This window comes from Parus major, chromosome 9 (assembly GCF_001522545.3).
Source record: "Parus major isolate Abel chromosome 9, Parus_major1.1, whole genome shotgun sequence".
In the NCBI taxonomy this organism is placed as follows: domain Eukaryota; kingdom Metazoa; phylum Chordata; class Aves; order Passeriformes; family Paridae; genus Parus; species Parus major.
The window spans coordinates 12,396,180-12,468,268 of NC_031778.1; the positions used below are offsets into that span (position 1 = coordinate 12,396,180).

General features: G+C 38.4%; 1 long non-coding RNA gene across 1 annotated transcript; it reads right to left on the reverse strand.

Moving 5' to 3' along the window:
* Positions 1 to 30,937: 30,937 nt before the first annotated feature.
* On the reverse strand, positions 30,938 to 59,772 carry LOC107208563. The gene is made up of 3 exons (XR_004498771.1): positions 59,639 to 59,772; positions 58,992 to 59,253; positions 30,938 to 31,072 (listed from the first exon to the last, which is right to left on the reverse strand). It is a non-coding gene; the product is annotated as an uncharacterized LOC107208563 (long non-coding RNA).
* Positions 59,773 to 72,089: the final 12,317 nt, after the last annotated feature.

The window sequence follows — 72,089 nt, forward strand, 5'->3', positions numbered from 1 at the left end:
TTTATGGACCTAGAAAGAAGAGGACTTTGTAAAATTACTTTCTTTCAATTGATATCTAATACTTTTAATTATTCTTTCCACAGTCCAAATTGAAGACCAGCTGACATCCAGATGTCCCACAGATTTATATACACACCATCAAAGAATAGGAAGGGAACAGGATCCATTGTTATGCCCTTCTACTGCAGTACATAAATGCAGGACAGAAGAAGGGTGAAAAGGCAGGACCATGGCTGAAATTTACCCAAGGTTTTGGCTACCAGAACAGGCTGACAATATAAACAGAAAGATTTTTCATCCCCTGAAGTGGAGCAGCAGAATGACAACTACTTTGGGCTGCCAGGACACCTAGTAGGGCTTCTGCATTTCGAGACATGAGCCCTTGAGGCAATATGACTGAAGGGATGCGGCTCCCTCCAGCGCAGGGTTCTGCTTAAATGCAACACTGAGCCCTGGAAAAAGATATTAACTCATTCCTCATTTGAGCTGCCAAACATACCAGGAGTACCTGGCAGCAGCTCCCTGCCATGCTGCCAACCATTCTAGGTACACAGCTGGCTCTTTCAGTGATTTCAGAAAAACTCAGAGGATTTACAGCACAGCAGCAACAGCAGTGAAAGAACAAAATCAACATTTGATTTCTTTGCACAGAGGTCTGTCCCAGACAACTTAAACCCACCTAGGCACAAACCTCCAGAATTAAGTAATGTCCTGCATGGCTTAAGCCCAGGTTCAACTCCATCTCTATAAATCAGATCATTAAACAGTTAATTATCTGATTAACAGTTAACAAGCAACTGCCTCTCCCATTCTCAGAATGTTTTATGTTCACATCACAAGCAATCCTGCAAAGCCTTGATAGGTATATTCATTATTTATGGTCTGCCACAATTATATTTGGTACTTCTAGCTTAGCCTGCAGGAGGCAGTGTCATCTGTGCAATGCAGAACTTATCAATGCTAATGAACTTTCTCAGGGGTTTTAAAGACTATGATTTCTCTTAAAACCAAGAAATTCAAAATGGCAAGAAATTTAGTAAGAACATCTGGTCTAGGGCAAAACTGGGAAGGGTGCCATCAGTTTAAAACATGAGGGTTTACCCTCAAATTTTTTCCTTTTCGAATAAAAACTACAACCTATCTTTTGGTTTCTACTTTAATGGTGTCCATGTTCTCAGTTCTTTGCATAAGTTTGCACAGACTGCTCTGGAGTTTCTTAATAGCAAGATATTTAAGTAGAAGCCAGTGCTCACCTTCAGGCTGGAGCTAGCTACCACTCACTGGCAGCATCTAATCTGCCTGCTTTTGAATGTTAAAATCAAAATAAGGTGATAAATCCAGATGGAGATATCTCTGTCTTCTTCCTAATGCATTTTCAGTGAGTAAAAATCAAGAAAGTGGCTGGTAGTCATACAAACAGCATTGTTCCTATTGGTGTATATAGAGCCAGTGACATCTCTAGGATTATAAAAAGTTGAAAAATGTTAAGGTCAGCAGTGTGAAGAAGGAAGAGGGCTTCAGACTACACAGTACCCTATGGCTATGGCAGAAACTGTTCAAATCGAGAAACTGGTGAGACAGGGAAGGTTTCAAATACAAACACTCAGCTTTGAACTGAACCAGTGAAGAAAGAGATGATGAAACAGACACTCAACAAAGGCTCTTCACAGAATGCTAGACAAAGTTTCAGATTTATTTTTTTTTTAAGTCTGCTAATTTGTGTTTATCATCACAATGAAAGTTTGGGCATGGAAAGATACTCAGAACTTAAAAGCTAAAACTGGACTGTCTACATTTCATTCTCTTTTTATTAACCATCAGCAAGTGTTCTGCATAGACAAAGCCCATGAAAGTAATAATAGAGGGAAATTAATTAGATGACTATATTTCAATCATGGGGTTTTCTTGACATTCTCTACTAAAGGAATGCAGCTCAAGCAGTTTGTAACTGACAGCAATGCCATGAAATTGCACTACAGCCTTGATAATTATCCTCTTCATTATTTTTATAATATATAAAGAGATAAAGTACAACATCCTTCTTTCATTTTATAATAGTATGCAGTATAATGGAATCAGCTGAAGGGGGATGTTTGTCTTACAATGCTACAGTTTAAATCCAGTGACAAGAAGTATCACATTAATGATGCACAGAGAAGAGCACTACAAGCAGCCATCTTTTATATAATTCCTCCAGGAAAGCTGTAAATATATGGCATAGATAACATACCCCAAACTTTTTTTCATCCTCTTTCCCTAATATTCAAGAAATATCAATGTCAACTTGTTGGAAGGAAAAAGATATTATTTCATTTACGTAAATTTCCTTCAATGTTAAAAGTTAGTGTAATCAAAGCTTATGAAAATATTGACGACACAGAAAAGTTGATAATTTCTTTATCAACTTTTTCTTTCTTTTGTGCACTACACAAGCCCAGATAATTAATTGAAAGGGGAAGAGTCCATTTGGATCCAGATGGAGACACTGAAGGAGCAGAGGTCTTATCAAGGATTATGGAAAACTTTAATTAGGAAGAGTAGTAGTAAAGCAGCAACAATTCCATAAATTGACAAACTCTTTTGGATAATATTCAGAAAATGTAGTTAGGGAAGTCTCAGCTGGAACATGACAAACATATACAAGAAGATGAGAAGTTACTCTTTCCCTCTCTGCCACAGCATCAGCTCAACTTGGTATATGAACAACAGAAGTCAGCTCCAGATGGCTACAAAAGAAGTCAGTCTGTTATCTTAGTAAGGCAGAGCTGGAAATCAGGATAACTTTATGAACAGCAACTTTTCAGGTAATTTCAGCAGAGGCTTCTGACTTAATCCTATAGAGATATGAAGCACTTAAAGCAGCTGTGGTGAATACTAACCTCCTGTCTCTGAGCAAGAAGTTGGGATATTCCCTTGGTGTAACTCAAACAAAAAGTAAAATTTATTTAGTCTACGCAACATCAGGTTCTTAGTCTGAATTAATTTATCTTAATAACATGATAATATATGGTTCCTGCTGTAGATTGCCTGTCTCCAGGAGAGGAGCTGGATTCTTATTTTACTAACTAGAGTACCTTTAGAATTTTTTTTCTTCAGTCATTGTAAAGAGGCATATCTTGCATATAACTGACAATCCATTGCTAACTTTATAATTTTTTCATATCACAAAAGGAATGGGAGACCGTGGTATCATGACTCCAAACTGGAGTGTTTCAGCCACAGAATACAGACTTGGACCATATCTGCTGCAGTATAAGGAAATTAACTTGAGGGTTTCTGACTGAAGCTTGTTCTTATTAGTCATATAACATGCTTGTATGTGGGTGCTCTATGCCACTTATCACATCAGTCAGTTTCCCTGAGGTTTTTTCCATATTCAAGCTTTAAATGGATCTTTTAAAACTGTGAAAAGAGAAAAAAGAAAAAAGCCAGAAATATTTGGCTCTTTGCCCAGGTATTGTACATATCATAAAACATATCTTTCTGCATTTTCAAAGTAGTGTGCTCTTTTAAACATACCTGACAGCTCTAAGTGTTTTGGCAACACATACACTTTTGCAATGAGTTTTGGGTAAATCTACAACTTCAGTCATTCACTCAGCAGTTTCTGTGTCACACAGCCCAGCCTGCTGTTTTCTGGAAACATGGGTACAAGTCTATGGGCAAGGGCAATGTCTGCTCTGCATTGCTTGCCTCTACAGCACAGAAATACAGACCATGGGGGAGGCAGGATGCTAAACACAGATCACATACATAACCCACACATCCATGGCACTGCCAGTGTGCTCTCTGCACAGGCATGACAGAGCTGATGCTTCCTCTCCACAAAAGGTTCACAGTGGCCAGTCCATGAGTGTGTGCTGAGTACAGAACTGTCAGATCTCTCATGCACACAGAGATCAGCTCAATGTGAACAACACATCTCTGAGACAAAACAAACCACTGCAATCTTGCCCAGGCACACAGTGGAAGATGGCCTTTAAGCATACTTACAGTCAACTTTATCACTAGGGAAAAGCAGTTTTCTGTTCTAAAACATGCTGTGGCTCTTCAAGAATGCTCTCTTCAGTTGGGCATATACCCCAGGCATTTATTTTCATCGTTTTTCCATGGATCAGAACAGATGATGGTATTTTAGGGCATACAAGGAGTAAGGCAATACTGGCTTTTGATCCTAAAGAACAAAAGGCCAGCATTAACCAATGTGCAAAGACAGAAGAGCTAACAAAATAGGGGGGTGGGAATGGGGGAGAGAGAGAGAGAATCTGGCAGATCTTTGAAGTAATCCAAGGTCAAAAGTTTCCCCTTAAGAATATATGAGCAATGTGAACTTACCGTTCCCAGGAAGCCACCTCACAAGGTAAACACTTTCAGAAGACAAGTCCTTGAAACTCCTCATAGTGTCAAAGGTTGAAATGAGCAAAGTGGCAGCTGGTTTAAGGCACTTCTCCTTTGAAATCTCCAAACTCCCTTAATTTTCTGAGATGTTTGGCAGATAATAACAACAGTTCCCTAGGTATATATATATAAAAAAAAGAACCTACACCCTTGAAGTAAATAAAGGAATTCAAGATAAACCAAAAGAAAAACAAGAACCAGAAAAGCCCTCTGAACTGCTGCCACAAAAAAAAAAAAATAAAAAAAATCCCAGTGGTCAGATACTTCTAAAAATTAACGTGACTTATGTATGCAAAAATATGAGCTACCAAAATTGCCCATTAGAACACAATCAGAGAGTGCTTTAGAAAGAGCTGAAGCATTGAAGACCTTCTCACCCATCAGGTACTCATTATTTGCCTCAGCTGAATTTCCAGAGCAGCTTGCATGAACTTGGCAGTGCCCAGCCTGCTCACATCGCTCTCCAAGCAGTTTATGCTGAGAGGGTAAGTTAACACTGAGCTGACAGCAGGTGTGCACACAATCCTTCTAGCAATTTAGCAAAGAGTTAAGGAAGGTTACCTGAAAGGAACCAAAACATCCTCCTGTTTGAAATTGTAGAATTATGTACTTTTATGTATAAACATAAGAAAATTCAGACTTACAGGAACAAAAATGTAACAACATTTCAAAACAGCTGTTGCTTAAATAGACATAGATTATTTCCATTGATTAAAACTAAAGTTAGTACGTTCACTTTTTCCATCGCTAAATCAATAGGATATTAAGCACATGGAAAGGACCATTAGATTAGGCCTGTTCACATAGGCACTACAATTTCCCACTGACTTAAGTACTTAAAAGAGATCTACAATTAGAAGAGAAACAAAGAGAGGAAGTTTTGTAAAATGAAAGCTTGAAGGGACATAAAGTACACAGCAGATACACTATCAGATTTCTTCATATGGAGGCACTGCTGCAACAGTGTTGTTTCTTCAAAGTGATAACCCCTCAACAACATAAAAATATACAGATTTTCAAACACAGTGAAATATTTTCTAATATGAACATCCTAAAAAGGGGAAATCAATAAATGGCATGAAAAACTTCAAAGACGGACCTCCTGTCAATGACAGAGGTTCTTCAGCAATGTAAAGTCTTTGAAGAAGGACTCCCAGTGCTGGGAAACCTTTGAAGTGACAGAAAGCAGACATTTATAATTACAGAAAGGTGCGGTGTCCAGCAGAGATAGTAAAAAGATATAACTGGGGTATGTGTGGGGGAGGTTGAGCACTGGCTTGGGCCCTGAGTGACCCTGCTCGCTTGAAGCCTAAAAGCCTGCAAGGTCAAGCCTATATCCATATGAAAGAGACAATTTGTGAATCGGAGATGTGGGTAGGGCTTAGAAACCAAATTACTGCAGCTTTCACACTTCTGGCATATGTTTATTAAACAAGGCATCTCTCTTTTCTCACTGCCTCAGATTCCAGCACACACATACCCACACAGCCCCTTCTCACTTTGCAGCCCATGGTTCCCCTGAGGAGAGAGCGAGGCTTCTTATGTCCATTGGCACAGAAGCTGACTTCAAGTGAGGCAGTCCAGCTTTATTTATATTTATCTATATGGTTTTCATGAGTATATCACTCCTGAAATTTTTGCTTTTGTCTTCTCTGTTTTTCCTGGTTATTTCTTGACAAAGTGATGTAGGAATCGAGAGGAGTAAAAAATTATATTCTGGAAGAAAACAGAACTGTCTGGATTCTGGAGTTCTTTGAATTCTTGTGTGCTTGAAAGGGAAAACGTAAAAGTTTAATTTACATTAATAGATTTTCATCTTCTCCTCAGACTACAAAGCAAGTCTCTGCTGTGTCTTTGGAGCAGAGCAGGGTCTGCCCACACTCTGAGAGCAAAGTCATTTCAGCATGGTATTGAGCTCACACTTGTGTGCCCAGCTGAGAGACAGCAGAATTGGCTCACACTTGTCTCTGCCTTTCATATATTCACATATCCAGGTTCTCCTAAAGCACAGGGTCAGGTCTCTTGCTTATACCCCAGCTTATCATAAAGCTTCATCCCCAATATTCGTTTTTAGTTATTTTCCTGTCTGTGATATGTGAAAAACATAGCATAGAAAAAGAAAAAAAAGAAATCAGTATCTGAGGTCCGACAAGATTTCCTGGGAAGATGAAATGAAAGACAAGCAAATGAATCAGCAGGTGTTGTTACCTTTTTGAACTCATCTGTTCATTTTCACTGTTCATTTAAGACCAGGATCTGGAAGCAGGAGTGCTCACAGTGGGCTGAAATGGGACCCCAGTCAAGAGCTCTGTATTCCTCTGCCCTGGTGTGAGGAGGACACTAGAGAATCCTCATCCTCAGTGACCTAGAGCTCCACCTGTGAGCCTCAAATCCACACAGTCCCTTGGCTAGAAGGAAGTGAGCTATCAAAACAGCAACACCAGCTCCCACAGTCTTGCATAGCTAAGAATGTCCAAGCAAAGGCTGGCAGGAGATGGCACCCTCTAAACCCTGAAACAAATGCATGAAAAATGATGTTTGATTACTCTTACACACACATGACATACAGTTTTCAAACCAGCGTGTAACCCAGTTTATGAATGGGAAAACTGAGACACTGGAAAGAAATTCAGGCTGCCCTTGTAGAAAATGAAGTCTCAGCACAAACATAGCAACATTTATTAATGCAGGAAATTCAAAGCATTCAGCACTGACTCTATTTTGGTTTTCACATAATTTCCAGTCCCAGGTTATGCTCAGAACTGGAGAAAATAACACCGAAGTCCAATGGAGTCTTCAGAGAATTGCTGAAGCTTATTTTGTTGAACTCTTCTTTTGCTGGCCAGACAGCAACCATGTAATTAGGATAACTGTGCAATAGTGGTTTTAAGGGAGTGCTATAAAGAAAAACTCAAACTACAGTACATATAAAAGCACTGTATTTGTTTTCTCATGCATCAACAATTTAGTTTTTCTTCTGTTCAGGAGGTTGGCCCGAAGGGAATGGAAATCACAGAGATTATTACCTTTTTATAACTATCTTTCTAAAAGTTATGGCATCAGCTACATGAGGTGTGTAGTAAAAAGGAAAAAAAAAAATCCTAAATGCCAATGGAGAGACCGTATGGAAACTCAGAAGCAATTATCATGCAGACAAAATTTTTAAGAGTAGTGATGAAATTAAGCATTATTGCCAGAAGATGTTTACTAAAAATATCTTTCAGGTCTTTCAAAATTTTGCTTGGAGGATTTGGCATGACAAAGAAAGCAGATGTCAGATAACACATAACACATCAAGAAAACAATAATATATTCTGAGCTTAAGAGTCCTGCTGGTGATATGGGACAAAAATATGCCTGGGCAATCTGAAATGGCTTTTAAGTAAAACAAAACCAAAACAAATTGAGACATTTTGGAGTGCCTACATAACACGTAAATTTTGTGCTACAAAAAGTTAGGCAACAGACAGTATAAACTCAGCAAAAACTGATGTTACCCAAATGCAACAGATAAGTGGAAATTGTTTTCTGATGTGTAGTACTTGCTGTCTGTGTAATATGCATTACAAGATTCAGACCATTCTGAAGCAAGGTACACAGTGCTGTTTATACCACAGCTGTTAAATACCAACACTTTCATATAATAACCCCTCCGAATCCACAGCTGGACATCATTAAAAGAGGAGGGCACAAACATAAAGAGCTTCTCCAGCTGAGGAGTAAGGATACTTTCCTCATGGCTGCTGAATGATGAGCCCTTTGCTCTGCGTGCTCTGGCACAAGACACAGCATGGCAAGATCCACACCCTCTCACATACCTGTCTTTTCTCCTTCTGTCCCTGTCATGGGCTCCTTCAGGGGTCACATACAAGATGTTCCCCTCTCTCACATCCTGGATATTTCTGTGATCAGTTTAGCAGAGCACAGGTTACTGAGAGCAGCAGCTTTCGCCCTGGGCAGAATGAGGACACAGTGTCTGCTGATGATTTCAGAGCCCTTTGGACAACAGCACAGTACCAGAGGTCATTGTACACCACAGCCACTGGGGAAATGTCTGATTTCTAAATAGGGCCAGAGAAAAACAAAATTATGTTGAGTGCACTAATTACACATGGGGACATCCTGTATTGTAAGAAAAGATCTGAGTGACCATCCACTGAGGAACCAGTGGTGAGGTCTTAAAAATAGGTACAAAAACAACCTGAATTTAATAACACAAAACAAACTAAGAGCAGAGAGTACTATGATTCAGAAGAGAGATATTGCAATACCACCAGTACCAGTATTTTTGTCAAATGGAAACACCTCCAGGCTCATTTCCAGGGCAGACAGCTGCTATCATTTGTGTGACAGGTAACAAAAGCTTAATAGGCTCGGTGGGAAGATAGGAGGGACTACATTATTCAAGTATTTAAAAGGAAGAAGTTGTCAAATTCGGCCACAGTCTAAAAGTCAAGAGAAAAAAATAGCACAGAATGACCTAAAGTTACATGCCTGGTTGATATTCCAGGTTTTTATTGTAGATAATAAGTTTGGTGAGTTTGCCAAGATGTCATCTTTGTCATATTCCTTTTTGCTGTTCTTTCCTTATATTTTCCCTGAGAACACAAGAATCAGATTTATGAAAAATGTATGCTGTTGTCAAATACATACAAGCAATTTCTGTGAAGTGTTAACTAAGAAGGACTTATCTGCCAAAATTTAATGTTTGTTTTTAAGCGCTTTTTATTTTTATTCTACTGTGGGAATCATCAAAATATGATAATATATTGTTTAAATTTCAAACTTCAAATATAATAAACTAACCTGAGACAGGACAAATGCTGAGAACTCAGTAATTCTTCTTATACCCATTGCATTTCAGGCACCTCTCAAGCTCCAAAATGTACTTCAGATTCTAGAGATGTCTTAAAAAATTTAAAAAACCAAAACATAGACTTTTCATTTTTTTTCAAATATCAGTTAGAATACATTGCTTAATTCATAAAATAGTTTTTCCCCAACATACAGGAGCTGCAAACAATGAAATATTGAAATGCTGTATTAGCAGCCGACAGTGTAAATCTACAACAAGCATATTATAAATCTTCTCCAATACAGAGTCATCGAACAGGTCCCATAATAAGTTCTTTTAAAAAAATATTGCTAAGAAGGACATGGGTGAGACCTCTAGTATTCTTTATACAGAAATTCACAAACAGGAGAGAATCCCTTGCTCTGACAAGTGCATCACGTTACGGTCTTATCCTGCAAAAGGTGGTGATGCAAATCTATTTTTGGATTCAACAAAAACATTGTTGGTGTGAAATCCAAAATCAGTAATTGTGAAACTAATTTTATCAGTATTAATTAAATCTACTTTTGAATATTAACTGCTTATCAGGATTGATTTAACACATGAAATAGAACAGAAAGGAGAGGATTAAAGTCACCATGGAACAGAAAATGTCAATCAGTTGTAGCTTTCTCGGGATTTTGCTGCTTCTGGCTCCAATCTGTGTGTCCCCCATGCAAGACAAGCATTTGAAATGAAAAGCAGTGGACAAGAGTAAGACTTCAAAGACTACAGCATCAAGATCTCTATAGCTTTTCAGGCATCAAGTATTAAATGGATATTCAACTATTTATCTGTGAAAAGGAAGCAAAAGATGTCAGATATGGGACAGACAGATACCAGAATTTTCTAGAATAGCAGACAGGTCAGCAGAACATTGCTTCTTAAATGGAACTAAACTGCTGCGTGGAGGTGGGGACCCAGCTCTGAAGTGCAACTCAGAAAATCCCTCCAAGTCCCTGTAAGCACTGATGTGTTTTGTCTGAAGGCTTCCTGTAAACACCTTAAGACCTGTCCCTTCACTCTGGTCAGGTGAGTGCATTGATTTAGGATCCACAGATATATACTGTATATATTGTGGAACAAATTCAGCATGCCAGCGTCACCAAACATAGAAGCTGCTAAAAGTTCCCTCAAAGACTTCAGCAATAAAATTCATGGTGACTTTTAGTCCCACTGTGTTTATTCAGGGGCTGGAGGATAGTAACATTGCTTTCTGCACTGAAGTGGTGGCCACTGAAACCCCCTAGCTACTGGGATTAGTTAGGAATTAAGTGGTTATCCACTTACATATGCCTAACTATATTTATGTGCTTTAATGGAGAGGGTCCAGGGCCAGTCTCCAGGTCGCTTAATTGTTGTGCTGCTCCCTGAGTGTCTGGTCCACTGCTCAGTCAGACTCATTTCACTCTGGCTGAAGGGTCACCATTCCCTTCAAAATCAGTATTCAGCCACTGCATGATAAAAGCCTGAATCCTACATCCTGAATGAGTCAGATCACAGCCTGGGTGTGCATTTATATCCCACAGCTCAGGTAAGCGAATTACGGTCACACTGTTTCTCGGCAATGGTGACAACTGCCCTTCCTCAGGCATGTTGAGGTGGGAACAGACCCAAACAATTAGGAGGTTGTAGCTGCTGGGATGAGAAGGGTTGTCTATGACACCAGGCAAAATGAATTCAATTCCCACAGCTGCTAAATGACAAAGACTTCAGAGACACCGCTCCTTCACTTTGAAGGCTAGCAGGATACAGAACAGGAGGGGAAGAGGTGAGCCTCATCCTAGAGGAAGGATGGCTACTTAGACTCTCCTCTCTGCTATTTTTTTTTCAAAAAAGAAACCACATAGACCAAAAAGCCACAGGTGAAAAGGAAAGCAATAAGGGAGCAGAAGATTGTTTTTCTGTATGCTCTAGATTCCTTGGGAATAAGAGTTTTGTTGTGTTACAGGAAAGTTAGGCATCTAGCTGGAGTCCTCTGGCAGAAGTCAGAACCTGAAGTATGTAGCTCTTTGACCTTAACTGATTTTCAAGGTCATTTCTCAGCTCTTTTGCAATTATCTAAATTTCTGTGGCAGTATCAGCCTAAATTCCCAAGCACAAAATTTAGATATTTCCTGGACTGTGTTTTTTTGGTGTTTTACTGTCAATATTATAATACAATATATTCAGTCTAACTTTTAGAGGTTTTGGAATTAACCTGTTCAAATTGTTATTGTTTGAAGAACATGCATTTTTCCAAGAATCACCTACTTCTCATATCCATAAACTATGCATAGTATGGTGAGCTAGATAACATCAAAGGAAGCAGATCTTTTTCAGTAATATATCTTATTCCGTAAATCAGCTTGAAAGGTATTTTTCAGCTCATTTTGATTTTTATGCTTTCTTTTTCCTGCTGCTTGATGTAAAACTGACAAAGTAAAACTGACAATAAGCTGCAGAGAGATGCAAGCTTCCTGGTACAGAGGAGTAAACATTTCTCCTAACAGATGGAGTAATTTTCACTTCTATTATCATTAACAAACTTCAAAACTCTATGCAAGTGGAGAAGCCAGCAAGCTAGCAGTGTACCCCTGGATGCTCTTTTACTGCTGTATTTTTCCAGATACTTGTATCTTTAGAAGATCAAGTTAAGACATTATCAGCTATATCCTGGGCATCCTCTCGGCCTGCAGTCCAACACTATAAACAGCATCAGAGCAATTGCACTGTGAAGGACAAGACAAACTCTTAGAGTGCCTAAACACTCCTCATTCAAAAGCCAGTATTTCCACCCCACAGCAACACTGGACTGCAGTCATTGCCTGCTCTCTGCCACAGAACAGCTGCGTTTCCATGTGGAACAGGGGTGGCAGTAAAAATGTGAATGTGTAGGCGGCCATGGGGCAGCCACACAAACAAAGCCACTGCTTGAGGAAATGCTTAGGGGAGCAAATCTCTGGGGAGACCTGATGCCTGACCTGGCAAAGCTGTGCAACTAAACTGTATCAGCCCCAAAATACACGGGATCAATTTTTCTTTGACCCAGTCTTTATGAATCTTGCCCATGTAAACCATCCCATCCCTCTCCACAGCAAAGAGAAGGTTCTTATTCTCAGCCCAGTCTATTGCTAGTAATGTGTGTGTTACTGACAGCAGCATCACACAGTGATGAAATTGTTCTTTCAATTAGTAAAGTTACAGTAAATAATTTTTTATTTTTTGCTGTTAAGCATTTCTCTGTCTACAATACACTTTTTTTTTTTTCTAATGTATAAAGACATCTAGCATCTGGAGTTGTTTTACATAATTTATTTTTGAAAGGCATACACATTACGAATCACAGGGGCTTGAAACTTTAACTGCATTTACAGACTCATTGAAACTGCCCCAAATTTAAATATAAAAGCTCCTTATACAATGTTTCCTTTAAAATTTCCATTATTTTATACATTCAAGCTGGTGGTAAATTGTAAACATGGATAAAACCTGACAAGATTTTTTTAATAAAGAGTTTAAAAAGCCATTAAGATTTTAGACATTTAAGACATTATTAATTTATTTCAGCATTTGTGAGATGTAAAACTGTAGCTATAGCACGTTGTTTTCATGTGTAGTTATAGATTTTACTCATCATAAAAAGGATTTTTTTCTTTTGGTTTTCACAACAATTTTCCTTTTACATTTCTTTTAGCTACAGACTAATCTGTAAGAGCATTTTGTTTGACTGAAATAGGCAGCAATTTAATTTTCTTTTTGCTTCTTTAATGTATCAGCAGAATCAGTTAGATGCTGCAAATTACTAAGGAACAATAATATCCAGAGAAAATTACTGAAATAAAGAGTAAATAACTCAGTGTTAAAGAAGAATTAATATAATTGGATCACTCAGAAACTATCAGCATCATTAATGAAATTAAAGTATAACCCTTACTAATTTAAAAATTCAGTTAAAGGCTACATTTAAAATTACTAAGTGTCAGGGGAAAATATTTAAATTATGAAAATTATTATAAAGCTCTGACTGGAAAGTACCAATTTACACAAGCCTTGAGTCGCCCATTGAGTTTATATGCATTGATACTCACACTATATCATTGAATGGAAAATTATTGAGGGAAATGGCTTAATTCCATTTACTTTTAAATATAGTTATGATCCAGATAAAGATACAAATACAATTCTAGTTTATTTCTTGTGTCGGCTCCCTCTGACTTTTATGAAAAATACTTTTAAATTAATTTGATTTTCTGAAATGTATACACTTGTTCATGCACTTAGGGGATACATTTACTGACAACATGTTGGGCAGTGAGGGGGTTGTAGCATCATATTGGGGATGAGGCTGAATTGCTGCTGGTTCTTTGAATTCCTCTCCCTCAGACAACCACTCCCTACCCCCCTTCAAAGCACATGCAAACACCTCTGTGATTCACTGACCAAGATTTCTGTGCAAATACCAGCAAAATTTTCTAACACGATGTTTAAAAACCTCACAAGATTTTTTTGACAGTACACTACAAGGAGGTTGGTGAATTGTTAAACTGAGAAAGGGGCCTGGAACTCCTGCTATGGTGAGAGACTAAAGCAGCTGAAGAAATGATTAATATCTGTGACATGTTAAGCTCATGGATGTCTTGACTGATGTTCAGTGGAGAGAACCCTGATCTTACCCACAGTTTATGGGAGTTTAGGAAGAAAAGCTTATAGACAAAAGTAGCACCAGTTATTTGATGAGAGTCACAGAATAGTTGAAGGTACAAAAGCTTTCTTTTCTTTACAGAGCCACTGGAGGATTTTAAGCCACTTCAAGTTGTGTGTCTTCACTCAGCTTCTACAGTTTAACCAAAGCCAGTGTCAATAATGGAGAATGCAGGCCAAATTCTAGGCTGTGCTTATGCAGGAAGTCTGAGCAATTATTTTTCAATTTTTTCTGTTAGATGTAGAGCCTAATTACAATATTTAACTCATATTTTGCTTCATAGACATGGCACTGACATATTTTACATCCTGGAAATGCTACCAATAGATCTACCTTCTTCCCTAATAGCCCATATCTTCCCTAATTAAGTTCATATTGTTGCCCAGTGTATTTCCTATTTGTCCCAAGCACAAGGATAAGTGTGGGAGAACTGAAGGTGGCAGCAAAGGAGTTGAAAAGACCATACTTTTCAGGGGTTTTTATAAAATCAGTCCAATGACTACAATAGGGTAAATAATACCTTTGTGTACAGTACATCAATTACAGTATTTGCTGTCAGTGACAACCTTCTGGCCATCTCCACAGTCATTCCACAGTTACAACAAATTGCTAAGACACCAAAAATCAGATGAGAAAGTCAATAAACATGTAAAATTTGAATTAGCTTGCTGACCTCAATGGAGGTATTCCAATGTTAGAACAGCAAAACTACAGCCAGACTCCAGATATACATGACAAATTATTTTAAATAATATGTTTCAGAGGTCTGGATGTACTCTCTACAACCTTTTTAAATGTAATCAAATGAGCACTCCTGGTCAATTACAGCACTATCAAAACATACAATCAGAATGATCATGGTCTCTCAAATATAATTGATTTTGTCCAGTTTATGAAAAACATTTTAGGAGACAAGTTGAGAGTGGTTTTGTGTTGGATTTTTCTTTTGTTGTTTCAGGTGACCTCATGTTTTATTTCCAAATCTCGAACAGTCTGTTCTTTTCCTTTGAAAACAAACTGAAAAAAATGTAGCCTTAAAAACAAAAACAAATCTACAGAAAGACTTTACTGAGTCCATTTCTCCTTCATTCCATTTGAGATGATCAAACAGCAGTTTTTGTTTGAAAGTGTTCATTGGCTTCCTTATAGCTACTATATTTGATTATATTTGATGTACTTTACAGATACATTAAAAATGTGGGACAGAAGAATGAAAGGAAGGGAAAGGTCATTACCCCATTTTGAGATGGGTCAAAATTATTTTGCTCTCCAGGGAAGTTTACAACTGGAATTCTTTGATGGCACTTTCAGGAAAATAAAAGCAGTTATTAACACAAGCACTTGTGCACTTGCACACACAGACATATGTATATTTGAGATTAATCATGTGTATGGATATCATATATATGTATGAGATTGCATTTAGTGATATCAATAAATAAATAACTAAATTCCTGATATCAATTACTGAGATATTTTGCTTGCCTTGTTGTCAGGATGTGACTCTAACCCAGTTCCTATAAAGTTTTTACAGATGCAACTTCCATTAAAAACAGTGGAGGCGAAAAGGAAAGAGAGAGAAGAGGAAATAATAACATATTTTCTTAACAATATGCAAAATAGGCTAGAAAAAAAACTCCAACACAACACCTCACCTGAAGCTAGCTTTTTTAAATGTAACTGCAAAATACCAAATGCAAAGTCCAGACTGCTCAGTAAATCACCTCCAGCCCCTGACAATCAGAGAGCAAGCAGAGCAGGAAGCAAACAGCACGAGGCTTCTTTGTTCACAGATCCAAATGCTTCCTTGCCAGTGCTCATCTCACATCACTCTGCTTTCTCCTTCACTCTCTTTTCTCTCTCCCAGAGCAGCACCAACAGTGATTCTGCAGAAAACAATATGGGTTTTCATCCTTGTCTCTCACTGCCCGTGGTCCAGCTACTCACAGGCATGGTCCTGTCAAACTGCCCTGCAAAATCCTTCCACACATATAACTAAGCTTCTCTCTGACCTGCTGTGTGTCTTTGCTTTTGCATTCCCAATAAATTCAGGGGTTTTTTTATTCTAAATATGACTTTTCTTATATCTTCTATTCACTCTTCATTGTCAGGTAGCTGTCAGAGGCTGCTTTCTTTAAAATCACTGTTCAAACAGTGCTGCATGAGAAGAATAAAACTCTTTTTAGGTGTTATTAGTGACAGACCGAAAGCAGATCTTAGAAAAGAAAAATATGTAAAGAGACAGAGCTTATGAAATCTAATTAAAAAAAAAACAAACCTGAATTTTTAAATGTTTCAAGTCACATGGGCCTCAGAAAGAATCAAGTGTTAACATTTTCAAAAGCTCCAGGTTAGTTTTTAAAATACTATTGGAAGCATGCATAATTTTTGACCTCTTAACTGGAAAGGTACAAAATATGGCCTAACTTGTTCAAAAGGAAGTTTAAACTTGTTAAAAAGCATAAGAGGTAGCACTTCACAGAACTGCTCTGCAGCTGACAGCCAAGAAGGACTGTGCCTTAATTCCTGAGTTTCTGTCTTGAGCTTTCTGGTTACTTCATCAATTCCTGCCTGAGTTTACCCATGGACCAGCAAAAGGAGGGAACCATGTGAATTTTTGTTGGACCTCACATAATTCCTGACTTCAGAGATCTTCCACTGGATTCGAGTTCAGCAGCTTGTAAGGGTCAAGGGAGAATTTTGCCCAAAAGGGTTGGCCTATAAGTCGTTGACAAACAAAAATACCTGATAAGAAGTTGTGTTATTTCAGAGTGGGTAGGAGATAAAATAAGTCAGAATAACTGGACTAACTGAAGACAAACAAAATTTAGCCAAAAGACTACAGGTGAACAAGGGTAACAATTTATTGTGGTTTCACTTGAAACCAAACAAAATAAGTCATCTCAAGCAAAAAAATGCCTGTATGTAAAGAAGCAAAGTATAAAATAGCAGCTGCAAAAATCACTACAATGTGGCCTCCTTCATGAAAATTATTACTATCATGATGATAATATATATATATATATATAATACACAGGAACAATTCATGCATTTGCAGTAGAGCAAAACAGATGGGAACTTTCTTTTCCCTCCTTTAGCAACATTAAAATAATTACTTATAATAATCATGTTTACCAACCTTAATGCATGCACAGTATATCAAATATTGCTCTGCCTCACTGTGAGACTGTCTACCCTTCTTCCTTCTTCCTCTGTCTCATCCAGCCCAGACTTTCTTCTCTGCCCCAGCCCAAAACTACTGCTGCTTTACTACCAGCAAGGCTCCAGCACATCCTGACCCCAGGATTTTACTATGGAAATTTTTCTCATTCCTATCTGTCTGGCGTTTCCTTGTCTCTTTGAGCTCATCTTTATCATAGTCCCACTGTGATAGTCCCCTATCTACAGGAAGTCCAATTTCTACAACTACACCAACTTGTTAGTGATTACTGACCTGAACTCAGACTAGATCTGCCATTTGTGAAGTTTCCCTCAATGTTTTGTTCTGTCAGCATCCATTTCCTCCACTGATTTCGCTGTTCATTTGACTTTCTGTGCCACTGCCCTCATGCACAGAGCTCCTTGACAGCTTACAAAGAGAGGCCTTTTTTCCACACCACCATAACTTGCAGACTCTCCTACTACCTCATTCCTCGAGGGACTTCCAAACATAGCAGGCATTTGACTTCCCTAATTGCCCTGTCACAGAAGAAGCAAAAGCAAAAGCCTTTCAAACTGCTCATAACATTACATCCTAGGGAAGTGGTCAAGTTCCTGTTGTCTGAATTGTTTAAACCAGACAGTACAGAGCATCACACTGCACACATGGGGAAAACCCAATATTCACAAGGGACTAAACTTGGCAACCTAAAAGGTGTTTTCTGCCTCTGCTTTTTGTGATATCCTGAACTGCTTTCCTGCACTAAGGTAGAAATTAGCACTTGGAGGTGAACCTTTCTTCCAGTACAGTGGCTCTAGGTTCCTTCATGCAACTTGACTTCCTTGCCTTAGGTCTGTGTCTGCAAGTGCCAGTTCAATTATCCTTAGTTATTTTATTAGTTATTCCTCTAGTACCTCCGAAAGATCTTCTTTTGCTTGCTGCTCACTGGAGTGATTTAACAGAGTGAAATCCCATCTCTGAGGCCACCTTTAAGAAACCGGTCTCTCCAAACTATGCGCTGAATGTCAGAGTGCTGGTCACCTCTCAGGCTGTGTTCTGCCTTCTTTGCCAAATGCTGAAGAATTGGCATGCTTCCATGAGTGGAGACAGGACAGCACTGAGGGGAAGGCATGGGGAGTATGCACATTTGTGTACCACATGGGAATGTAGATGCCTAAGGAAACACAGAGGAGGAGAATGAGCAAAGTCAGGATCCGTAACCAAGCAGTACCTTCTTTCCCCACGGAGCCAGAGTGCAGGAAGAATGCCTCCAGGGTCTCTTGGCTCCACAGCCCCTCTCTGACCAGATGGGTGCTTTCTTCACACATGCAAACCTTCAGGGTTTAGCTGAAGTACTCACCCTGTGACCAGAACAAGGTTAGACCAGAACCGTAACTCCTACAATTAGCCCTCACAGCCTTCATTTTATTGTATTAATCACTAATATTTACATTTGTATTTGACTCAAACACTTTTCAGGCTCTTCTCTTCATTTGTACACTAATTTTAGATTTTTCTTTCAAGCAGTTAAGGAGTTTCAGGTGCTGGTGGAAAGAAACAAACCAAAAAGGCAGTGAACATGCCAAGGGGAGAGCAAGGCTAATATCCTGTAGCCTTTATACATCTACTGAGGCTCTGTGTAAATTGTAAGGCCTCTTGTTTTACTGCACACTCTTGGCATAGTTGGAGCAGGAGTCTTGTAATGTCAGCCAAGAGGACCCACACACAGTCACCAGAGCCCCAGGAAGAAAAGAATTAACAGCCTTCAAAAGTGGAAAAGTTTTAAAAAGAGATATTTAAAAGGTTTGACTTGCAGCCAAGTGTTAAACAGTAAATACAAGTTTTAAGTGTCTTAACAATTGAGATGAAGTATCATAATTCAGCAGCATGGAACGGGACCTCTTACTGGGAGAAGCTAAAGAAGAAAAATGAACCAGCACAAAAGGAACCCCCTCTAGGGAAGATCTCACACATTTGGGTCTGGAGTCTAGTTAGAGTAGGCCAAAACCTGATACTTTTATCTCCAACCTTTGACCCTGACATCTGGAAACTTAGTTTGAGTCAAACAGAAGGAAGTTTTCTTTTCTATTTCAAATACTTTATACAAGAAAAACTTCAAGTATCTACAGTCAAGTCTGTTAGTACAAACTACTTCTATTTGTGCACTTGTAGTGAACTCTAAAATATGGAACATTTGTGCAGGAAATGCATGCGTCAGAACTTTTGGGAAAAGAGAGTAACTTGGTGAGACTGGCACATTGTTCGATGCTTGTATGGGATCCAGATAACAGCCCAGATAAACATCTCCAAGGGGGTGCTGAAGAGTATAAAAGGTCCAGTTCCTTTGATGTTCTTAGATGTTCTCATTTAATAGCTATCAGCCCTTGTGCCAGAAATAACAGCATGTTTAAACATTCTGTATCAAAACACAAATTAAATTCATTTAGCGTAACCTGTTTCCAAAGTTAATTTTCATCTTTAGCTGGAACACTAAGTGTGATGTAACTCATGTTCTTCCTGGCAGTTATTTTCATTATTATGTTTATTACTCATTTAAGAGACTTTTTTTTTTTTTTTTTTGAACAGAGGGATTAATGAATTTAGACTGCACATTATAACATCAAAAGCTTTGGTTTCAAATAAGCCCATCTGAGCTACAGGAGATTTTCTCCCCTTATACGAAGCTAAACAGCAACTTCAAAAACATATCTCAGTTATAGTATTATTTTCTAGTTGAGTGAAGTCATGGGTTTTATGTCAACTTGTTATATTTGCATATAATAAATGACTACTTATTTGTATTGTCCCAGTGACTCCTTTGACTCCTTTAACCCACAATCTGTTCAGAAGTCAGATGCTTTCCACAGATACCAGCTCTCTCCTCAGGAGGATTTCTCATCATGTGAAAGAACAAAAATAATAATAAAGGGACCTCCTTTTCAGGATTCAAACAATTGTTTGAGATCAGATGATCAGAAGGGGGGGAAGACACCAGCATTTTAAAATCATGTTGTTCAGGCCAATAAAAATAAAATAGGAAATAAAGAGCACATAACAGTTAGCAAAAGTATTTCTTCCCTGGCATGGTAGTTGTGATCACGAAGCCTTCTGTTTACAAGAGAATTTTTTTTTCACCCAGTATTGATTAACAACAAATTCTTGTAGGATGTGCATACAGAGGCCTCAGAAATCCACTTGACTTTATAAAAGAAGGCAGAAATCTGCAGAATTTTCTGTTTAATAGTGCTCTCTAGGATATCTGAAATCCTTCATCAGTTATTTTATTAGAAATAATAGAATATTGCTTAGCATGCTGGTTGAATTACTTTAGTTTTACTAATTAATACTAAGTTACTCCATGCAAGACATTTTCCTGATTCTTTTCAGTGATTATATGGAGGTTTGCAGCACTGCTTTTTAAAGAGTAATGTTTGAGTTTAATGTCCTGCCTCTGCTTTTCCCCATATGGGCAAAATACCTCTTATATGAGTGGAAGATACAGGCCTCAGCTAAGGAAATGATTTCTAAAGCATCACTTTTTATTGTGCTGAGAATTTCACTATGTTTGAAAGGATTCAGGCAGGAGGAAGCAGCAATACACATCTGCAGTCAAAACCAAGGTACTCTTTCTGAGACTGCTTGAAATTCACTGATATATCTTGAAGTAACTGTCAATAAACACCATAAAATACCAAATTTTTTAGAAAAGGCCAGCCAAGTCCTCTTTGAAAGGAAATACATGCATAATTGTTTCTGGTCTAGAAAAGGTGCCCTTGCAGGGAACATAAGCCAGTGGAAAATCTCTCTGCCATTTTGAACTACGAAATCAGAGGAATTCTGCTCCATATTGTTTTACTCAGGACTGCATGGAACATATTTGCAGTGGCTGAGACTTCCATCATGCTCTCAAAATCACCTCCCATACTAGAACATCCTGTAGCTCTGTATGAAATGCTCCTCATGATTTCCCTGGTCTCACCCTGCCCTCCATGATATCTATCTTCATGTGCAGTTGTCCACTGCCCTCTTGCAGCTCCATTTCTCCAGTGTCCAAACAGGAGAAAGCACATAGTCACTAAAATATGTACTTTGGCAACACAACCAGAACACCTCAGTTAATATTTACATTATGGAAGAGTAAAAAAGTCTTATCTTTGGGCACATCATCTCAGGTAGCAGACTGCTTCTCATATCTTCTGGTCCTCAGAAAGGCCATCCTGTGGAGACTGCCATCCTTGTGAGTGGATGTGCTCCCAACCAGCAGCCTGTTTCCACAGCTCTGGCTGACATGGCATTTGGCTCATCATTTGTAGGCGACTCAGGCTCTAGGAGGAAGGTCATGCCCTTCAGATTAAAGGTTTTGGTTTAATAAAACAGCACTCACATTTTCCTGGTTGAAACCCAGAGCTGTGGCAGATGATAATTTCCAGATTTACAGATGGGGCTGCAGCTATTGAAGCACCTGTTTGTATTACCTAGATCTCTTCCCAATCTTTACAATGAATTCTTCTCAAGTCTTACATTAGCATGCTCCAACCACACAGTGCACTGGAAGATTAAAGTCAGGTGGCCTTTTGGTCAGTGATCCATCTCTCAATCTTGTCACACAAGCAATGCGAGCGGCTCAGTTGGAAAAGTTTTATTTTACATGTAAATATTGGAGGGAAAAGAAAAAATGAATACAGAAATCAACTCAACCAAGGAGAAAAACACAGAAACAATTTAATGTTTTAGTATGATATTTGATTACTTGATAGAAATTGATAAACTGATATCAATAAATGGATATTTTAGTATGCAGAAAAACTAGGAAATGTAGAGAGATTTAATTATCTTGTTTCTTTGTAGTCCAAAACCAAATAAATTGCAGGAGTGCCAAGGCAGATGTTTTTTCAGTTTTCTAAATTTTCTTACATCTTACCTCTACAGTACAGCAAGGGACATAGTCTCCTTTTGAAGCCCAAACCAAGCATTAACATTTATGGGAGTTACACACACATCAAAAGAAAAACCTACATTAAGCAATTTATAATCTGAATTATTTTTTCTCTGACCAGTGCAATTGCAGGATTCATCTAAAGGAAACTGCAAAAATTTCTCATGTTATTTCTGCTGCTGAGTACCTGTATGGTGGGGGTAAGAGAGGAGCTAGAGAGCCAGAATAAGAATAAGAGAGAGAGAGAGGGGGGCAGAAAGAGGGTGAGAAGCAGGAGAGGGAAAGAGAGAGAAACACACCCCTGAGATTTGAAACCTATTTAGAACAGTTTCCATTCTTCTTGGTATGTTTTCCTTAGACTTTGAGGGACCCAAATCATGTTGGCATATATTTAGAACTGTATGTAGAAGTGTTTCCCTTCCCTACAAGACCTTTTCATTTTTTTCCCCATTTAAGGAACTTGTACATGGCACAAGTTCACAATGTTTAAACCCTTTTTATATAATGCCATGAAGTACTTGTACTCCCTTCCATTTTTTCAGTGTCTTCTGATCCAACAAATTAATGTGTGTTCCCATCACTATTTTGTGATTAAACCCCCTTGATCTTTACATGCACAAAAGGATTCCTAGGTCATACTTTCCTATTCAAGAGGGCTGATTAAAGGAGTCCCTTATTCTGATCCAGTCTATGCCTTTCCAGTTTAATATCTTAGAGAAATAACCACTTTCTTTTCCTTGCCTCTTCCTTGGTTATTTTTAATAGATTTTTCCCATACATATTCTCTTTTATCTGATGAGTAAATTTAAATTCAGCAAAAAAAGTGAATTTCAGCTCTTCTTTTAGAGGAGTAAGGTGCTTCTGTGACCATTTAACAAATTTTACAATAAATTCATATTAAATTTGTGCTTGGCCATAGGGACAAAAATCCCTGGTGAGAAACTGTTCAATCCCAGTTTTGGATTAATAAAGTCAGTGAATCAGAGATGCTTCAAGGAAATATTCTGGGATTCACAAATAAACACTTTTCAATTATACCATGTTTCTTTGGCAAACACACTTCAACACATGCAAATCTGAGACCATGATTACATGTGAGTTTTCAGTGCTGCAAGGGACCTTGGTTGTCTTCTCTGTCTGTAAACCCCATCTCACCAGCCCACACTCACACCACCAGCTGGTATTAGGTTTCTACACATTGGCAGTGCTAAACCCCACAATTCTCCATTCCATTTCTCACTATATTGTTTAGTCCCTCGAGAGGGGCTTTATTTCATGAGCTGTAGAGTAAATTAACCCCAACAAAGCATTGGGATGCTGTGGCTGGGGTGATGTGGCTCCTGATTTACAGCTGTCCAGGGCATCTCTACTTTCTCTTGGAATTTGCAACATGGGCCCTATTTTAGGCCATAGATTCAGGCAAGAGAGCTTTCCTATGAAACATCTTACCTGTTACCACTTATTTTTGGAAAAATGAGACTTGATGCATGGTCATTTGAACATTTTTGTACTGCAGATGTTTTCTATACCTGTTTCTGGCTGGGAAATATTATTTTTCCATCAAGCTGAAGATGGCAGCTGGGCAAGGTATAGAAAATGAGGTGTTTCCTCAAAGTATGACTGATGTTCTCATGAGGTTTGCTGCACTCTTAAGAAATAGTGACAAAATATTAACCAGGCTGTCAGACAGATATGCAGGGATGTGTTTGTATTACCAAATCTCTACATAAAAAGATAAAGATTTCCTTGCCAAAACTTTGCAGAGCCAAGATAAGAAGTTAACATATACGAGCCAATTAATAAAACTACAAAAGTAGTAGTTGGCATACTAGTTACTGTTTGGGTGCTAGTGATCAGATTCTATGAAATATAAAAGAATTTTACATGTAAGTTAAAACATTTATTACAGGTGCTTAATCATGAAATCCGCTTAATCGGGACATTTCCCAGGGAACCAAATTAAGCCTAATGATACTTAATGGCAAGGACTGCTGCTTAATTGGGGTGGTAATTCCAGTTAATTGGGATTCCAGCAGGTGAGTAAATGGCACTCAAATAGAGATACTGTATCTGGCCCTCATGATGTTCCAGTACTGGTGGTGCTTTGTCTTCCCTCAAACAGCCTCTCCTGCCACTGGATCAGCAAAGCAAAATAACTTCTGTACTTCCATTTTGGTCCTTTCAAACATTGCTTAAAGTTACAATCACTCTCTCTGGGCTGGAAATACAAAAAGACTACTTTGAAGTCTAGCAAACCTGAATTTGTGGATTTATTTGCATTTCACCAGGATTTTGGAAAGATCACACTAAACCTCTTGCCTGACCAAGGAGAAGCTTTTTAATAAATCTTCAGACACCATGGAGATGCCACAAAGATATTTGAAAACTATTGGTTGCAACTCCCACTGCAGAGCAGCGTGTCCTAATAAGAAAGCTTTTCTGGCTTATGAGAATCAGTATTTTACTACCCAAAACTCCCCTAATATACATCCTTTCTCCAAAACTAAGAAAGAGAAAGTCATGGCACACTGCTCAAGGTTTTATTTTAGTCCCTCACATGCACAGAGCCACACGCTAACATACTTGGATATTATTTTTTTTTTTACCCACTATTAAAATATGTCTAAATATTATTCAGGTTTTTACACAGCACCAGAGACCCTGAAAATGAAAACTGATAATGGTATCCAGGTTATTAGAGAGATCTGTTTTCATCATTACTTCTTAGGTGCTCGTGCTCTCTGGAGGACTGGTACCCAGCACTCGGTGTGCTGCACCGTCGCTCACTGAGTTGGAAGACAGGCAAGTTGGCAGTTCTGGGCTGAGAGAGCTGTAGCTGCAGTGCCTGCAGCTGCCTGGGAAGAGCCACTATTCTCTGTAGGTCTTTAGAAGCACATCAGAGTGGCCTGACTCCAGAGCTACTGCCTCTCACGAATCCACAACAGGCTCTGCAGCTTCTAAGCTGTCTTGGGAATTTTTTAGGAGAGGAAATCTTGCTTGCTCTAGTCCCTGCAGACCCCAGGCTGCCATTGAGCCAGTCTGTATTCCCCAGTGTGCAGACAGGGCTGCCCAGCCCTGCCCAGCCCAGGGCTGCTGGCTGGAAGGGGAAGATCCCACCAGTCAACTGAGAGAGGTGGTTGCAAGGTCCAGGCTGCTGGAAAACAGCATCCTCAGATGACTTCAGGCTTAATTGGAGCCAGGAGATCCCCAGACAACAGACTGGTTTTTCAGAGTGGCACATCACCCTTTGTGAGCTAGAGGGGGACTGCTGCAGCTCCAGCAGTGCTGACATGCAAGAACAAGCTATTACCATGAGGTGGGACCCCCACAGCCCCCATTTCATACAAAAATCAGGATTGCACCTCTCTCAGAATCAGCAGCTCCTGACTCCTGGCTCCTGCTGAGATCAAAACCATACCTGATTTTTCCCCCTCTACTTCAAGCAGTGGTTCATTTTCTCAAAACCTTTCACAACAGAGGTGTTCTGAACAGAAAAGAAAACAGTCTGAAAATACTTTGCAGGGCTGATTTTTCTATTAGCACAGTGTACCCAGTCCTAAGGATTAGTACATACTGCTGCTCCCGTGGGTGAACGCCAGCAGGAGCTCCAGTTTGTACAGCTAGGGAGCAGTACCTCTGCACATGTTTCCCTGAGCCTCTGTGAACTTCCTTAGTCCCAAAACAACACACAATACCTGATTTTGATTCCCCTTTACAGTGGAGAGCTTCAGAATGAGAAATCAGACTCAGAGAGAAATACTATCCAAAAAAAGCACCAAAGTCAGATTTTAGGTGTGCTGTGCTTTGTGTTATCAGACATCTATAAGCTGCAGATACATTTGAAGTTCTAACAATCAACACTTGCAAAAGGAAAACAAGAATGATAACTTCATAAGTAAAACAATTTGATCTTTTCTGTGGAGCTGTTTAAATGCTGTAGTTACAACACAATGAAATTCTCAGGTGAATTATGACAAAAGATTTCACTTCAGATTTTTTCCCTCACATCGCTTCCATTTCACTACAGATAAATTAAAATAAAGGACAATTAAAAATGACTGGGCCAAAATTAGGAAAAATGTCTGTTGATCTATTTTCTTCAGTACAACACATAAAATCTGTACTGTAACAATTAACCTAGTTCTTCATTTATACTTAGTCATGTGTACTGCATCAAATGAGCAAGAGCACTGTTACAAAATAGTGAATACTCTGGGAAATCTAAATGGAAGCCATTTTTCATGCTGATCTCACGCTTGAATTTACAGATCCTTCACAAAGCTTATCATAAAATATTCACAGAACTAGAAAAATATCAGTGTTAGTAAATTATTCACAGTCAAACGTTAACTTGAAGTAGCAGGTTTTTCTCTTCTTCAGAGCATCCATGCACAGAAAATGAGTTGCTGTGTAAAGCAAAGATCCATCTTACACATAGGACTACCTTTGATGCAGGATTTGACCAACAATATTGCCCTACACTTCCTACACACTGGCAGAAATCACAGGTTTGCTGCCAAGGTTCCCATCAGAGGGAGAACAGCAGCAGTAGAAATAACATCAATAAACAGCTAGAACAGTGGAAACAGAATGATTTTTATTTTTGGAATTCCTGCTCAAAATTTTAAAGTGTTTTCTACCAGTTCCTGTATGCTGCCACTTCCAAGCCAAAAAAAAAAAGGATTACTTATCAAGAAATGATGCTCTAGCAACAAGAACTCATATAGACTGCCAGAACCCACCAGGAATTAGCTGGGGGATTTTAATGGACCCTACAGCAATTTTCACTGTTTAAGGGGAAGAAATTATATGAGTTTAAATAAGTAAAATGTAAATTATTAATAATCATCATCATGATGAAAAAATTTGAAGTGTCAGAAAAAAATTCTGTAACAGAATATTAATGAGGACAACAAAAGGAAAAGGAGAAAAAAGAAAATAAACAATTATTAGAAAAGCCAAGATTTTTAATATTAGAAATTAGTTATTGCAATGAAATACAAGGGCTCAAAAATGATTGAGTCAGCAGGTGATCAAAAACATAAATGAATATTAAAATAATGAAGGACAATAAGTCAAGGTGAACTAACTGAAAATCAAGCTAGAATGATTTTAAGACATTGATAATGAAGAAAAGGGGACAGCTCCTCAGCAGGTAGAAATCCACCAGAGCTGTGCTGATTTAGACCAGCTAAAGTGCTGTCTATGTGCTGTCAGTAAACAGGAAAAACCTCACCCCTCACTCCTGGACCCAAAATGGAAGAAAGAAAAGGTGGCAGTCACCCAGATGAATTTCTGCCAGGAGTACAGCATGCTGAAACTTTTCAGACAAATAATTTATTCACTCAGAAAAGCAGTCAGGTCTGCCATACCTATCTGCCAACTTGGACCTAATTCACCAGGCAGCACTGGTCAAAAAAATGAAATCCAGAACACGTGCAATTCTGAAACATTTTATTTCAATGTTTCTGAAAGCATTATCGAGTTTTTCATACAAAGTATTTTAAACTGACAAAAATTAATATCAGAAAGATGTTAAAAATCCATTTCAGGTTGGAAAAATGTTTCACTTGAGCTAAAATAATTTGGGGGAGTTCATTTTGTTCAGAAAATTGAAAATCCATTCTTTTCACAGCTCTGTAGGTTAGACCATTTATGGAGACTCATATTTGCTCTAATCTTAGAAGCATCTAAAATACAATCAAAACCTGTACATTTCCAGTGTGTACAAATGATTACCCTTTAAACAATGCAATATGCATAAATGGAAAACCCTACTCCAACAAAGACATTTGTATTTATTTTAGGAACACAAGTTCTTAAACAAATGAAAGGTTTTGTGATGTGAACTGTGAATAAACTTAGCATAAGATACTCCTGCATATGGAGATACTTAGCAATGCAGAAAAAATTATTATTGAAAAGTAGCTTGAAAATGATGAAGCGCAAAATTGACATGGTATCACTTACGAATCAATGTGAATTTTTCAATTTATTGCTTACATCATACCATATAATAATTCAGTTAAGGAATGTCTTTTCTAATTGGCAACACTACCAGTGGCAGACTTAATTTTATTTAAAGGCTTCAAACAAGAAGGGAATTGAAGCTGGCCATGGCTTTCCATAGGTGCTTACGTAAAGATTTTGACAAGCTTCTTCAAAACACAGTAATAAAGTAATTACCTAATACAGGGCAAGCATAAGATTCTAAACTGTTTTTCCCTTAGAGTCCCAAGTACAAAGCTGAGCAAGAGACAGGCCACTAAAAGGAGTTTTAGACACTAAAGAAATGGTGGGAGGATAAAAATACGAACACTAGCTATCCTGAGAGGAAGAGGGCCAGCAGCACAGCATTAGACAAGTGTATCTTCTATGCTCTACACAGTATTTCTTTCTCTTCTCCAGGCCCTGGTGAGGGTTGAGAGCAATACCATTGACATCCAGAGCTGTAGATCCATAAGAAGCCTGGTGTGACTCACTGGAGAACTTGCCTCCAGTCTCTGACAGCAAGAATCAAGCTCTTCTGTCACTAACACGACCTAAGCCCTCAGCTTGACACACAATCAATTTGCCAGCTCCTTGGTAAAAGTGTGCCAGGTTGTTCTGCAATATCTCAGATCAAACTTTGCCTTAACTCTGTCACAGCCCCAGGGAAAAGTGTCCCAACAGAGAGGCTAAAGCAGGGAATCAACAAACCTGGACTGTCTTCTCACTGCTAACTACTTTACTATGTGCTCCTGTGCTTTCAACACTGACATGTTTTGTTTTTCAAAAGAAAATTCATTAAACACTTATAAAGAATTCTGGGATTCTCTGAGGGAAATTGTTACAGACATTCAATATTATTAGAAATAGCATGTAGAATAAGCTAAAGCAATCTATCTCAATTTAAGTCAATATACACATTTTTGTATCATCTCCCCAGCATAATCTCCCTGCTAACTGCTGGTAAATGACTGCTTTCTAAGACTGGTTTAAAAAATTGTTCACACAATCAGAACTGCATCATGTGCATTTTAAACAAGACTAGAGCCAGAAGCAAACTCCAATTCCACCCTCCCCTGCCTCACCCAGTGAAGTCCACAGTAATGTACATTTTCAATTACTCTCCATTCAAAATTCAACAATTCAACAAACTGTCATATTAGAAACAATTGTAGCTCGTTGGCAAAACCTAACACTATTATTACACAGAAACTGTCAGCAAAAATAGTGTCATTTCTCATTGAAAGAAATGTTCTTGTAGAGGTTCATCCAGCAGCAATGGATGGTACAATTTAGGCTATATGGTTTCTAAGCAGAGTAAGGTCATTTAAATATCATTTTCAAGCAATCACTATCTCTGCCTCAGAAAATATAGTAGTATCCAATATCTAATTATTATTCTGAAACATTCTACACACTGTATCTTGGAACAACATGAAAACTAACTTCTTTTTTATTCAAACATTGCATAGTTTAATGTTATGATAAATCAGACTGAACCAGAATTAATAACTACCAGGTGCAGAATATTATTATACTAATTCATAAAGCACAATCCACATTTTCCAGTATGATGAATTATCTTGCTAATGAGGGCTGCAATATAATAGAGCAGCTAATAGACAGATTCTTTAAAGTCATGTAATATAAGTTACTTCCCACTCAGTTACTTAGTTTAATCAGGTAAAGTATTATTGTATTACATTTCCAAGTTCCTTGGGGAGATAGTGTCTCTTTTGATGGAAAGCAAGGTTACTTTGGAATAACAGATCAGTTTCATCAACTGAGGACATCACCTAAATTGTCTCATGATTTCTACAAGTTTGGGAGCACAACAAGCAATTACTAAAAGCCAGCTGATGGGTGGTAACTTACAGAATCACTGCCTGCACAGCAACTGCTTCTAACTCTACAGTAAACAGAATATAATTTGAGATTATTTCTTAAAAAGAAGGGTAAATTGTGTCTGGTATAGTCTGTTCATAATCACAGAAGGGCTGATCCCCCATTTCTTGTTTACATTGTCATACTGTGAATTCATTTTATTCAAAGTAGGAACAAGACAGGGAGGAGATTGGCCAGAATCTCAGAAAGATGAATCCCCTGTCTTGGGCTTTGGGAAAAGCCAAATGACTGTGCTGGGAATGGGACAAATACCACACGATTTAGCATAGTATTGTATATGATCAAAACAAAAATTCTGCCTCCAGACTGTGTGCAAAGTTTGCAACTGGATATGATGGCACTATTCAATATGTGATTGATATTTTGTGATGTTATAAATTTGCATATGGAAGGACTATTGGAATTAATGAAACCAAATTGGATAATAGCCAGGGTGCACCGTTGTACACATCACAGCACAGCTCTGTTCCTAAATCAGAGAGAGACTTGATTGTATTTTTCAATTTCCTTGAACCCCAAGCTTCAAGCTGCACTGCTGTCTGCTGAAAGACACTTATAGAAATGTTTCCAACAACCCTAACAAATGAAAACCACAATACTCTGCACAGCTCTTTTCTGCTAATGCAGTCCCAGTCACATCTGGTGCTCCTTTTATCCTAAAACAAAGATAAATTCATATGTGAGAACAAAGAGATATCCATGTCATTTGGTGTTATTTTACAAAAGAGAAAAAAAAAAAGAAAAAACAACAAAACCTTTCTGGTTTTCCCATGTCAGCAATCAGGGCTTTAAATCCATGAAAGGAGATTTGCATTCATTATTTAACCACAAGGCAAGACAATATTTTTAAAAAGCATCCAAGATTGACTAAACTTCCCCTTGAGTCTCCTTTCAGACATATCTTCTGCAACCCCTCACACTACAAACATCCCCCTAGAAAAATGCATCTGCCAGGTTTTAAGTCCACTGCAATCCATCTTATTAGCATATTATTTTCCTAGCCCACCCCCAATCAATAATACTTACCTTTCTCTTACAGCATTTGATATTTCTTAATCCATCCTACTGTGTTTCATTCAGCCTGAAGCTCTGGATGTGTCCTGATTTCAGAGCTTGTCATCCTTGAACATACCTCAGATAATTGTTTGATTCTCTTCCTAAATCCACCTGCAATTTTGGATACTTGCATTACCAAAAAAAAAAATAAAATAAAAATCTAGGAATTTCTTTAGCTTCAAAACTGCTGTTATTAATTATTACCATGGAAAATGTTATTTAGTGACTTAGGGCCCAATCCCACTGAAGTCAATTGCAGGACTCCTGTCATCTTCAGAGAAACTAGGATCATGTTTTAACTTCCAAAGGCTTAAATACATCATTAGTGGAGTTTGAATGGACTTTGCAGCATAGTTTTGCTTAACTCAGGAATCCTATAAGAGATCAGAACATTCAAATGCTGAACTCTGATGCTGAGACACTTGACATTGGGAGAAAACTGGAGGTTATTTTACTTCTGCACTCTGGTGTGTGTCAGTACAACTGCTGCAGAGAGTGCTGAAAATAAAACTGCTGCAGGTAACTCCTGGTACACGGCTTGGTACAGGGTAGAGTTTCTCATAAACACTGCAAGACAACCTGAGCAATCTAAGAATGAAGGACGAAATGGGGTGGTGGGGTAGAAATTTTTGGCATTACCTGAGTCTGGAGAAAGACTCTAAATCCCTTAAACTATTTCCTGTTCTGTAGAAACCATCTAAGCAAGGCAATACAATAAAATGGCATTACTCCCCCACCAAATGAAGAGGGAAATGCTTCATATACAAACATTCAGGGCATATTATAATTGACCTTTGCACCATGAAGATTTAAGCTGTGTTTTGTTCTGGAAAATCATTACTCACATGCTTGTTCAACTGTGTGCACCTCTGTGCCCCACTGAATTCAAATGTGAAGTTAGGTATACATGTAATTATGTTTAGGATAATGACTTTAAGTCCCTGGGCCAGGCTGTGTATACATCGTTATCCATTACAAAGCAGATTTTGCAGTAGCAAGTAGTGCTGTGATAGTTGTGTGCTGAATTATACAGCTCAGGATAAGGAAAATCACAGAATCCTAAATTCTGAGTTGGAAGACACCCACAAGGATTATCAAAAAAGAACTCCTGGCCCTGCACAGCACCATCCCCAGGAACCACAGCAGTGCCTGAGAGCATTGTCCAAACACTTCTTGAGCTCTGCCAGGCTGGTGCTGTCACCACTGCCCTGGGGAGCTGTTCCAGTGCCCAAACACCCTCTGGGGGAAGAACCTTTTCCTGATACCCAACCTAAACTTCCCCTGACACAACCTGAGGCCACTCCCTGGGGTCCTGTCCCTGTCCCCACAGAGCAGAGCTCAGTGCCTGCCCCTCCTCTTCCCCTCAGAGGAAGCTGTAACTGCACTGAGCTCTCCCCTCAGTCTCCTCCAGGCTGAACAGACCAAGTGCCCTCAGCCACTCCTCACACGGCTCTCCCTCAAGGTCCTTCACCATTCACAGCCTCCTTTGGACCCTTTCTAATAGTTCAGTGTCTTTCTTACATTGTGGTGCCCAAAATGCCCCCAGCACTCGAGGTGAGGCTGCTCCAGCTCAGAGCAGAGCGGGACAATCCCCTCCCTTGCCCAGCTGGTGATGCTGGGCCTCATATATCCCAATAAAGAACATGGATTCTGTTCACATATTATCATTGTTGTTGTGTTTATTTTTCAACTATAAGGACTTTCCACACTAAGTTACTCAATTGCTTAAATTTGCCCAGGGTGAAACATGTGAAACTTGATTTACTTTACAGATCTATTTCATACGGTTTTAATTATATCTGGTGACTGAACATTCCTGTTTGGCAATCAGAGTCACATGTGCTGACATGTAAATTTACATAGGCTTAAGCCAGAATCTCCTTTTTTGGCAAAAACCAGTATCTGATCCTCTTTCCCTCAAACACCAATACTAGTAAAACCCCTCTGAGCTCAGTGGAAACTACCTAAGCCTTATATCACTTAGAATAGCTACCAGCATTGCAGAATTTCAGAGGGTATGTCTACATCAGCATTCTGTTTCAAATCCAGAATTTGTTTTTCTACCTTGTCATCCCCATTCACCACATGTTGCCTCATACTGCAGGGCACTCTCAGGCTGCACAATCTGGATGAAGCCCAAAGCATCTCCTGTGCACCTGCTGCTAAAGGGCATTCAGCCCATGGGACCTAGACAGGCGCCTGAACTGAAATCCACAGCACTTGTGATGAACATTGGGGCCTTACCTGTATCACTCCACAGATCTGATTTTCCTTTCAGAGCTCACCAGAAGACTCAGGCATTCATATTTAGTTCCCTATCACATTCATATTCCTCTCTACCATGGCTTTTATTGATGTTTCCTCAAAAGGTGAGAGCTGATCAGAGGGTACACAATGACGAGCCTTAACATTCAGCTGTATAGGTATTATTTCTTTTGTACTTCAATTTCAAACTCCTCTGCAAAGACATAACTGAAATCTGGTGGAAAAGTTCACGAGCACTATATTAGTTTGTGCTAAACTGAACAGAGCTTCACCCTAAATTTCTGGGGTTACTTGCTGTTTAACACCTACTATTAATACAAATACCATTGCAGCCTTTTTACTAGCAGTGTAAACGTTTGGTTGATGATGTCCCTTAAACCTGCAGTTCTCATACCACGATACCTATGAGGAAATCAATGATGTCTGAATCAGAACACCCTTTTCACTTACTACTCCCAATCTTTGCGGCAATTTCCAAAGCCCAATTTGTCTTTTTACTCAGTTTCACTAATCCAAGATGAAGATCTTAAAATCTCCCAAGAGGCCTTTAATTAATGACTGACATGAATACACAAACACTCTCACTCAGACTGAGACTGGAAGTTAACAAATATATCCACAGTCCCCCAGGATTTATTGACAGTCTTTTCTTAAGATGCAGCTTGCTAAGCTGCTGCTTATTTGCCCTCTAAACATTTTGGTTCAAATGTGGACAGAATGCCTCTTCCCTCTTCAAACATCGACATAAATTCATGAAGGAAAACAATTAGGTTTCAGTTCACTTGTTTTCTGTTCTACTTGATAAAGAAGCACATCAAGTACACCCACAGTAAGGACATGTACTCTCCAGTACCTTTAGAACTCAAGCTTCAGCTCTTAGAATGCTTTTCAGGAAAACCATTCTTCCTATTCCTTTTCCATGGATATCATCCTAGATATGGAAAGACAGGCCAATGACTCATACAAAAATGGAAGGATAATTTGTATATTTCCCACTGCATGGTGGATGTGAATTCAGTGTGTACAGCCACTCTGCCGCATCATTACACATGCACGTGATGACTTTCTTGACATCTGCATTAGTTGCGTTAACAGAGATGTCAGAGAAATGCATTCTTGTAGAGTGCTGTTGACAGGATCAGAATGTCATTGCTAATGCTTCTCCTTCCTTCCCACGGTTCAGCAAAGCTGTTTGTGTATATAACAAAAAAAAATAATTGATTTATAAGAGATCTCTAATCCCTCTTCTTTACAGAAGCTCACACCAGTAAGCAAGGTAATGAATATTTTAATAGACCATAGTTAGTGTTTGGAACATGCTAGTTATTTACAGGGATCCCACTCAGGAGCACAGTGGGAGCATCACTGCAAATGACAGCCTTCTCCCCCTGCTAGGCTCACCCCAGAACTGCTCTGTGGACTAAGGGGAACCGGTCCCCACTGTGATGCCCAAGAGAGGGACCAAGCTTTGTAGTACTCACTTCACTGTGGTCACAATTTAGCACACATGAAATACAGAAGTGGATTATAAAGCAGCAGCAAAATTCTACAGAATAAATCTTTATCATCTTATTCAGCATGAACTGAAGAAGCAAAGGGCATTAAGTAAAGGAGGAATAGCTAAAGCAGTGTGGGACCTGCCCTGAAATATAGGCAAATACTGCTACAATAAGTAACATTTAGTGACTAAGCTGGGAAAGTGACGTAAAGAAAGGCTCCAAGATACTGAAAACCTCAGATTCATCTGGTGCCTCCCATTCAGTGGGATATGTAACCCAGCACTTTTCCCTTAGCTTCACAGGTACCACATCAACTTGGGCTTCTTCAGCTCAGCAGCAGGAAATGAATTTCACAGAAAGAATGTTTCATTTCTCAGAAGCTAAAAATAAAAAGTGGGGGTGTTCTTTTAAAACAAAAACCCAAAAAACAAAATAAAACAAAACAAAAAACAAAACAAAAACAGCAACAGCAAAAACACACACACATAAAAAGAAAAAAAGAAGTGAAAAACCTGTAATTACTTCATAGCAGCTAGTATAAGTAACAATACTGAACAAATTGCAGTGATTACAAAATCCTCTATAAATATGGGTAGCACTATTCTTGACAATAATTAGTGTACAGCATCTTCTCAATAGTATCATGATTAATATTTATTCTGACGTCGTTTTTGTTCTGGGAGATAGGAGGGGAGAAAGGGAAGGGAGACAGCATTCTAAAAGAGCTGAATATGTTTGAGAAGCAGAACCAAAAGAAAAAAAATCTGCTTTATTTTTCTGCTTACTGTCATTTCCCCTCCCCTCAAAAAGGCAATGCAAATGGTGCTTTACTGGTTTTAAAAGTAAAGACAGAAATTATGTGGAGTTGGGACTGCTGAATTATTCATGAGTTCTGATTGAATGGGATCATTATCTCTGGCCTTACAAGCTAATAAATACTGTCTAATGCCTGGGTACTGTTTTGATCTAATAGTGTCAGAGAGAAAAAAAAAAAAAAGAAAAAAAAAAAAGACTTTTTTGCAAGCTAGAGCCTAAATTAGGGAGGAGCTCCCTGATGAGCTCATTGCAGGAAAACCATGGGGTTTTTTTTCTCTTCCATTGACTACAAGGTTCACTTTGCAGTTCTCAGTCTCATTTGCTGCAAAGGCATTTTAACTTGGGCATGAGGTTAAGATGTTGTTCAGTGGTATCTACACAATTACTCATAAATTCTTATTCCTTTCTTATCCTCAACAGTCTTATCCTTTCCCTCCCTGCCCCCACCACAAGGTTTTCCAGTCTCTTGCACCTTGCAGTAGAAAATATCCAAAACCAGAGTACTTTCAGAGGTAGACAGAGCACAGGAAATGATTATGCTATCTAATCATCTGCCTGTCAGCAGTCAAATAATCTTAAATTGCATTGTTCTGTGATTTATTTCAGGATTGATTGTCCTGAGTCTATACTCACTTGATTTAATATCATAAACTAAACATTTTGTATGGAACCTGAATTAAGGTTCTGCTCAGAGAGCTGTCAAAAAAGAAGAGGAATTTGTTAGAGTACAATACAAAACAATATGTGTTGATAATATTCGAAACAACAATAGGAAAAAATAATGGTTCAAAACCCACATAAATTAAAATTAAAACCAAGGTTTTTCATTGGATATTTTTCCATATGCTTTCTTGAGGATTACTTTAAGAACAAGACTTGTTTCAATAAGAGGAAATAATTAGGATATTATTACAAGTTAAAAAACCCCTCATAATTAGATAGGGATTAGTAACTTCGTTTTCATATGATTAACACAATAAAACCCATTTTTCCCCAAAGTAATCTGAGGCCTATTAAGCAACATGAGATCATATATCAAGGGACCTTTTAGTAATTCAGCAGTTTGTAACATTTACGCAGACTGAGAATCTTCCACAAAACAGCTGGCTTCTTTCTATCAAAAAACCCACAGTTTTGGGCACATTTATTTCAAGGTCTAACACAATCCTTGGAATCATAATATTTAATTAAAGATATTTTTTTTAACACCAGTTAGAACTGTGTGAACAGCTAGGGGGAAAGTGTGAACAGTCTCTCAAATTGTTTATAAGTAACGGAGCTCTCTGCTCTTCTTAGTCTAGCATGGAAGGACCCACCTGATACATCTGGATTTTAAGGACTATCTCCTAATAATTGGCACATTTAAGCTTAAAAATGCCCAGTTTTATGGTATTTTATTAGTCTGATAATATTAAATTAGCTCCATTATGATAACTAGGCTAAATATGAAGCAAATTATTGACACATTTGCCATTTGCACACACAGCTCATAAACAATAAGTAATAAAGAACAGATGCAACATAAATTTAGGTTTGTGAGTCTATTCAGTGGAACAATTCTCCAGACATTACCTTTTGAGTCGCCCTTTTAAGTGCTTTTATCTGCAGCAAAAATACAAAACTGTCCCTTTTGTTGTTATTAAGTAGGAATGTGTTCACTCAACCCGGCTTTTCCGCATTTTCTGCATATCATGCCAGTCCCTGCAGCCAATGAGACCTTCAGACAGTGGCCATTATCTGTCACACTCCTGGACCAAAATAACAAATAATATGCCTGGAGGTGCTGCATTTTGTGACTGCTAGTTTCCCCGCATGGCATATGCCCAGATAGACTCAGATGAGAGGTGATTGCACAAAACTGTGATTGTGAGATGACTTAGCAGAACCCGTGATGATGTCCTAATGGCCTCCTGCAGAGGGGAACAGGGGTAATTGTTTGTCAGGGGAAGGAACACATCTGTAAGGAGGCATCCTCTGCAAACCAGGCAGCCATGTGGAAAAAAGAGAGGAAGAATCACAGAGCAGCAAGGCTGCGTTCAAGTCTAATAAAATGAATACCAAAGAGGTGAAAATGTAACAAAATTACTGGGTTAAAAAAACTGTTAATGGTGGGCTTTGGGTTAAAAATAAACAAGTCACCTCTAGAGAACATGGTTCTCTTAAAATTATTAAGTTAAATTCTGTGACTCCCAGCAAGGAAAGTTAGTGCATCAAACCTGGGGAATGCAAATGCATTCCCCCACATCAAAAATGGGCACAGAGAGACCCCTCTTCCCTGCATGTTCTCACTTGTAACAAGGTGGCTTGATAGTCACCATCTATTTGCTGCATAATTTTCTTCTTCCAGCTCTTTAATCTTCTATTTAAAAAATTTGTTTTTCATGTGATCCCTGCTTAGAAAGCTGAAATCATCCCAACATCCTATCTAGAGCAAAGCTATTGGAATTGAGAAATGAGAAACCATCAGTGTCAACCCAGACAATTAGGGCATCAGTCACATCAGGGGGAACTGGCCTTTAACGTCAACTGGGGCAGAAACAGGCCCTTAGAGTATATTAGGGACCTTATTTTATACTCTTTCAGCATCTTCTATTTGATCAAAAATAAACTGGAGCAAATAAGCTAATTAATCGCACACAGAATAAATTCCCATGTCTTTCCACCCTACATCTTAATTATTTATTTTCTAACTACAGAGTAACAAATATATGAATCTCAACAGACATAATATTAGCTAGAAATCAATCAACTGATTATACCCTCACTCTCCTTTAGGTAGGAGCCACAATTTAAAAAATTTTATACAATCACATGTGCTCATTATTCCACTCATTATACTTTACCAATGGGCATCTGGTAAAGAGCCACACAAACCATGAGTTAGGTGGGGTAATCCTCGACTGTCCTATGTTCCTTCAGCTACACCAATGTCAAAAAGCTTGCTTTTTTGTTTTCTGAAAACAGAAAAAAAGGCAAGAGGCAATTGTTTGCTCAGTGACTTTCCCGTATTTCCCTCTACTTCACAAGAACTGCTGAGATGAGCCTTCAGTCTCAAAGCCATGCAGTAGCATAATTGAGACTAAAGATATGTTACCTGAAAAAACAGAACTCAAGTCTGATGAATAACTTCCTAAAAAAACAACCAAAAAAATAGATCTATATGCCTCCCAAGATGTAATAAATATAATAAACATTATAATAGAGGCAGTGTGATGTGAGGAGAGACACATGTTGGGTTTTAGATTTTACTTCTTGGTTCTGTTCTCTCATTCAGTGTTTAAGTTCTGAGCAATTATCCTTCTGTTAAATTCAGAGTCCACGAAAATCTGCAAAATTTCTATTCTATGTACAATGTGCTGCAAATTCTTACACTTACATTCAGATTTTCAACAGCTGGGCAAGGTGATCATTGTAGGTCCCTTCCAACTGAAATATTCTATTCTATATAACTCCTTGAGATAGCAGAAGTCTTTTCATGTTCTCTTATATTGTGTGCTCAATTGAAGCTTGAATCTTTTTATGATACTGGAAAATCATATGAGATTCTTTAAAAAATATTAAAGTGGTAGAAAAGATAAAAATCACTATTACTTTCCTGAAGCTTTTACCACAAGTTTTACAAATAGCATTTTAAAATATCTTATTATACTACTCAATTAGTTTTAAAAAACTATTGAAACCGTAGTTCTGAGTGAGTTTCCTTCTCTTGTAACACTGAAGAGAACTTACAGGTAAATGCCAGAATACCAGCATATGCTTTAAAACAGAACATTTAAATATTTCATCCTATTAGTTTTGAAAATTATAAAGTAAAAAAACAAAAAAGAGTTTACAAAAAAGTAAGCTGGCTGCAAAGCATTGCTTTTGCAGTGGTTCCCAGGCAGCACACGTTGTCCTCCTTTCACCGTACAGAAGACATTTAGATACTCTGACAGCTATCCTCATCCTGAAGGTAGAGCCCAGAGGATGCATTTGAGTCTTCACACACTCTGGAATTTGGGGAGCTTTTCTACTCAGAACCACATGAGAGGGGTCTCCTCCACCTTCTTCTGAACAGCTTTCTCAACTGTGTTGAACATTTTCTACTAGCTCATTGAAATTTGGTTGGAATAAAATAAAATATGCCATAGACTAATAATAAGGACAACGGTCAGGAAACCTTGTGAAAGGGACAAAATGCCCCAATATCTTTGCAATTGAACACTAAATATTTTATATTTAATAAAGGAAGGAAAATATATTGAAAACAATGGAGGAAATTACAAGATAATTAATTACTGTGAATTCTCATGTATGACAAATCCAGGCTGAATAGCTGTCATGATTTCTTTTCTATATAAAGAGAAAAAAACAGTAAGACAAGTAAGATAATTAGTGCTGAAATGCAAAATCATACAACTTGATTACAGTGTCTTGAAAAAAAACATGCTATTATAAAACATGGTGGGAGAGGAAAAGAACCTGTAAAATGTGGTGGAGGTACCAGGCAGACTGCATGATCATTCATGAAGAAACCTCAGCCTACAGAGAAGTAGGAAGACTTCTGAGAGGTATCACAGCTCTAGGAATTTAATGGAAGGTTTTTTTCTTATTACATTGGTCAGGATTTCACTGCTACTTCAAAATATTATTTTTCAACAGGAAATCAAACAAGACTAATTTGAAAAAGAAATGCTGTGCTAAATGAAGTATAATTTCTCTCCTATGTGCTTTACTTCAGTAAGTATATTAAAATAATCTGTACTAAGTGTGTGAATAATAATTTGCTGAATTGTGTCCAAGCTGGTTACTTGCCTGAACAGTCAGATAAAGCAGACATGGGAAGCTCAAACTCAGGAACAGCTATTTTTTTCATTTTCCTTCCCTAATTTCAGACATCACACCTTTTTCAGTTTACACCCCTGGCAGTCTGCTAAATCATTCTTCTTCAGAACAAAAATAGCATAACAGCATAAATTCCACTTTACACAGGAGTGAGAACAGAAAGTATTCAGTTTAGCAGGCACTTCAAGTGAAATATTTCCCCTCCTACCAGGCATTACCTTTCTGTTCCAGCTGTATTTTTCTATCTTACTGTATACTCCTCTGGTAGAATCTTGTTGCCTTGCTAGGAAAACATAAAATAAATTTAGCAACTGGCCAACAGTGCATCACAGCTGGCAGTGACTGCAGGCAGCTCTAAAGATGACACCATTACTTGTCTGTGCAAGAGATAGGACAAGAGGAAATGGCCTTAAGCCAGGGGAAGTTTAGATTAGATATTAGGAAAAATTTCTTCGCAGAAAGGTGAAGGTTTGTTCAACATTGGAGGCTGCTCAGGGAAGCCATTGAGCCACCATCCCTGGAGGAGTGTGAAATTGTGTAAACAGGGCATTCAGAGTCATGGTTTAGAGGTGAATTTGGTAGCATTGGGTTAATTGTTGGACTTGATTATGTTAAGGGTCCTTTCCAACCTAAATGATTCTGATTCTATGAAAAATCAATTGTTTTGTGCTACGCATCTATCTTTTATAAGCTTTCCTAATTTAGTCTTGATCTCAAACAGAATTTTGTCATTGTAATGCACATTGTATCTTGCTGCAATATTGAAACTTTGCATTGTCACCTTTAAGTGAATATTAACCAGCTAACACACATGTGAGTATTTAAGGGCAAAGGTGGCACTGTTCTAGAAGGTGTCAGCTCCTGAGTGGAGCTCTGTTGCAATGTTACTTTGCCAAGTTAATAAAACTTTTTTTTCCTGTTCTAACAGCTGCTAACAAAATACTGGATTTTTTTCCATGGAAAATTAGAGTAAAAATATCAGGATCTCTCTTCTTTAATAGATTACTCTTCTATGCTAGAGCTTTTCCATAAAAGTTTCAATTAAAGCTACTCTTTTTCACTTATAACACACACCAAGAGGTCAAGAGCACCCCGATGTCGTCAAGAGTGAAAGACATCAGGGACTTCACAGGGGATCCTGAAACAGGATGTGACAACAGCACCCTGTGGGGATGGTTAGCCAGGAGTCATGCTCACTGTTGAGCTGTAAGGGACCCTTCAGGCTCATTCCTACCATGAATTCCTGAGGCCAGCATAACTCCAGAAGAGAGCACGCCACAGTCTGAGCCCAGGAACCATGTTTAAACTGTTCAGGAGGCTCTGGATGTTGGCCTTGTGCCTGTGTCTCTGAGCCAATGGGTAAGTCATAGCTTTACAGAATGGAAATTTATATTGAGAAATCTCTGTGAGACAGTCCAGCCAACCACTTGAAAGTCCACAGTTTGACCAAGGTAGGGCATGAATCTGAGGTTTCCAGGCAAGCATTCTGAATTGTTTCCTCAGTCTGATGAAGTATCAACAAAACTGGTACTGAAAAAAACTCCTTCCATAAATGAATTTTTTCTGGGAAAAAAAAATAAGCATTTTCCAGCTAATTCCACTGTGACGTAGTCTTTCTCTCTGGCAGATATCCCTGAGAAATGGCATACAAAACAGAAAAATGTTGATTAGCCATGTTCTACCTCAGTCTGATTTAGCATAACACTGCAGTATTTTCCTGGGTCTTTTATATTCCCAATCACTTGATTACGGAGTTGCATCATTGCTGAACCCTGGGCCATAAAAAATAAAGGAACACAATGAAAGTCAGCCAAAACAACACAAACAGCTGCTTGTCTAGACGTATTAGTAGTGTCCCAAAACCTTGGCAGCCTGGTGATATAATCTAAAAAATTTTGAGCCACTACTCTTGAGATGTCTTATTGTGATTATGTAAAGCTACTCATTTATTTTCACTGGAAAACATAAAAATACAGGCAAAGGAAATCATGAATCAGTTCACCCTTGGTTCCTAACAAACAGTATGATTCCAAGGGAGGTATCTGAAAGCTTTCTTCTCTAATGAAAGTCTCCTGTGACCTGCATATTCTATAACATGAAGGGACAAATTAATAACAGTGTTACAATATAATTGTTTTCTTTCTGTTATGTGTGCTTATTTTACTGTGGCAATTATTTGTTTATAAGCCATTAAGTTATTTGTAAAACCTATTTGATGTTCCACCTCTGATTTAATTAGTAGAAGACAGTCCCTGTGCAATTAACAATAAAGGTTAACTTTTTATAAAATTCCCAGTAGAATTTAACATTTCATTTCTTAGTTTTATACATCCACTTCTAATTATAAATGGATGGCTTTGTTCAATTAAAATGTGCACATAAACTCCACAAAATATCACCACCAGTAACAGAAGGTATCAATAGTTCCCACATAATCACTCTGTAGTCTAAGTTCCTGATTCCTCAAATTTTGAAGGAATTAAAAAAACAGGAAAGCAGTTAGTGGGCTCTGGCTTATCCTAGCCATAAAAGACATTAACATCTAGAGTTAAAACAAGGAAGTTTGTAACAGGCCAGAACTTCGGGTGCTTCACTTCCCTTCAACTTGTTTTTGTGACTTTTCAAAGTTACATGGAGTGGTCAGTGATCCAACCCACAATTTTTCTGGACTTCAGCTGCATTGCATATTTGAAAAAACTGAACACCCTGGGAAAAAAGGGCAACCTTTAAAGACAAAGCCTTACACCAAAAGTCTGAAGTTTCAAGAGCATTTAATGGGTAGAGGTATTTCTACTTTCTTGGCTGCTCAGAAGGGGCTGAGAGGTAGGCAAGATGAAGAGGGAGATCAGAATTTGACCCTCTGTTTCTGTCACTTTAATATTTGGCATTTCTGTGGCCTAAAAAGACTGGGGAAATCATTTAAGAACTAATGAAGAGCTATTTACCTCCTAAATCTTCTTCCCTTGAGTAATGAAATAATTACCCTCCCATAATCATGGAAATATTCAACTTGAATCTTAAATTGAGCTGTTGTGGAAAGTGGTAGTGATGTTACATAGGTGATCACCATGGTAACGTTTGGAAACTGCACTGTTGTCAGCCAAGAATATCATTCTGCTTTTCCCATAACAGTATAAGAGACTGGAAATGAACTCTTCCAAGATCCCATATTGAGAAAGGAAAGTGAACATTTATCTGTCTTACCTGCTAGGACAAAGGTTTAAAAACAAATACACAAACCCATCAAAACCACAAAACAGACAGCCCCCTCAGAAAATCCACTCACCAGCACACTGTCCATGCACTGAATTACTTTGAAATGTGATATTACTGTTTGCTAGTTTTGTTTTGTTTACTCTCTGTACATTATGTCAAGACAGATCCCAAAGGAAGAACATAGTACGACTACAAGGAAAAATCAAAAGATTTTATTTGCATAACTTTGGTAATTAGACATCCTACAAATTACTAGAGCAGTTACCTTTTAACTTGGCTCTTTTACAAATGAACCCTCTACTTCTGCTTGAATCTTTGATTTCTAATGCAATATAATTTTCTACACTGGCAATAGTAGTCACTGCATCGGAAGACTGTTCACATCAGGCTACCCAGTCCAAGTACCCCAAGAATAAATCTTCCTCCCTGCTCAAGGGAAAGCTCAGAGGAAGATCACTACTAAGAATATTGCTTTTATCAACAGTCAAAGAGATAAGAAGGACCATGCTTTGAATATTCACCCTTTACAAAAATGTCCTGAGGTTAAAACCTTTCAGAGTATGCAAAACATTCAGGACAGAAGAGATGGGCAATTTTTGCTACACTTTTGCAAACCAAGGGATGAGCTAATGTGCACTACAAATGAAAACTGGAAGCTCTATAACAAAACTGAAGGAGCTACACATTTCCCAGCTACTCAGTTACACAGCTCTAAGATATGATTTTCACTTTGATAGTTGTTTTTCTGCCTTAATGCTGAGTGGTATGAAAGCATAACCATTCAAAGCAGAGATTAAATATCTGGGATACTAATTTTTCATTACACAGGGTAAAGAAATTGGTGTCAATGATGCTCAAGTACACACTGCTGTGGAGATGGTAGATAAGATGCCCAAACTGCATTGGCAGTTTACAGCTCAGAATGATTCTGTGGGTTTTCGCTAAAATGTAAAGTTAATTAAAACAAGAAAATTTTCAGAAAGAACTCATACACCTAGCAAATTACAAGGAAGCAGAGGATTACATTCTTCTGTTAAGGATGTCCTCTCTACAGAAGAATTAATATACCTGAGGAAGATTCACACTCATTCTTCAGGCAGTATACGGAAAGCTGCCTTCCAGGCTGCTGCAATGAAAAAGCAAGCAGCAGGTGAGGTGAGAACAGTAATAAAGGCAACATATCCAGGCTCTGAAAAGATTTCACTTGAAGTCACAAGTGATCTATGGAGTTCATAGTGGATTTCTAAAGGCATAAGCTTTATCTAGTTGTAACTGAATTAAACTATTCTCTGATAATGATGGGATAAATCTCTCCTTACCTTAGCTACCTAAATCCTAGGCATCTAGTGTAAACTGGCTTCCTTTGTAGGCAGTAACAGATGATGCTTGAACATACAAAAGGTAGGATACCTTTTCTTAAACACCTCTCAGCATTCAAAGGGCAGCTGTCACATCTTCCCACTTCTTTTCCATGGAACAGAGTTTATATCCTAAACTTGGCATCACATCTTCTAAATTCTTAATTACCTAAACATTTGTCACTGCACATGAACCCCAGTCCTAACCAAAGAGAGCCTGTTCAACCTGCTCACCAATGATATCAAGCCTAGGATGGGACAAAGTGGAGTGCTGTAAAAGGCAGCCAAACTTCTTCCCCACTGAAATAGGAGCAGAGGCCACAAAGGCTTCTCTGCCTGCTTAGCAGAGAAGGAGAAGATGCAGATACTGCAGAAGGAAGTAGAGCTCAAGATCATTTTGACAGATGTAAAGAGGTGCTGAGGCAGAAACAGCATGTGGTATCAAGTGAAAAAAAAAACCCACCTGCTTCAGCCAAGTACAGATAAGGACAACTCACAGACTTTTAGACTGTTCCAAAGGCACAGATCAGTGCAGTGTTAGACTTTGAGCAGCACTTCTTTCTTCTGCGGGCAGCGGGGGCATCTGACTAATACAAGAACGCCCACAGTTCGCTCTTGGATACTTTAGAAGCTGTAAGAGGGCTCTTTATTCCCGGAGAGCCTGGGATAACCATTTCAACAGATGACACACTCATTGTAGACTATGGTCCTGTGAAAGAAGCAGCAGATGTCTTCCCTGGAAGAAGTTCTAAGTCAAATGTCCCTTTCACTGACTTCACTATCCAAGCCATTTTAAATGCGCTTGCCAGTCTGTGGTCAGCCATCCTTCTCAGAAGCTTTCCCACTTTTCCTAAATAGAGCACTTTCAGGTCCTACCCCTGTTTGTCTTCTTCCTGTCACTGGGATCAAATGGATTATCCTCTCATGCCCCCTTCCCAGAACTGTCTGTAACAACTCTGGTTCTGGTCAGGAGACCAGCACCCCAAATGATTTGACCTCCTCAGAGCCTGTCAGTAAATTGTGGAGACAAGAAACAGATCTTCAAGAAAAGAGTTTCAGCTTTTTGCCAAAGAATACACAACTTAGGAAAATGGATCCAAAGCACAGAAGAGCATTATCTAAATATATCATTACCTCAGCACAACCACTTTATTCCAAATGAAGAAGGATCCAATTCATTCCTGCTTTCCCTGGAAGACACCGCTTCTTGCTGCATACAGTGCCGTCCCTCTCTGCCTGTGTTTGACTGTTCAACTAGCTCAAACAGTCCTGCTCAGACCCTCCTGGTGCTTACAGTAACATTATTCCACGTGCTTATATCCCAATCCATCACTTGAAAGCTTTGCAAGAGCTCACCAGTTTTTCCTTGTTTCTAACCTGTGGTCCATTATATCATTTTCTACAAAACTCTTAATTTCTCCTATGCTCTCCTATGTATTTTGTAAACCTAGTGCATCACTTCTTTCTAGTTTTGTGGCATCTACAAATGTAATAGACAGGCCAATTGGTTAGTTCATTAATGAAAATAAGAATAATACCTGATCCAGAACAGAAACCTTTGGATGCTCACCCAACATAGATTTTTGTGGTGAACAACTGTTGCATACTTGCTCTGTACATGTCTCTATATATTTTAGTGTCTTTCCAGTGTGTTCAATAAATTTCTCACTTATCCCATTCTTTCTACATAATCACTAAATTTACATTTTCTAGTATCTAGGTGACTTGGCTGCCCCTCAGAAGTTCCTGCAGATAACTATTAGAGGCTCTGAGAGTTCACCAACCAGACCATTAAGCACCAAGAGTAAAGGTCGCCTGCCCAGCTGGCATGAAAATATCTAAATTTTATACAGCCTATCAAACCTGTTTCTTCCTTATTCTCCCCTGTCGCTGCTGGCCTTAGGCTACCTTATTGCAGCTGACCTTTATCCTGAAATCCAGCAGAAAAGGCTCAGCACTTGAGCCCTTCCACTGTCCCCTCAGACAGCCTTCTCTCTCTCACAAGCAGTGCCTGATTTATACATGTGCAGTTTGCCATAGTGAGCTGACCTAGTTTCCACTTTGTGCAATCCTCCTTCTCATGTTTGAAGTATGGGAAGTGCTCTTGATTTAGCCAGCTCAGGCTCCTACTGTATTTCCTGTCCTTCCCCCTTGATGAGATAATTTGCACTGTATCCTTAGTAGGCAGGTCCCTGCCTTAGACCAGACTCCTAACAATCCTGCCTCTGCTGTGCATACAGTAGATGCATTTAGACTGAAGTTATTCCAAATGAAGACATCAAGGATCACAAAAAACAGGTCTGTGCTACTATTTTTCATTTCAGACACTTACTGTTTTATTGAATTAACTGAGTTTTCACTTCACCCAGGCTGAATTTATCTACATTCTTTCACATCTTCTAAACAGCAGATTTTCTTCCAAGAATTTTAAACTGATTGAAATGGAATTCATTAACAATTCAAACAGTCACTAGTCATGACATTCAGTAAAAACAAACTTTTACTTACAGCTGAAAGCTGTGTATCTTATTTTTCTTGAGATGCTAGTCTAATGATTCCAGTCTCCCTTTTCTTGGATATTTTTGCTTCCAACTCATTCAATCTTTTTCTTTGACATCATTCTGGACAATATTGTATATTTTGATAAATTGCTTTGATACACTGTTCCCCAGTCATCTATGCATCTGTAGCCCTTTTTGGCATTGGTACACAAATAAAATACAAAGGAGCAAGAAATGTGACATGCCACAAAATGAGTATAGGTCAACCTTTAGACCTGCATCCACTGAGTTCTGGAGTTAAGGGATTACTATTGCTTTTTAAAATTTTATTCAACTGCTTTTGATGGACATACTAAAGTTTTGATTCCCTTCACTATGAAGTGATCCCAAGCTCTTAACTTGAAGAAAAAACAATTTTTTGACCAGTCACAAAATTGTGTGAATTTTCAGTACATAATACAATTCAAGAAAAAAAATATCCCAAATTATTACAGTGACTTCATGAGAAAGGATCATCAAGATGTTATTATAATTTATAAAGATTACATTGAAGGAATGAGAATGAAACCATCTTGACTTTTCAAAACAATCTAAGGAATTTAAGGAGATCTGTGTCATTGGCCCATGCTCTAACCACCTCTGAAAATTCCCACTCTGTAATTAGTGCTCTCTGTCTCTAACACTACTGAAATAAAAGCATAGCTTGCCTGAAATTGGGCTGCTGTTTATAATGCAAATTAGTAAGCATTTTCCCCCCATAAAAAATCCTTAATTTGCAATGTTTAGCAAGTTTACATTCTGGACCAGACAAGATAAATCATTTACACAAAATTATACAGAAATCCAGTCAACATATCTTTAGTAAATATGCTTTGAAGTGTTGGAAATAAGAAAGCTGACAATTTTTAATTTTTTTCCCCTTTCAAACTCTCAAGAGAATGATACCTGTATATACCAAATTTTCCTAAAATATCATTTTCAAGGAGTACACAGGGTAAAAATAATGTAGAATACATTGATCACAAGTGATTGTTGAAAACAAGCTTTATACTAACAAAAAATATGTAGTACTTCAACAATTCAGGGTTTAAACCCTGAAATTAGTTCACCCAATGAAATTCTAACATCAAGTCAGAGCTAGATAGGAGAAAAAGCTATAGCTATGAAAGGCATTTCTTTCTATATAGGGATTGAAATATGTGGATTATCTTCATAAGCTTTTTCCTAGTCCATAATAGATCACCTAATAACAATGCAAATTTCTCATAAAGCTATAATTATAAAAAAGCCTGTTATTCTAATTATCTGTGGTCACATACATGTACTCAACACAATCTTCAGATGCATCTAACGTCCTCAGCATGCTGTGCCATTTTTCAAATAGATGGTACATGGGTTTGATGGGCCAATTTGTCCCAAATCTCACATTCTGTCCTGAAAGAGCAGCAGACATAACTGCACCTACTCAGACAGAAACCAGGAATCAACTGTATCTCAAAGTAGCAGCTTATGTACCATTTTCTCATTCTTCTGAAGAGATAAGGGGGAGGGGAGGGAAAATTTAACTCTAACACCAAGAGACTGGTGAGCAGAGAGAATGGCACCATCTCTATCCTGGTCATCCTTTGTCCCCACAGAGAAAAACAGCAGTCAGTCATGTTCTCCCCACAATTCAGCTAAAAATTCAAGAAGGGCAGGATAAAAAAAAAAAAAGAGCTACTCACTACTGCTAAGTGAGGCAGATGAAGGTGCATATTACATTGCACAGTATATAGTCAAATACACTGAACAGCAACATACAAGCAGCTCCTAAAATTTCAAATTATGTACCTATTAAATCTAATCTGACAATTAGCTTCATGTTAAAGATATAAACTGTCAAAGGCAATCAATAACCAGAGACACCAAATATTAGACATAATGCAGTTTTTTCCATATCATAATCTAAAAATCTGTGTTCTTTGCTAACAGCATAGGCAATGTGACTTTTCCTAGATTTCCTGCAGTGATCAGGACAAGAGGCTTAGAGTTGCTCCTGCTCACTCTTCTGACCTGCACTCGTCCAGGGGCTCAGCAGTGACCCAGGATGAAATGGCACTAAGAGTGGAAGCCACAACAGCCGCAGTACCACATTTCCACTCTGGAAATCTGGTAGTCCAGCCTTGGCAACTCCTCTAGCCTAAATGTATTCTGTATTTCTGGCAAATAAAAATACTGCATAGCTATGCAATGCACTGCAGAGAAGAGGAATAGGGCTTCAGGTGAAGCTGTGCTCTTCACAAGAACCAGGAGTTGTTCCTGTGACCAGGAAACCCAGAGCAGTCCCTTCTATCCTTATTTCCAGGCTTTGTGCAGCATTTGGGATAAACTGTTCTAGCTCAGAGGTCTTTAGCCTGGGTTGTCAAAGGAAACTTTTTGGAAGGCAACCTGAAGACTAGAGAGCAACATTTGTTTACACAATTCATGGCTTTAAACCAGGATTTTCTTTCTGATTAATATCATTGATATAAGAATCTTGTATTATTCCCTCATGAAAGTTAATAAAGAACAACATGTGGTACTTGAATTCATGCCATTGGCAATACCACAAAATGTTAACTGGAACAGCAACAACCCCACTAGCTTATAACACTGACTGGCAGACATGCTGGACTCCCTAAATTTGGTGAAATAATGTGCCTGGGAATGAAAAGCACAGTGAAAAAGAATAAGGCCTGAAGCAGGGTAGTTCAGACTGCAGTGGGGGAATTGATATCTTGCATCGTTCTTGTGCAGAAAATAGTTGGCATGGGGATGCTTGCTTACTATCCACACATTACACTATCTTTGGATGGCTCAGCTGCACAGGCCAGAGGAGGCAAAAGCTGAAAACAAATTACTGCCAATTCCTTGCCTCAACCACTCATTTATTATGGAAAAAACATCCACAGATGCATCACCTGTTCCAGATCTTCTGGCCTTCAAGGCTTTAAAAGACTGGTGGTTATTCAGATCCATGAATCCCTCTTCATAAGCAAATCCTGATGTAACTTGTTTGAAGACCAAGATTCTGACATCTAACATGATTTACTCAGGGAACGACCTTTAAAATGAACAGGAAAAATTCCTAAAGCATTCTACTTCTTGGTATCAATGAAATCCAGCCCGTAATTATTAGAGACAATGCTTCATATTACACCACTTTTATACAGTTTAACCACCTGCCTTGAAGGGATCAGGCATCACAATTTCTATATTTATATAGAAAAGTTATTTTTATATTTATAGAAACTATTTATACATTTATTGATATTTTTATATAATTAAATCTTTTGCAAAAAAGGTAATGCATCATGAACTTGAATGCAAATTTTGAGGAAAAAAATATTAATTATAAATCAGCCTTTTTAGGTCTAATCAAGTAGATTTGTTTTTATAAAAATATTCTAAATGAAAAAAATCACAAAGAAAAAAAAAATCAGAATTTCCTTGCATGTCCAGTTTTGAGGAAAATAATATTTAGAAATTAAATTATTGTCTACAAAACAGTTTTGTTAAGAGATGATTTTTTAAAAATAATCTTGTAGAGCTTGAATATTATCCTTGTTAATGCAATGCCCTGTTTGAAAGCAGAAAAATCCTTCTTCTTGAGTTTATGTCTCAGTTGAAGTCTTCATGGACTGATGGCTCATATAAAACTAGATAAAGATGACAGATTCTTTAAAGAAAGAACATCTTTTCAGAATTTTCTAGGTACTATTTCTGATTTTCTTTTTCTGATTTATGGTTATAAATTTTGATTGACTGCCTGACTGAGAACTGTCCTGGGTAAGACCTATTTGATATTCTCAATCTTTTCTTCTGAGGTCCTCAGAAAATAAAGTGGCATCTTCTTTTACCAAGCCCCACAACTGTGTGTCTCTCTATGGCACGAAAGACTCCAGATCTGAAGATCATCAGGACCATGTGACTGCAGAGGGAGCCAATTGTGTGCGGCTCCAGGATCCAACGCTGCAAGGTTAATGCCTCCTTGTTGAAGGCGTATAATCATCTTGAAGTATCTTCTTTGTTTTCTTTTGTGGTTTTGTGTTTTGGGGTTTGTTTTTTGTTTTGTTTTGTTTTGTTGGGTTTTTTAAAGAATGACAAAAAAATCCAGAGCCTAATTTTATGTGCCTGGGAGTAGCTATCTGAGCTTCAGGCAATACAAACGCTGCTATTACTGGGGAGTAAAAGCTCTGCATAATTAACAAACATCATCAGCCTTACAGTTCCTGTAGAATGTAGTAAGTTCCTTGCCTGAAGGCTGCTCTCAGCCTAGTAAGTCTGTTTACCCTGTCCAAGATTAGATTAGTTTAATTATTATGAAAAGGCTGCTAAGATCTTACAGCCTAATTATGCAAATGTTTCTAAATGTTCACAAAAGTAATTTATTTATTTGGAGATAAATGAATCTGTTTTGTCATAAACCAGATTGCAGTCCTGGCAATGTACAAGCAGGGTTATGTGCCCTTAGGCATATCCTTCACCACAAATATCAGTGGGACCCCTGGATTATAACATTTATAAATACATAAATGTTTTTTAGCAGGTTTTTATTGTTTTTATAAATTATAGTAATCCCAGCAAGAATTATCACAGGTTTAATACTCACCAACCTTGTTATGAAAACAGGGTTTCTCAGCAGAAGCATTTAGAAGATGCTAACAGCTAAAACATCCTGGTAGACCTATTAAGATGCACCTGTTTTATTATGCTTTGGAACTGATATCTTCAAGAGTTCCCCCCTCTTAGCACAGACTCTTGCTGCTAACATAACCTGCTTCAATACAGTACTATTATTCTAAATAAGGTGGTAGTGTTCTTCTCAAGGCATACAGTGCTAACCTTAACTAGAAACAAGCCCTTTTACATTAGGAATTCTCTAAGTTTTCCTCATAAAGCTCATTACAGGTTAGAGATTTAATTCTTCATCTATTTCTAATTACATGACAACACATGAAATAGATGCAGAAAAACTGTTCTATATTTAGCTCCTGCTCCAGTTTCGTTGTTATTATCATGGAGATAACACCTTGGCAGCACACTGCTGCCTTCTCTGAACTCCTGCATATTCAAGGTAGACTATTTAAATTTCGGACTGTTAGACACTTAAAATCTGATCTTGACCACAAATACAACTGAAAAGCTTACTGTGTTGCACAGCTGTGTGAAATGACGTGGGACATAAGCCCAGAAGAAGACTGGCCTCTACAGAGGTCAAATCTTGTCTTAATGGGACGCCACATCTGTAGGCTGGGGCTGTTTTGTGTACGACAGAGCACACATCTCTGATTCCCACAGGCATCAGCCTCAGAGGGAACTGAGCTACAAGCACCTTTAAAGCAGCAAACACAAAAGGTTTAGCTGGATATCAGTAGCAAAGCAGGTGAAGTTCAATTCATATATTTAAACACAGATATTCTGAGCTAAGTTCCTTTACACTGTCATATCAAATTGGTGCAGTAACACCTTTCTGCCATTGATGTTTATTTTCTACTGGAAACAATACCGTGACATTTTACTGGAAACAGATTGCATTAAAATCAATGCAGAGTGACTTCTTGATTTGTTTGTAAATTAACCATTCCTTAAATAAGCAAGGCAATAGCTCTATATGGGAATTATACCCACAGTTCTCCTGTGTATTAAATGGAGGATGTGAGCGATTATTTTAACTGGCTGCTATGACATCACCATTATCATGGATATTCAAGACATTAGAAGCTGTGTGCTGTCAGTTAAATGAACACATCTCAAGTGCACCTGTGTTATTATTATTCATTTGGAGCAGGATCATTAACATATTCCTTAAGTCATTTACAGGCAATTTGACTCTACAGTAATGATTTTTCCCTCTTTGTAACAAATTAATGAGATATATATAAATACGCAAGTACAAATGAAATTCACACAATTCATATCATAATTAGCATGTACCAAAGGTCTGAAGATTGTCTAAGTTGTTGGGTTATTTTTTCTGTGGTAGGCAGCTATTCAGCACTCTATATGATTCTTTCAGAAGAGAGACCCCTGTCAATGTATTCTAACAGTCACAACAAGGTTAGCAGTGATGTTAGCTGTTGGCCCTTATCAAGCAATACTTGTAGTCCAGGCTCAAGGGTTTAAATTATGAAAGTAGAAGAGGTAAGAAGCTGGAGATTTTTAAAATCTATCTATTGAACTACATAAATAAGTTACTTGTTCAGTACCACCAATGTAATTAACTTGCCCCAGTTTCAAAAACATACAGTTGTTTCTGGCTAGACAATTTTGAGAATCTTGGAGCTGATTGATAAGTGTGTAAAAATACAGCGAAGCACATCCACACACCTGCCAAACAGCTTAAATACCAATAACGCATTTTAGGATTTTTTTCCGGTGTCCAGGCTTACAGAACTTCCCTAAAACTGTAAAATCTCTGTCATTACTGCAAGATGGTGCTGATTGGATGCAAATCTCCTAAGAGAGGACATTGATGGGGTGAAGGCTGCTGTAAGACTGTCAGAAAACTGCAGTGCACACTCATTTGGACCCAAAGAAACCTCTGTCCCACAATACCCAAGATGCAATAATTGCCTACTCCAGGAAACATCTTTTCCTCACTCACAAGATGTGCGCTGAAAAAATTTACAGCAGCATTTACACAGATCAGTCCTTCACACTGTTTGCCCTTAACATGTCATTAGCTGGTATCATTGGATTTAAATCAATTGTTTTATTTGATTGCAAAACAATTCCCTCAATCACATGCAGGAGAGAGGCAGCATGGCTCAGAAGGTTGGCTCAGCTACTGGGCTGAAATCTAGGTCTGGGCAGGTGTACCCTGTCTCTAGAGCTCCATTTGTAACACTAGCAATGTGGCAGTGTGCACAAGCTTCTCCACTGGGAAAATAGACACCGTGAGGTGGCAGCTTTTCTTCTAGCTCATTCCCCTGAAAATGTGTGTAAAACTCCTTCTATTTGGGGAATTTCTTCTCTTACACAGGTGCTCTTTAGAAGTGACTTGGGAGTATCTGCAGAGACAGAGTGGAGGGAAAAGTGTTTCCAGCTTCTCTTCAGTTTGACAAGAGTGGATCCTGGGGGTGCTCAAAAATCCCCAAATACATCCACAGCAATGACATCACCTCTGCCTTGGCTCAGCAACCTCTCTTGGACAAATCTGTAAGAGGAAATAGATGCTGCATAGGAAAGAGCAGCTGCATGTGTGCATAGGGAACTCTGAGGCAGTAATCTATAATTCAAAGCATGAGACATTCTCAGTACATACATGATCTTGTATGACAACAGATGCAGAAAGGATGCTAGATTTATCTGCAAACAATTTTGTGCTAGACTTCCATTTGGAAACCTCGACCTTAGGAAGGCAATTGGAAATTTCTATTCACTTCTTCCACAGTCAGGATATCAGAGAGAAGCGGTGAACCAATGGAGAAATTTATTAACATGATGCCAAAATCTCTGAGATTTTGTGATCTATTTCCCTAATTATCTTGGGAAAATTACAGCACCCTTTATGGAATAGGAGCATCTGTGATTATCAAATTTCTGGTTACAATGAGCCGATTTGACAGGTGAATAAAAAAGTATCAACTGATACTAAATGCTGTCAGTAGATGAAGGCACTACCATTACTGCAAATATTACAGAAAAGGGAAGAATTTTAATTACCAAATGCCACACCAGTCATAAAATCGAAGCACAGATACACTGGGATGGAAACAAAATGCAGATGAATCATCAGTATTTTTTCAGGATATAAATAAGTCAGATAATCTTATAATAAAACAATACCCACTCCGTTGGATATGTCATCCCCAAGTATCAGTTAGAAACAGAGATTCAAACAGAATGCTTAGACCCTCGAACATCACACTCTTTCAGAGTAATTTACTGTTTTTAATATACAACTGAAATGCTACAGAAAACAAAATATTGGATTATAATATATTTTGTGTTACTGAAAGGCACTTCCTCCAACAGTGTATTCCACAGCATTGAAAACTCAGCCTTTCCTTGTTCTCCTGGTACAGCTCATGGCTGTGCCATCACTTGTAATATCTTGGCCATCACTTGGCCAGGTGGCTCTGCTCCACAGCCCTTTCTCAGGATCTGATGTTTACAGTGTGGCAGCAGTAATGGCCTGGGATTTTACCTCTCCTGGAATAAAATCTAACAACTTGCCCCCTCCCATGTCAGTACCTAGAGACTGTCCATCCCTGCCCACCAGCCAGTTAGTGTTTCCCTACCCAAGCAAGCTCAGATGGGCTTCTCACAGGATTTATCCTGCACTGCACCATGACAGCAGACATTTAAAGCAATTCACAAAAGAATTTTCTATTCTTTCACCCAATGATGGAAAGCATCAATTTCGTAGAAAGCCCAAGGAGAGTTCTATATATACATCCTTCTACATACATATATATCCTCCTTCTCCCATGCTTGAGACAACCTGGCCACCTGTCCAGCATGGGACAGCAAGCCCTTCCCCTGAATTTCTTGGTGCCCTGATTCTTCCCAGGGTCTGCATCACACTTCCCCTCCCTGTCACATCTCTCTAAAACCCCTCTCTCTCTCTCTTCAGGACAGAAGAATAGAAATTCTCCCTGGCCATCAAGCGAGCACTGAAAAAGCAAGCCATCCCAGACTGTTACTGTGACAATTTAAAGCTGTGCATCTGATGTTATCTTACCTGCACCAGCACTTTCCTTTTCCCTCTTCCAGCTTTAAAGACCATTTTAAAGTGGCATAAAGCTGCATTCACTCAGACAGCAATGTACAAGTTTGAAGAAACCCACAATACACATCAGAATAATGCAGAGCACTCATCATGACTCATTCTTACTTCCTCTATATTCACTGAAAGCAGTTTTATATTTGTGAACTGCATGATACCACTGAACAGCACCTGAGTGCCTTCTCTGGGTGACAAAACTTGCCACTTTCAATTTGTTGGACTTTATTCAGAGCAGAGCAGGATCCATCCAGTTCCTTTCCCCTGGCCCACCCAGCACCAGTCCCCCACCCGCAGCCTCCAGGCAGTGAGCACCCTCCTGAGTGCTCCTTCCAACCTCCCTTAGCCACAGCCACTGGCTCAACACAGCGTCACAGACCTGCAGCCCCTTTTAAGATGGCAAAAGGGATGGAGTAGGACCCTATTTGCTCTGAATTGCTCTATTGTTCACGTGCAGGTGAACAGTAAAGATTGCTCTTTCCCCCATCTTTGCTATAGTTCTTCTTGGATCACCTACTAGTGTGTCAACTGAAAATATATGCCACAGTAAACCAGTTATCTTTAAGACATTAACATTTACCAGCTGTTCAGGTACCTTGACACCTGACAAAAACTAAAGAAATATTATGGCATCTGTATATCACACAGGCAAATAACCAAACAAATCAAATGTTGCATCGTTTTTCACCTCAGACTATTCCAGTAAAAAAAAACAAAATAAGGCAAAAGCAGGCTACACAGTACTTCACACTCAGAATAGATTTATTTCATCTTGCTGAGGCTTCCTGTATCATTCATTACTCATCTATCCAGAAACAACGTTTAGCTTATGAGAACAATAGCCTGTAAATTTTGGAATCTGAAATATTCATGAGAAATAGGTAATGACATTTACAGTTTAACACACACACATACACACACAATCTGAGCTTCTAATGAAGTATCATAAAAAGCCAGAGTGCAATGTAGCATTATCCTTTGTTTTCAACTATTTTGAGGCAGTCTACATGGGAAAACAGCTGGGAGAGTTGGGGTATTTCAGTTACAGCAGTCATTGTCTGGGAGAGGAGACGTGTCTAAAAGACAGGGACTTTTAGCATTGCTGAGCAACTGCTACAGAGCAGTACCATCGAGCTGAAGGGAATGCTGGACCAGTGGTACTGATGGAGCAGGTCTGCTCAGGGCTGACTCATCAATCACCATAAATTACTTGGACACAGGACTCAAAGGGATACTAAATAAATTTGCCAATGATATTAAATTGGGAGGAGCTGCTGACTTCTTTAAAAGCAGAGAGGCAACTGCAGGAAAACCTTGACAATTTAGAGGTCTGGACAATCACCAGTTGTACGAAGCTTAACAAAGACAAGTGCTGGATTGTGTGCCTCAGATGGGGCAGCCATGGAAGTACAGACATTGGGGAATGAGAGGCTGAAGAGCAGCCATGGAAAAGGACCTGGAGTTCCTGATCATTGGAAAGTTGAATGAGAATCAGAAGTGCCCTGGCAGCCAGGAGGGCCTTGGGTACCTCAGGCCCAGCATCACCAGCTGGGCAAGGGAGGGGATTGTCCTGCTCTGCTCTGAGCTGGAGCAGCCTCACCTCGAGTGCTGGGGGCATTTTGGGCACCACAATGTAAGAAAGACACTGAACTATTAGAAAGGGTCCAAAGGAGGCTGTGAATGGTGAAGGACCTTGAGGGAGAGCCGTGTGAGGAGTGGCTGAGGGCACTTGGTCTGTTCAGCCTGGAGGAGACTGAGGGGAGAGCTCAGTGCAGTTACAGCTTCCTCTGAGGGGAAGAGGAGGGGCAGGCACTGAGCTCTGCTCTGTGGGGACAGGGACAGGACCCCAGGGAGTGGCCTCAGGTTGTGTCAGGGGAAGTTTAGGTTGGGTATCAGGAAAAGGTTCTTCCCCCAGAGGGTGTTTGGGCACTGGAACAGCTCCCCAGGGCTGTGGTGACAGCACCAGCCTGGCAGAGCTCAAGAAGTGTTTGGACAATGCTGTCAGGCACTGCTGTGGTTCCTGGGGATGGTGCTGTGCAGGGCCAGGAGTTCTTTGATAATCCTAGTGGGTCTCTTCTTCTCAGAATATACCATAATTCCATGGCATTCCTAAACAAATCTGTGTTTTGAGCTAGAAAAGTAGTGGTCTACTAATGGCTGATTTAATTCTTAAGTCAACATTATCATGTGGTTACAGATCTGCCAGCTTTATGTAACTACAGAGTTAGTTACTTCAGATCCCACACTCTACAAACATATATTAATAATATTAATCATCATCATCATCATTTCCCTCAATTCATTCTAGTTTCCTAAACCTTGAGTGTGACACAATGTAGAGATATATCCTCCATACATCCTCCATATATCATTGAGTTTGAATCAAGTATTAAAATACTGAAATAGAACAAGAACTGCTGATGGGGAAAACCAAAACAGATGAAAATCCCAAACACTGTGCTCATTTCTTCAGCAAAATAAAGGTATGCTGTGATTCTGGATGCAAAAAGAATAAAATATACATGAATTTAATACTGATCTATGAAAAAAACACATTAGACTGGATAAAATTTGTTCTCCCCTACTTCATATCTCACAAATCCTTTGCAAATTAAGGCAGGGGAAGAAAAATTACATCTTTAAAGAATTTAAATCAATGCTAAGTTTCCCATTGATAAAGAAATCAAGTATGTTTAAAAGGATCAACACCTTTGATTAACTGGAAAATTGATACCCTCAGAGCACCTGTTGACTACAGCATTTAAGGTACCAGATAGTCTTGTGCTAATCGCTGACCCTTACCTCATACAGGGGTTGAAAAGTGTAGCTCATCCCCTTAACTCAGGAGGGGAAGCTGGAACATCAGGCATCACTTTCATTTTCACTTTATCAAGAGCTCAGACCTTCCTAGACCCACATCATCAGCTCTTATCAGAAAGATGCCCTCTGCTCTCTTTCTTCTGCTTGAAGCGGGAGCCCCTCTCTGCTACACAAAGGATCTTGTCACTGCTTTCACATGGTTTGCAGCTTCATTACAAGCATTTTGCACATCTCAGGCTGGAACCTGTAGATGAGAACAGCTTTTTAATGTTTTCTGTAGTCTGTAAGAATTGTGCAATTATTCAACTGAAAGCAGTAAGCATGAAGGGAAAAATATTATTTTCAACTCTACTTTCACTGCACATTTACAAGATGAGGCAGTGAAGCTTCATTTGCAGTCTGTTACAAAGCAAATCAAGATATATATTTAATATCTAAATTGTGCACAGAAGCAATATGGAAAGAAGAGAAGAAACTGCTGATTATGTAGTTCAAGATGGGGCGAAAAACATGCTGTTCACACATATCAAGTGCCAGCAGGCAAATGTTGGAATAGTATCATTCCCTGCTCACTTAACTTGCTTTGTGCAGAAACTGACACATCTGTATAAATATTATAGGACACTCACTTGTAATTGAGGTCTCTCGTTGCAAAAATAAGGTCTCCTGAATTAGCTTCTGAAGTGTCTGGCACCCAAATCTGCACGATAGTAAAGTGATCTTCCACAAGATGGCTCTCTCTCTCTCTGTTCCTATTACTGACTCAAACCTGTGGAGAGGGAACATAAATAATACTCAGGACAAAATGAGATTACAGTTTGGAGGAGTAAGAGTGCCTCCACATGGGAACAGAGATGCTTCACTGAATTAGGGCAACTTACGTGGAGAACAACCCATCATCCATTTTCTGCCAACTGTAAAGGGGTTTCACAGGGTGTTTTGAAATTACGTCTTTTGAAAAGCAGGTGCTTCTACACCTGCAAGCCAAGCTGGTGGCCTCCAACTAAGTTTCATTTTATCAGCCACATTCCTAAGGGGCAGTACTTAAATTAACAAGCATTACTTTCAGGACTAACAGAAATGCTCAGCTTCTGGACTCGATTTAACAGAGAGTTCCTGCTCCACTATAAGCATGGGCAGTGAACCATCTCTGCAAATGTAAATTCATACCTGCACTCCAGACTTCAGGGAAAATGAAGCAATAATAACAATAAAAAACATTTGCACCAGTATTTTTTTAAAATATTTTTTTTTAGATAGAAATTCTTTTCATCTCTTATGTGACAGCTATAGAAAAGTATCTTTGTGACATATGAAAACATGATTTAGAGTAGCTTTAAAACCTATTGGATACACAGAGCCCACTTACCCATATTTATCCTGGACCATTTTGTATCTTTACCTTATTTTCTGTGAAGTGCACTTTCCTGTACATTGTTCTGTTTAAAGTGCTTACTGGAGCCTTGAGAATGTGTGTAACAGATTTGTTTATGGAGTATTCATGTACACCTACAGAAAATTCTCTCAGAAATTAAGTATCTCAACAATCTAAAATACATCTGACTGAAATAGAGATGCAAAGATCTTGCCTTATGCCAACAATAGCTTTACAGTACCCGCTGATGATATAGATATTTGTCATTGTATAATGTGCATTCCTCCTATGCTTAGTAGCTAAAGTAACTCACCTTTAAGCAGTTCCATTAGGTGGATTCAGGACAGTTGTGTTATCAAATAACTGCCCTACTGAGAAAGAGAGAAACAAACAAACATCAAAATAGGAGAGTGGGAATACTTTTCACACTGTTGCTTCCTTCATCTCCAAACAGTATTCTGGGACAGGCATAAAAACAGCAAAAAAAAATCCCTAGTCCCCATCCTCTTTTCTATAGAAAGTGGGAAGAGCTGTGAGGAAAACCTCCAGTTCTGTGGGATTCCTGGCACAGTTTGGAGCTGGTAAGGTGTGAGCTTCCTAAAATACCTCGTGGGAAAAAGCTAGGACACCAGCTTCCCACATGGTTTATCTAAGGCAGCTCACAGCTTCAGGCTACCTCACTTCTACCACAACACAAAAGTACATCACTGGCAGCTGCACTAGGGCAGCTGGGACACTGAAATTACCATGTAATTTACTCTCACATGCCCATGCTCATTGCTTCTGGAATATACCATCCTCAGTTGGCCCCATTTTGACAGATGATAAGTGCAGTGTGGTAGGCAGGGACCTTCTTTCCTCTCACATCCCTGTTATGTGGTCTCTGCAGAGCTATAAGAAAGTACCAGAAGTGTAGACCCACATTTGGCTTGACAATAGCCAGCAGAGAGTTCTCTTACCACACTAGGACTCCTCAGTGAGCATTTGCAGCTAGATTACATCTCTTCTTCATAGTATGAACACAGGAAACTGCTTACAGAGTCCCCTAAGAATATTGTCTATTAAATTAGCAAAACCAGAATTAGGTTTAAAGCCTAAAAGGAATGAGAAAACAGCGTTTCCTACACATTACAAATTGATATTATTTTTATGTACCTCGAATTGACTATTGACCACCTGCTCCTTACCACACACACTGCTCCCCACCTCATCATTCAGCTTTCTTGCATGTACAGAACACCTTTTTCCAGCACTGTGGTTGCCATTGGACCATCTTCATAGCAAGGTAAAGGAACTCTGCTCTCTTCATTTTATCTCAGCCACACTAAGGAAATGACATTTTGGTCCCTATCACAAGATAAGGGAGAAACCTGAGCTCTAAGAGCAGCTGCCTTTCTGTCCTAGGTGCTGCCAGTCACAAGTAGGGCATGCAGCTGAGAGATATAAAAAATGAGAGAAATGCCCAAATTTCAAACTCAAGTGTGTACACAACAGCAGCACATGACTAGACCACATCATCCAGTTCTGCCTCCATTACCCATCAGAAATGGTGACTCAGATCTTTGGGTGTGTAGCAAGCTTCCGGCACTCATTTCATAAATAGCTTGAAAATCAGGCAAAGAAGAAAGAGAACTTTTTTCTTCAGAGTTTTCTTTAGTCCTTGCAAGATAAGCCAGTCATTAGTTTCACTTGCTTCTTTGCAACTACTTCATTTCCCCAGCACATTAGACAAAGTCTGCTCCCAGTGCTATCTCAGAGCTCAGGTACTGACCATCTCCTTTGAAATGCTGACCTCCTCCTCAAAAAACATTCCTGTTTTCTATTTGTGCACATAGGTAGCAGCACTGACGAATGGAGTTCAGTTAGGAGTTGCCAAGTTCTATACCATAAAGTAATTTCTTCTGTTGGGACAAGAGAAAAGGAGCTTGGAATTTATAATGAATGTAAGCACTGCACTGGCACCAATGTGGCTTAGTTCCATTCTGTCAAAAAAGATTATTTTTGAAAGAAACACAGGGATATATCTCTCACACACTCTCAATCTGTGTTAATTAAAAGTTATTTAATTTTACTGTCAGTGAAGCTTAGTCATGTTACTGAGAGCTCCAAGATCAAATTCTGATGCCATAGTGATTCAGATCAGTGCAAGGCAATAATCTTATTTTATAGAACCAAACACAAGGTATTCTGAAAAGGAAAGGAAAAATAAACTAACATTTTTGCTTGCAGCCTTGTAATTTCCCTGAACCATGCTGTGCTGTTGACTTTTAAGCAAAAGTCTTTATTGAAATTCACTACAAGTTCTATTTAAGAACTGATGCCAAGATATGGGCCATTGACTTCAGTACAATTACTCCAAGTTGTACTGCAGAAGTCTGAGACTTGAGTCCCGAGTATTTCATAAGCTTAGGCAGGCTTAAGATCCATTATACAAATAAGACATTGAACTGAGTGAAAACGTACCCAGAAGTCCTGTGGAACCTGATTGGACCTCTTTTCTTTTGGCTTTTGGTTCTGTGGGTTTAATTTAAACTCCAAGAAGAACTCAATGTGCAGGCAGTTCACTTTCCTCATATATAAATGTTCACATATGTCGTATTACAGATTACTTTACGCACTTGATACTTTTTTTTTGCTACATTTTAGAAGAATCCAGCCTCTTATTTATTGTAGAATTCTTTACAAAAACACATTAAAATAAAAAAAAAATTCACAGAAATGCAATATAGAAATGGTTAATTTTCTTCTGCTGGGATGTATCAGTATTTTGGGAATATCTTATGTCCCCAGAGACCCAAAAGGCAAGTCATTTGAAAAGTGGTGTGTTTGCAGAAAATCACCAGAATGCCCTGTGGGACCAATCTGAGCCCTTCAAAATCCACTTGAGTCTGTCTGCTGACTTCAGAGAGTTTCAGCAAAGTCCCCCATGCACATTTTCTAAATCTAAAGAATCATTAGGCTTTCCAAAACCCCTTTACTGTCTGCACTTTAACAGATTCAGGAACAACACACCACTAAAGATTGATGCTGTACTACCCCATGGACTGTCCGATCTGATTTTCTTTCCACGCTGCTGACCACGGGAGCTGCCATACATATGCACTGCAGCAACTGGAATAAATTGCAGGGAGGGAGAAGTGTTGAGTGCTGACAAGTCAAAGATCTGAGAGCAGCCAGGACTGCTAACAGAGATTCTGTACAGTGAAATCACACCAAAGCAGGATTAAGCAAACAATCAGAAGAATTTAATACATATTACCTGGAGTTTGACACAGGGAAGGCAGACCAGCAATATTTTCTGAATTTTCACTGAATATCAAAAAGTCTCTAGAATACTAAAAGGTTGGTAACCAAGGCACCCAGGTTTGGGACCCAGCATCTGAAATGAAGTGGCCAGAGCTGAGAATCTTAGAAGCAATAATTGCAGAATTACTTTCTCTGAAATGAAAAATAAAATTATTAATAAAATTAATTCAAAAATCCATGGAAAATATATTTTGTTTCCCTGGACCCTGGACCTCTATCTTCAGAGCAAAGGAGCAAACCTCATTTTTGTACAACCAGTGTCAGCACTGTCAGAAAAGTGTAAATGACTTGTTATGGAAACTGTTATGGCATCTGATGCACATTTCCTCTGTACAGGGAAAATCTGTTGCATGTTTTCACATCATTTAAATTAAGCTTGTTCATACAGGCAGTGTTATTAACATCTTAAAAAGAAAAAAAGCAGAAAGCATCAAGTAGAAGTACCATGTGGTCTGAAAACTGGTCTATATTTTGGCTGCTGCTTAAGTAAGTTTTACACTTATATGAATTTTGGGTGCAGACAAACGCTGGAGAAACAGTCTGTGAATTGAGAAAACACCATAAATTGCTTAATATATTAGTGCGTTCTATAGACAGCATACACAATTTTGTTCACAACATTTTCTAAAGGATGGATTTTGGAAACCTGTATGAGTATTCATGAATATTACAACTGAACACAAGCGATTGAGCAAGCTATATTTAGAGTGGCCAAACATCTTTCTCAGTGAAAACCAGGGATTCTCACACTGGGGAGCACACTCAGTGCCCTTGGGCACAGCACCAGAGGTAGGGGAACACGGTCTGAAGCACAAGCTCACTGCTGGAAGCTGCTGCCTGCATGGCTGAGGTGTTCTGAGCTAACTGGGCTTGAGGACTGCCTTCCTGGCTGTAGTGTACAGCAAACTCAACCAAGCAGCACAGCCTGAGCTGCTGCCTTACAATAAAAGCAATGTATGTAATTTGAAGATTGAATCTAGGTGTTCTAATCTCAGCATTAAATATTTGGAAAGCTTTTACCTGTGGTCTACCCTTTTAAAGGGCAGAAGAACTTTTCCCATTTGAAATACAAAAGCTAACTTAGATCTCAGTCAAACTATTTACACTACTTACACTATTTTTTCACTTAGTTCTAGGTCCTAGGTCCCCATTCCTTATCTAATCCTTTCTATTTTGTATCTATTTAGGAGTCTGGCCACTCACCAAAGCTCACCTCTTCATATGCTTAAACTGTAATACTTGTAAGAAGCATGAAAACCTTTTCATGTAATGAGAACCTTCCCAAAGTGCTTGGAATTCCTGTAAATCATTTCTTCCTGGAATACAGATGCAAGAAGCTGGCTTTAACTCTTCACACAAAAGTCTGATGATCTTCTTAACAGATATCTCCAAGCTATAGCAGCTAACACATATTTATGAGTGAGATGCCTCAGAGTAATCAATTCAGTTTGCTAAGGTTCCAGTAAAGAAACTACAGCTACAATCTTTTTTTCTTCTCCCTTACTGTTTTCTTGCGTAACATTTTTTTTCCTTATCATTGCTTATTTTCATGCAGAGCGTGTTTGCTTATTTGACATGGTCAGTAGACACTTTATTTTAATTACTTCAAAGGTAAATGTATTTGAAGACACTTGGCTCTCATTCCAGGTAAGAAAAACAATTAATATAATGGCTTTAGAACTGCACAGGAAAAAATATCAAAAACATGAGCTTCCAACACTAAAAACCCCCATATACATTAATAAAGATACTATTTATTTTGCCTTTGCCTTCACCTTTTTCCAACTAATACAGTAGTGACAACAAGCTAACTTATTTGCTACCTAAACTTATCAAAGGTTACTGTGCAGTTATTTATCAACTGTGAACCTACAACTTCATTACTATAATTATGTAGTATCCAGCCAATTGACTTCTGGGGTAAATGCATATTGCTCCTTCACTGCCTGCTCCAACACACATTTAGTGTTAAATTTCTGTTGTTACTATATATGTGATATTGCAGCACCTGCAAGGCTGTTTAGAGATCAAAATGCCACCATTGCTGACACTGGGCAATCAAATAATGTAAGAATGCAAACATACCTTTAAGAAAGTGCTGTTGATCAGTGAGAGATACATTTGTTGTAAAACAAAGTGGCAGAGAGCCCTCATGTGATGTAGACCAGCTCATTCCAAGATGGACAAGAGGAACTAAATCATAAGCCAACATCAATCACTCTAATTTCAATCAAATCCATGAAGTGACACCAACCCATGAAAGCACTGCCTCTCTCCTTCTATAGCATATGACGTACATTTTGTAATGTAAACTCAGTAACAGCATACTGATACAGTCTGTCCATACAGGTATTGATACCACTCGATTTTGATGGCTGCAAAATTCACTCATAGTCCAAAACAACAGATGTTTTCTATGAAACTGAATCAATACCTAGTGTGTTGAGGCACTAAGCAGCTGACTCATTTCTGAGTGTTTGAGACACCAATACTGAGTCTCCTACCTCCTGCCCCTGGCTGGCAGCACACAGACCGTGTTCTCCACAGTCCACTGCTGGTCCCCAACCCAGGCCCTATGCAGGGAAATTGCCCATGTTCCAAAGGCAATTCAAGCACAGAAACTTTGTTATTCAGCCTTCCAAGGGAAACTTAATATCTTTTTATTATGCAAATGTGCTCAAAAGATAGAAAAAATTCCTTTCCAGACATAGGTGAAAGAGAAGAATTTTAGAGAATTATAAGAAAGATGTAACAGATGATGATGATTTACATCTAATAGGAATGTCCTGAAATCCAGCATGGACATGTCTGTTTCTTCCCTTAAAACCACTTCTGGGAATACATTTACTGCCCCTATCCTCTCTCAGATTCCCCAATCTCTTCAAGAGCTTGTAAAAAGAATTGCTTGGCAAATAGAATTTAATTGCATTAAATAGCAAATTAATCTTTTCCCTCTAGATATCCTACATTGTCTCTTCACACCAGAAAACACAAAATATAGCCACGCACTGACTGGAGCTTCATTGTAAAAAGTTATTCCAGGATATTGGCTTCTGTCCAAAAGGTAAGAGTAACGGAGGTAATTTAAATATGCTTGAGCACAGGAACAAATCCCTAAGCTCTGTTGCTGTCTTTGTCAAAACCCATTCTTTCAGAAAATCATTTTCTTTACTCATTGGACAACAAAATGCATTGTCAAGAAATTTTATAGCAATAATTATAAAAGATGTCCATTTGAACCCATTGAGGTCTTACTGATTTTATAATACCCAGCAGACCTCCCTGCAGGAGAATGCTATATTTATGTTAGCAATATATGAGAGAATTGAGATCGTAAAATTAAATGACCACATAGAACTGTCATTTATATGATGAGCACCTACAAATGTGAAGGCTGGTTTATCTTGCAAGATAGGGTAGAACTAAATGGTCCACTCTCAGTGAATGCTTTTAATCACGCATTTCTTCACTGTTTCTGCAATATTACACTTGAAGGACTGGTGAGCAGTTTGCTATGAAATGTTAAATGGCTACTGGCAGTACAAGCCCGATGGAAGTGCTCACTAAAATAGAAGTACAGTACATATTGTATGCAATTGTTTTATGAGAGACATTATGGTTACTAGAATAACATTTCACCATTACCAACCGCTGAGAGAAAAGTCATTAAGATATTTGGCAAGCCAGTGTAATTTTTCAGCAGAACTACAGTACCAGACCTCAGAATAGCTTCTGTACAAAAAAGGCTAGCTGTCTCAAGAAAACAACTTAAGTCTTTGGTGTCATTTTATTCATAGGGGTTTATTTTCAGATTCCAATGAGAAAGTTATTGCTGCTGGAGAGTGAACAATTGAGCCTTAACCCTTATTATAACAGTGTAATTTCAGAACCAGTGCAATAAATCTTGCAGCAGTGTTTCCATTAAAAATCTCTTTTCTAAAGAGATTTTATGGTGTGTAGTTTCACTCAGACACTTTTATGAGAGATTTCTTTAAACTATGATTTTAAAACTAGAGAGATTAAGCACGTGTTTAAGCACTGTTAAATAATGAGGTGGAAATAAACAAAACTCAAGTCATTTCTGTCATCTCAGCCTCTTCCATGGTTTTGCAGATACCACAAGAACAGAAAATTCATGCTCTCCATAAAAATAGAAGAATCCATGCTGGACAGGGTTCCTCTCATCACCATCAATGGAGCAGCAACTGCCCATTTTTCATGTTGCCATTAACATATTAAAGACTGACTCACAGACACACATATGCCATTTCAGTCTGATTGTTTCCTGTAAATATGCTCTCCCTCATCCTACAGCTGTACTCTAATGATGTGACGAGGCATTGCAGCTTCAAGGTGCAAGCATTTTGAACTGAAACAGGCACTATGCATCACCTAACTAAATCTGTTTCTCTATAACAAGAACGGTAATGACCTATTACAGTATTATCACAAGGTAACAAGACATAAGTAACAAGGCCCACTGCAACCAAACACTTCCAGTTGTCAATGTTTCCAGTGGAAACAATGAGTTCTGCTTAACGTGAGCTGACAGGAGATCTCATGAAAGCCCCATAAATGACACAGGCCAGCATTAAACAAGCTGCTGTTTTAATCTTGCTTCTTTCTACACATCTGACCATGACAATCCCAAAATGGTGTCCTTTCAATAGGATTTTATATTTATCTGATTTGTAAGAAGATAATTTTGTTATTCAATTTCTTTTCATTTGATATGTGTAATTTCCACACACATATTTAACAACTTATATTAAAGCAGATCAACTAGATTCAAGCTCAAGAAAACATTTACCAAGTGATCCATTTTTTAAGAGAAGAATAAATCAATAGAAGCTCCATCAAATACAAGGCAATTATTTGACACCATATGGGGATTATGCTGGGGAATATTTTGTCTACAAAACTTTGTAAAAACATCCATGTTCCACTGTATCTCTGAGAGAATGCAGTTCCCAAGAACTAAGATTTTCTAGTCATTTGTTGTTATCACCCAAGTTCAGAAAGTTCTGTTCTAAAAAACTCATTCTAATCTGAGAGCTCCCACATTCTGAGTAATATTACAATGTAGTTGGTCCTATCTCTGTAACTTCCAAATAAAACAAAAAAACAACCTACAGAAGTTGAAATTGCCTAGAAACTTAGTTACTTACTTGCCTGGATCTGTCAAATGATTACACCTCCAATTCACAGCCCTTCACTCCTCTGTAAGGTTTTATGCACATGTACAGGTATCCAGAGTATTTAGGGCAGCAGCTACCTGAAGTTCTGTGTTTGGAACTAACAGTTTGGAAGAGTAAAACAAGGTAGAATGAAAATCCTGGTTTGGTAATTGTCAGGAGTAACCCCAAAAGGGAAACATGCAACACAGAAAGCCATGGTGAAAATTAACTGTTTCTCTAGCAAAGACACATCCAGTTAAATTGAAGCTTCTGGCCAAAGTCATCCTGTTCAGATAGACTCAGGCTCCATTGCTGCCATAGCATTCTAGGCTTGCATCATTATATTTCTAATTTTTCAAACATTTGAATATATGTTTGATTATGCCATTATGAGTAATTCTCATGAGTCCTCCTCTAGTAGGGAAATAACTCCCAAAAGTTAAGTGCATTCACTTGAAGAGGTGCTTAAGTCACTGTCAGTTTTCATACTCACACCCATCACCCCTTTCTGCACTACTCCTCACAATTACCAAGTGATTTCTGAACAATTGTAGTTCATTCATACATTGTGAATTTACATCAGTTATTGATACCTGATCAAAACTTCTAGAAGAATGCACCTAGATATTTAGAAACACAACAGAATATAAAAGAAATTTACACTGGAAAGATTAACACATTTTCTAGAACTTAATTACAGAACTCCACAACTCTAATGTTATTAACATAAGGGTTTCTAAATAAAGCATTAAAAAGTAAACTTCTTTTCCTTACACAAATAATAGCCAAGAACTCAAAGTAACTGCCATTATATCACAAAATTACTCCTTGTTTAACAGAAAGCTAATTTTGAGAACTTTATTCTCAATTAGCTGTAACTGTACATACAGAGATATCAACATCTGTATTTAATTCTCATACTCATTTCAATCCCACAAAATTAATTTCCAAAGGGAAAATGCATTTATTAAAGATATATTTTTACTTCCCTGTCTCCTAACTTAATGAATTTGCTTGTGTTAGAACCAAACAACCAAATCAGATATATACCCATGCACTAAAAACAGTATTTTCCCCTTTGGTCTTAACAATAAATAAACTTTGCTTTTATTTTAAAATTCAGTTATAAACATTTTTCCTCAGGAAAACATTCATTCTCTTTCTTAGGATTTTTCAGAATAATTTTGAACACAGATAAACATAAACAAATGTCTTGCCTATAAAGCTCATCTGTTGTGCCAGAAGGGTGTGCTCTTCATCATTTTTAATTTAGAATGCTAATTTTACAGAATGTAAGATTTCAGAGATAGTTCTTCAAAGGTTCTATCCCCACTAGAGTTCTCTCTGAAAAGTTAATAACTTTAAAAGTTTTTCTATTAATTTCATTTGTCTTTTCCCTGGGTTTTTAGGGTTTCACAATATAAAAAAATCTTAAACTTGCAAGAATTAAAAAGAAAGTTGCTAAAATTTCCCTCATTAAACTAAAAATATAGAGCAACTAAGTACCTTACTAGGATTTCTAAATTTTCACCATCAGTATCACTTAGCGAAAAAATTCCAAAATTATGCCAACATCATAAAGCATTCAAATGACATAAATGAAATTTTAAACACTAACTGCATTGGCTGTTTCACTGCTTGGATGTAGAACTACACATTTTATGCAATTTACAATATGAGTGACCCAGTCCATGTTTTAAAAACTTAAAAATTTTCAAGCAAAGCATAAGGAGAGACAGCATTGATTCTTGTGCCATTTACAAAGTTTCCTGCAAGAATACTCCTTTCATAGCTATAAAATCTTCAATTTAGTTCTTCAAAGTGGCCACACAAAACTGTTGCCTCATTTTTGCAAGAGCAATTCTTAGTATCTCATTATAATGCTGAACAGCAATACTTCCAACAGAATTTAAGAAAATATGCACTTCAGCCCAAAAGTGGAGCTGGGATGATGTGATGAGTAAACAGGATTACTTGTTTAGGTAGTCAAAGTTTGCCAGGCATTCAAACCCTAAGGAAAACTTAATTAAAGTCAATAAAGAGGAAGAGAAAGCACATAAAAATTAAGTAATAAAATTTGTGCAAAGCAAAATATGAGCTGATCAGTTATCCGTGCCTGTGGGATAATTTTGCAAACGTAAGCCTTCAGCCTACAGCATGCTGGGATGGATTCTGAGCCTTCTGTGTTTATAATGCACAGATCCACTTAAATCAATAAAGTTATGCCAGAATTTTGCCCATGTGAACAAAACACTGATTGCTGCCATGCCCTTCTAAAGACAGAAAAATTAAATTCTTCCTTCCCAGATTCATTTTACTGTTTTAGCAGAGTATGTGTCTATGTCATTTATGCAGAATTTAGAAATTGTGAAGATCTGGGATCAGATTTTCTTCTTTGCTGCAGAAATTTAATGCTGATAAAACTGCCTGTAAGTCCACTGCAAGCAGTGAATATTTATTAATCCATAACTGGTAATAATCACGTTCTTAACTTTTCAACTCCTTATCTTGTTGCATTACTTCTCTGCATTATGCACTTGGGAGCATTTCTTGGTCTACATTCAAAAACTTTCAGGTACTGTCAGCTACTTTGAACCACCTAGCAAAGACTATAAGCACTTTTTTGACATGAACTTGTTGAACTCTTAGATTTCTATAGAAATGGAGTTAAATGCTCTTTAAAATGTGGGAAAAGAAAGGCAGAGATACTTAAAATTTTGTATTAAACCTGCAGCAGCAGCAGCAGCCTCTTCTCCTTCTCAGTCTGTGTCTTGAGCCACCAAGTCAACATCCTTCCTTTGGAAACTACAGGGCATTCGATGGAATGCGTAATTTTCATAGTTTTTACCACCTTGAACAGCTAACTCTTTTGTAGAGAGAATATAAAATTCTACATCCCTTTCAAAAGTGTATTGCTGTAGCATTCCAGTTATGAAATTGACCACTTGCTGCAACTTTGCAACTAAATTTATTGCTGACTCCCAAAAGGGGAGAGGTTTCTATTCCCACTGCCCCAGCAACATCATTCAGCATTTTGCCTAGACTGGCTTGTTGTCAATCTTCAGGCCACAACCAAGATCAAAAAGTGCTGTTCAGGCCACCAAAATACCAAAGATTCTGGGTTTAAACATTCTTGTTGAACAGCATTTGAAGCACTAGTCAGAATGCAGCAGTTAAGTGTTTGTGTCAGATTCGATGTAGTAATATGTCACTTAGTTTGAA